At 45.2% G+C, this 72,089-nt stretch overlaps 2 protein-coding genes and 1 pseudogene across 3 annotated transcripts; 2 read left to right on the top strand and 1 right to left on the bottom strand.

Annotated features, from left to right (window-relative positions):
• Nucleotides 1-33,840: 33,840 nt before the first annotated feature.
• On the bottom strand, nucleotides 33,841-46,191 carry LOC144129563 (uncharacterized). Its single transcript, XM_077663705.1, has 12 exons — nucleotides 46,098-46,191; nucleotides 45,731-46,007; nucleotides 44,553-44,713; nucleotides 43,537-43,675; nucleotides 43,375-43,449; nucleotides 42,277-42,397; nucleotides 41,209-41,219; nucleotides 40,819-40,889; nucleotides 40,575-40,671; nucleotides 40,111-40,205; nucleotides 37,411-37,633; nucleotides 33,841-35,192 (listed from the first exon to the last, which is right to left on the bottom strand). The coding sequence occupies exons 2-12, from the start codon at nucleotides 46,005-46,007 to the stop codon at nucleotides 35,074-35,076; spliced, it is 1,389 nt and encodes a 462-aa protein (XP_077519831.1). The 5' UTR covers nucleotides 46,098-46,191; the 3' UTR covers nucleotides 33,841-35,073.
• Nucleotides 46,192-47,388: 1,197 nt separating this feature from the next.
• On the top strand, nucleotides 47,389-50,642 carry LOC144130171 (uncharacterized; annotated as a pseudogene). The gene is made up of 4 exons (XR_013313988.1): nucleotides 47,389-47,811; nucleotides 47,944-48,033; nucleotides 48,132-48,233; nucleotides 48,326-50,642. The product of XR_013313988.1 is annotated as an uncharacterized LOC144130171 (transcript).
• Nucleotides 50,643-55,580: 4,938 nt separating this feature from the next.
• LOC144128031 (uncharacterized) lies at nucleotides 55,581-61,458 on the top strand. The gene is made up of 2 exons (XM_077661081.1): nucleotides 55,581-56,737; nucleotides 57,793-61,458. The coding sequence occupies exon 2, from the start codon at nucleotides 57,838-57,840 to the stop codon at nucleotides 59,926-59,928; it is 2,091 nt and encodes a 696-aa protein (XP_077517207.1). The 5' UTR covers nucleotides 55,581-56,737; nucleotides 57,793-57,837; the 3' UTR covers nucleotides 59,929-61,458.
• Nucleotides 61,459-72,089: the final 10,631 nt, after the last annotated feature.

Below are 72,089 nucleotides of genomic sequence, written 5' to 3'. Positions count from 1 at the left end.
TCAATTCACATCATTTTCATTTCAGCTCACATTTGGGCTGGTCAGAGTTACAGTCCCTCAAACAATGCGCACTAGGTAGATGCAACTTAATAGACTGCAAATATGTAGGTTACGCTGTGAAGTGTAACCTATGTTCATGTGTCCTGATATTTTGTCAACACCGCCACTTTTCAGTTTTTTTACAGTTGTATGTTTATAGGCACTATAGCAGAAGGTTTATGAGGTTGGTTACTGTATCTGTGTTCTTGGAATAAAGCTGCAGCTATTAGGAGCACTCGTTTTGTGTCATACCTCCTCTTGTTATCTCTACTTTTATGTTTCTAAGGTGCACCTGCACACTAGAAGGCATGCGGCAACCGAGGCAAGGAAATTTACGGCTTGAAAGAAGCAAATTGGTACGCACAAAGCATGTACAACTTCACCGAGGATGTAAGGTGCGGTGCTGGGAGCGTCGATTCATAGGATAAGATGGGTTGCGCATATCGAACGTTCAAGAGAGGACAAGACCAGACAAGTGGAAAGTACCGACACGTTTATTCAAAGAACAGACATATATCCATGTCCTTTCAAGCGTCGCAGATGGACATCTAAAGCAGATACCAGAAAAAAGGGTCCACGTCACCGTGCCTTCAAAAAAAGAAACCTCATTGTTATAAAGTTTCATCGACGTGTCACTGATTCATTTTTTTTTTTCATTTTTCTTGACAAAACATGCTTCGATTAGCTCTAGTCTTTTTTTTATTGCGGTTGAACAGAATTTAACTTGTTCTAGCAGAGGCTCAATTTGTGAGCTAGGCAAAGTGCTCATAATTGACGCAGCTCCTTGTTTTCAATTGAACTTTAGCGTTCAAGAACGCGAACATCGATACGGTGGCCTGTCTGCCAGATGTAAACTTTGCTGTAGGCAAAGCGACATTTCTTCGTACGGGGCTGATGTTAAGACATGATCGAAATGTTAGAAGTGGTCAGAAAATTTTGACGGAAATATGGGAATCTTCCAGGTAGCAAAGGCACGTTTTCTGTTTCTGAAGTCTGAGAACTGTATCAATTATGCGCTAGAAATTAGTTGAAGCGTTACAAAGCCTGAATCGCAATACGATGAATTTCTATAATCCCTCTCGTGGTGAAGGCTGTCTCCTCTTTGTGATCTTCAACCATTGGTATTTTCCAGCACCAGGATCGCAGGTGGAGACTTGAGAAAATAGAGCACGATAATGATGTAAAAACATACGGAATAATCCTTCCTTTACAATAATATAACTGGCGAGGACCAAGGACTGAATGAACGATATATGGTGTGGCTAGGCAGCAGATGAACAAATGCCAGGATAATCTGGTATTCGGAATTAGACACGCTTACGGGCAGCGGAGAATGACCCCACATCCGCCAATTTCGGTGCGATGGGAGGCTGCACATGCTTGAACCAAAACTGTAGAATTTAGTTTGAAGGAAGAGGCGTTCCTTCTCCAGGATGGCGACGAATTCTTGGTCCTAGTCTGAGGTGAGGTCGGGGCTGATGGTACGAAAAAGCGTTGCACTAAAGAGAGCAGATGAGATACGCAGGCGGCACGGCTTGTAAAACGACAGAAGAGTCATAGGCTGAGCAAGCCAACTGAAGCGGCAGGTAGTCAGTAGACACAAACAACATGGAAAATTAGCTGCGATTTAACTGCTGATAAACCTGGTTAGCGAGAGCAAGCTGTGCTATCGGGCAACTAGGCGCAGTTTGGCGCCTGTAGCGCTGAGTGCATTCTGCACACTGGATAGACGGCGCGCCCAACCTGCCAGCCTAGCACTTAAATTAATGGTTCACCGCGAGAGGCTGGTCACCCAATGAACACTGCGTCCCAACTTCCAAGACACAGATAGTTCACGAGGCGTCTCGCCTCGATGATACATTACTAGTGCTGTTAAATTGTAGAGGGCAGTTGCAATCCGCTGGCACAGGCCAAGAGGCAGCTGAGGCTATCTTGACAGAGCGAGCACACCGCTCCAGTGTGGAAGCGGTTGAGTGATGCCATGGTTGTCACGTCACAAGGCAGAGGGGAGCGGTCGGTTTCGGAGGCGTCAGTGGCTGAATGATGTCACAGCTATCACGTGGTTTCTCCTTGGTTCACGGTCAAGCTCGCGCACACAATTCGCATCGCGAAGAAGCTACAGAATTCGCTTTAAAACTAAGAAGCGATGCAACAGTTGAAGTTCCTGTGGCCTCAGTATGACCAATACATCCCCAATTGCAATATGGTCAAAAGACGAGTGCAATGATAACATCACAATCAGGATAGAGGACATGCTCGGCGGCTGTAAGCAAGCAGTGAAGTGTATGTTCCGACAGGTTCCAGTTGCCTGTTTCGTAACCTCAAATGTTGGCCGGCCGCACGTAATAACAATGGACGTTGATAAAAGTAAATCCCAGCCAAGAATTAGTGGATGAGCACAAGAAGAGGACACAGCGACCTAAATGGTGGCGGATGCCGCTTCTAGTGATCTGAGCTGTGCACAGCCCAGAAGGATATCAGAGCCTCATTAGCAGTACGCAAATGCCGACTGCAGTAGGCAGTACGGATTGCTTCAAGCATGAACACAGGTCGCGACGCATAATTGAAAAATCTGCGCCAGTATCCATTATTGCTTTCACAATAGTTCCTTCAAATTTAAGGAACAACATATTAAAGAGGGCCGGAGGAGGAGCCTTAGGATCAGGTGGCGGTGCAGTTTAATCTGGAAGCTGCACTAGTCAATTATCGGGCACGATGCATAGATGGTGGAAGCTTGGTCAGGATGAGTCAACGGGGAAGGGGACCAACGAGGGTCGGTAAAGTCGCAGTTTGGGCGGTACGGTAACAGCGGGTAAAAGTCGCGGAAAAAGCGCTGTAACCGTCACGTTCTTCGAGCATGCGCCTGCAACTTACACTGACGACATGACCAATAACGCCACACTAAAACAAACGGGTTGGGGAGGACGTCGATGCTAAATGCCAGATAAGCAGGGGTGGAAGCTCTTGGAGAAAAAGGCGAGGTTGTGAAACACACGTTTAGAATGGGACAGCAGGAAATGTGAGGGTAAGGTTGCAGCAATCTCAGCAAACGGTGGGACGCTGTGTGATAGAGGTGTTTCTTGGCTTATGTGGCGCGTGAAGGAGGCCACCTCATCATTGATTGTACCATGCAAATAGAAAGAAGAAGGAGAGAGTAAAAAACGGGCTGCAGATGAAAACCGTTTCAGCTTGCCTTTAATCTCTCGCATCTTGTTACTTAGCCTACCCGTGTTACGTCTTCATCGACCAACCTGTTAGGCCTTGTTCATTCCAAGTCGCCTGGTCTTATTTCTCCAATATCTTGTTTGCCGGGCTTAACTCATCATTGTACGCTCCGTTTTTCATTGAACGTCGTGTCACCACGTCAAAATAACAGTTCTAAATACACCCTTGACTACAAAAATACAAACATCGAGGTCACAAATCGTGAAGTCTCTATTTCTACGGATTTATATTTACCCTCTATTAATTAACTTGGACCTTTTGAAGCACAAAATTGCCTCCCTGACAAATTCTTATGTGCCGCTCAGAAAAGTAATAACTAACAATTGTTTGCCTCGGTTTAGGTCTTAACTAAGCAGGCTATCTAACAAAAAAAAAACGTCTATTTCGCTCCGCAAAACTGTCGAATTCAATGCCGCGGTGGTATGCTTATCAGACCGCAGCGTCTGTATATAAGTACGCACTAAAACAGGCTAAGGAGTCATTTTTAATCATACTCCTCTATTGATGCCATTAAGTAATCCCAAATAATTTTGGAACGCCGTTAAAAAATGATTCATCTACAATTATTCATAACACTTTAGATAGTCAAGTAATTCTCAGTGAAATGTGCTGATGTTCTTAATGATGTGTTTACAGCTTCTTTACTACAGAATTAATCACCGCAAATTCTCAGTACCCACTCTAAGACTTTTTGATGATGAACCCAATTATAATGGATTTCGTTGGCGGCGAAAAAATAATTGGACAGATGGGCATGTTCAGATAAGAACGGTAATCGAGGTACCATGACCATTTTTTGTTTTCAATTATATTTTTATATGTGATGGGTAAATGTGTCCACACAAAGGAATGAACCTTAGTTTTGCAAGGAACTTTGTAGTTTTCTCGGAAAAAAATTGTATGTCACAAGAGGTGGAGAATGTCGTTTTTGCCACTTCTCAAAGTTGCAAGTTTGGAGCATCACTGCATGCACAATAAGTTGTTTTCGTGCATAATTATTTTTTCAGTACTTTATTACAACTTGTACTATACGAAGAAATAAAAAAACGTTTTCTTTCTCTGTCAATCTTCTGAGTAAAAAATCGCAAATTTCGCTTCCGGAGCTGTGCGGTGCCAAAAAGGCACTTTTCAGGGCAGCCTTAGGGCAAGATGCGTAAAGATCTCCCGGCTGAATCTTTTTCTCTGTATTTTTCAGCTACTTTTAATCACTTCAGGCAAGTTTTGTAGCTCTACACTTGACCTATGTTTTTCAATATGGCCTCAAAATTGGCAGAAGTTCAAAAACGTCAAAAAAGTGACAACTTTGACTTGAATTTAAAAAAAAAAACATCATCATCGAATTTTATTAAAATTTGCCCTAATAATACTCAACATTTCATAATTCTAAGGCTTTAAAAAAGTATTGCATTATATTGTTTTAAAATATGGTAATAAATACAAAACGGACTTTATGATTTCAATCCCTACGACTGCTCAGTATTCCCTCTTAGAATGCGCAATCGTCAGAAGCTGGTTTTAGTATTGGTATTTTGTAAGTAAATTTTAAACGCTACAGTTGCTGAGTTCATAAGTGTAATTTGTAAGCATTTTTTTCTATTACAATCAAAGGTCTAAAGCTCCTATTCGCTTTCGTACTGTTCTAACGGTGGGACCTAAATTACTGTAAGCATATTCCAACACGTTATTTTGGAGTGACGTGTGTGTAGGAGTAGTTTATGCAAACAATTAATGCACCCGTCGCACTTTCAAGGTGACTTTAACTGCTACCGCCGCTCCAGGGATGAACCGCGCTTTGCAGCCGCTCCTATAGCTATATAACGCCCGGCGCGACCCTGAAATTCACAGCATCATGTGTGCCGCCGCCGCACCAAGGCCTTAGCCGCCGCTATCATCTTTTCATCGCAACGCACCGAACGCCTAGCAGTTATGCCTCAGCCTTCGACCTTCGACCGAGATAACCCTTGTGAGCGGATGTTGTTCGGATCTCGAATTTTGTGTGTCGTTTTCCAGGCCTGGTAGACCCGGTGGGGTCGTTTTCTGTACTCACGTGTTTTCTCTGCGCTGGAGCGCTCCCTCGACAAGCATACTTGGTATATCAGTCTCAGCTCGTACGCCAGACCGAAAGAACATCAGTGTCGACGGTGGGCAGCCTGTGTTAAAAATCCATTCATCTGTCCATCTCCTCTTTTTGGAAAAGCAGCTCTGGGCCCTGCATCCGTCACCTGCTCTTCTGTCTCGCGATAATCTCCGGAAGCGGTGAGCTTTTGCATTCATGAAGAGATTTCCGCGGCGAACGTTTTGTGCCGACTACTCAAAAAGGCACAAACAGAGAATTGAAAAAGGACGTAATTTTCGCAGTGTAAAGACACTCAATGTAGCTGCTCTCAAAAAAGTCCTACTTCCCGAAGAAGCTCTCCGAGTACGAGAAAGTGACTTCACCTGTCAGAATTGTTACCGTCGGTTAAAGGAAGACATAGATAATATGCAGGCAGAGTCAACCGAAACATTAGAAGAATTCCGCCCTGGGGAAGAAATCGTAGAAAATTTAAATTCAAGTGTCAGCCTTACCTCCAAAATCTCGCCCCTAAAGCCACCGAGCGCTCTAAAAAAACGCCTCAGACTTTCCTATGCAAAGCGAAAGCAGGAAGAGGTGGCAAGAGCTATGGTGACGAAAATACGATCGGGGATACAGGCAGCATATAATGTCCCAGAGACTTCGCGTGCGTCAGAAGAAAAGTGTGCGCAATGCAGCAGTTGGGAGGACAACCTACATGCTGCCTACAATAGGTGCACGTCCTTTCAAGAGCGTTGCCAGCTGCTGACACTGCTACCACGCAACCTAACCGTGAAATATGTGCAGGAAGTTATTCCAGAGGCAACGAGGTACGTTATCCAAAAATCGAAGAAGATGGTGGATGAGGAAGGCGTATGGTCAACACAGGAGAGATATACAAGATGTAAACTACAACAGGAAGACATTACCACCGTTTTAGAATATTACACCATGGATGAACTCGATTGCTCTAGACAGACTCCGAACAAAAAGGATGTTGTGAGAATCGAGAAGGAAGGAGAGAAAGAATGGATACCTAAACGCTTCATGACGCGGTCCTTGCGAGAAGCATTCCGCCTCTACAAGCAAGCTCACCCTGCCTCCCAGGTTGGCCTCACAAAATTCATATCCTTGCGTCCTAAGTGGGTGAAATGCTCACCACAGTGGCAAGTGTGTGTTTGTGTGTGCTGTGCAAACTTTCAGTTGTGCCTCGTGGGACTGCAGAACGCGTCCGGAAGGTCGCTTTCTCCCGAAGATATGCAGAGCCTCTGCGTATGCCAGGAACCTACTGCGTCGTGTTTCCTTAGGAATTGTGAGCACTGTCCACAAGATGGCATTTTCACTTCGGAAAATTTTGAAATGAGCAGCGAGGACGAGGTGTTGATTGCTTCATGGGAATACGGTGAGCTCGTTAAAAAGACTCTGACCGCTTCATCATTTATGAGAGAATGTCTAAGAATGACCATGAAATGGATTCCCCACAACTATATTAGATCTGTGCAAGCAAGAGCAATACATGAAGAAAAACACAGCTGCAAGAGAGGTGCAATTGTTTTGCATTTTGATTTCGCCGAAAACTGGACAGTTGTGCTTCCAGACGCAGTACAAGTTTACCATTGGCAGAAAAAGCAGGTGACCGTGTTTACCTGCGTTGTCACGTCAAGAAAATCGACTCGGAACTACGCCGTAATTTCCGACGATATGTCTCATGATTCAACTCATGCATGCTTGGCTCTGTCAAAAATCAAAGCACACCTCGAAGACAACGCGCCAATCTACACCAAGATAACATATGTGAGCGACGGGGCTCCCGCTCACTTCAAGAATAAATATCAGTTTCATGAGCTACAACGCAGTGAATGTCGAGAGACGAAATGGATGTTTTCGGCCACTGGACACGGCAAAAATGCTTGCGACGGCGTTGGTGGGCTTGTCAAACATCGAGCATCACACCACAACTTGCGGAAGCCTGCAAGTGAGTCCATACAAACAGCCAGCGGCTTCGTAGACGCAATTAAAGGAACGCTAAAGAACATCACCATTCTGGAGCTCCCACAGAGGGAGCTTGCAGACTTTCGCGAAACGAAGAAGGAAGAATGGAAAATGGCAAAGAAAGTGCCTGGAGTTCAGACGCTCCATATGTGGAAATACGTTCAAACAAATGAAGGCAGTGCATCCTACGTGACCTCCACCGCTGCTTCGGAATGGAAGAGACTGTGATCTGGTTTGTGCTTCGTGCTGGACAATATACTGTGCGCATACCGACTTCAACTGCTGCCGTTAAATTCTTGTTACGATTTTCTGAATTGCAATCTGCATATAAAGCGGCATCCCATTTGTAAATTGCGTTCCTATTAAAACTCCTCCTGATTAAAAATCTCGCAGATAAATTGTTCCTCTCCGAAGACGACGTTCTGTCTCCTGACATTGCCCTGTAGAACCTTTGAACACAGAGGTAAACAGATGCAGGTACGGAAACGTCGGCTTCAGAAATACATTAATATAAATTTTTATATATAAAATTTTTTCTAGGAACCCACAAATTATCTAATATTTTTAAAAATCGATTACATACCAATGTACCTTACGATGATAAATTAGAGAATACAAAAAAAAACGTTTGACCGCCAGCAGTCAGTTCATCAGGTGAAATAACGAATTTATTCCCATTTTGACGCATTAAGAACGCCGCTAACAAGCTAGTAGAAGCTGTACAAACATTCAGGATGGTTCGCATATTGTGGTAATTGAAATGTAACCACGTTCAGTGAGTGCTAAATCAAATTTCTGAAAGTTACTATTTCTAAGAGGCAGTAATAAGCAATTCTAGGTAACGAAAACATGAACTCAGTTTTGCATTTATTTTTATACTTTAAAACAAAATAATGCAACACTTTTTTGGTGTTTTAAAATTACCGAGTATTGAGTATTTTAGGGCATTTTTTAATAAAATTCGATGATGATGTTTTTTTTTAAATTCAAGTCAAAGTTGTGACTTTTTTGAAGTTTTTGAACTTCTGCCAATTTTGAGGCCATATTGAAAAATATAGGTCAAGTGTACAGCTACAAAACTTGCCTGAAGTGATTAAAAGTAGCTGAAAAATACAGAGAAAAAGATTCAGTTGGGAGATCTTTACGCATCTTGCCCTAAGGCTGCCCTGAAAAGTGCCTTTTTGGCACCGCACAGCTCCGGAAGCGAAGTTTGCGATTTTTTACTCAGAAGACTGACACAGCAAGAAAACGTTTTTTATATTAATCGTATAGTGCAAGTTGTAATAAAGTGCTGAAAAAATACTTATGCGCGAAAACAACTTATTGTGCACGCAGTGATGCTCCAAACTTGCAACTTTGCGAAGTGGCAAAAACGACATACTCCACCTCTTGTGACATACAATTTTTTTACGAGAAAACCATGAAGTTCCTTGCAAAACTAAGGTTCATTCCTTTGTGTGGACACATTTACCCATCACATATAAAAATTTAATTGAAAACAAAAAATGGTCATGGGACCTCGATTACCGTTCTTATCTGAACATGCCCAGCTGAAGATGTCATCACAATACGTAGTGGATACCACAAACTAGAAACTTTTGGAAATAACAAAGTCTGTAGTGCTATTATTCTTGTCGAACTTTTTCATCAATCGCTTGATTCTGGCTGTGTTCCTATAGGACTGGAAGAGGATGAGGTGGTTCCGCTGCACAAGGCTGGGGTCACACATTCTCCAAAGTATCATTGGCCCATTTCAATTCTTAGCATCCCTTGTAAGACCATGGAACATGTGATCTGCTCTCACCTTGCGAATTTCCGTGAGTCAAATTCTTTTTTCAGAGATTGCCAACATGTGATTCGTAAATCATTTTCATGCGAGACGCTGCTTTTATGTTTTGCATAGGATCTTCATTAATTTTTGACCGTGGTTCAGCCTATCCAGCTGATCCAGCTTTGCAAAGCGTGTATGACGTGTCTTCTACAGTCAGTGGGTCAGCAGTGGCCAAAAAGCCCTTTAAATCACGTCGCCTTGAGCTAGAACAGCCAACCTACGATTCCAAAGTGCCGCAAGGTGTACTTGGCTAACGAAAGAAGCGCAGCGGTCACTCACGTCGAGCGATGCTGCTGAAACGCCGCCTTCGACGTCTGGTAACCGGAACCCAACTTGTCTCCTGCTCCGCTCGCATTTCATGTAGCTCTAGTGCCGCTGTGTCTAGCAGTGAATCCCACTTTGGGTCTGTGCCGTTGGCGGACGCCACAGGCGAAACTGGCAGCAGCGGTGAATGTTGTCACTTGTACGACAGCGGAGACGGCGACACCAGAAGGGCGCACCATGGTTTCTGTCGCACACGGACTACGTGGAACCCCAGTAGATGCCACAATTGAGGGTGACTGCAGCATCAGCAGCAATGATGAGTGCGGTCACCCGGACGACGGCTAAGATGACGTTGCTTGTGGACTTCACTGTGGTGCTGTGCCACAGTTTAACGGTACAGTGCTCCTTGCTCAATGTGTACTGGACTTATGACGCCAGAAACGCTGCCTGGCTCGTCGACGACATTGGCTGAGGCGGTTGTTCTAATAATAGAATTTGTTGTCGCTAACGGGCTGATTTGGGCAGCGCTTGATGCCTTGTTCGGGTACCGGTCGGGCCTGCCGCAATCAGATTACCTCTTCAGAAAGTTGTGAGCGCCGAATTGTGCAAGCTTCGTTCAAGGCCATTTTTACTGTGGTGTGTGCATGTCACCCCTCCACGCCAGCAAAGACAGTCAGAAGCTAGCTTGCAAAGTGTGCAGAAGAGAACCAGAAGTGTGAGTTTTTAAGAAAAGAGCCTGTTTTTTGTGATAATGAATCTCAGGGAACAGCTTTGTCCTCCTACGGACAAAGAATTTTCTGCTGATCATAGCTTTGTTGCTCCTTCAAGAAGCGCACCTAACATAGCACATTTTCTAAGGAGTACTTGTAGCTAGGCTTATTGGTGCATATTCAGGAAAGGCACAGGAGCGCAAAGTATAGACAAAGGTGAAGTGATTTTGACATGCCAGCATATTTGCCCTTAAGCAGAGAGACATACCGCAAACATTCACGCGTTTATGGACAACTATACTCGGCTACAACTTAAGAACACAGCGGCTTTTCCCCGTCAAAGGACCCCCTTCCAGCCAGTGGCGTCGGCCGATTCTCATGACCCTGCTGATGTGACCAAGCAGGCAGTGGCAGACGAAAGGGGGTAGTCTCTTCCGACTGTGTCCAGGGATAAACCCCTCTCTTCATTTTGAACTGCCTGCAAAGTAGAGCACTACGGTATTCTTAACTTAGCACCGGTGCTATGTAATGAGCTCGTAATGCGTCGTGCTCCTCAGGGAATCTGTATTCCAGCACAGTGCTTGTCGCAGGTCCAGCTTTTGTGCTTCTTTTCAGTGATTAATTGAACACATAAATCTGATGCTTCCAGTTGTAGAGTAACTCTCATGCTGGAAGCAATGTGTGTCTGAGCTAAGTTTTGAGCTACAATTACTGCATATCACAGCACGTTACTGAGAACTTGCAGTTGATAGCATGGTAGCGGATAAGCCACTGCGATATGGAACAGGGTGGCAGATGCCAACATTCACCCTGAAACATTCAATCAAAGATACTACCGGGGTACTGTGCAAACCTGAAAAAAAAATGAGAGACAGGAGATGGCCAGAATTTCTTTTGGCATCTGCTCGTGGATCCCTTCCTTCTGGTGGCACTGAATAGTTGCGGTACTTATGGCTACCCTTTCGTGGTCATTAGCAATGCCAGCAGTCCGGGTCAGCTTGTCGAAGCCTACTCTGTATAGACTACTAATCTCCAGGAGAGTTGCCAGCATACTCTCCACAGAATTTAGAACTTGATGGAGCCCATGTTGCCTAATGTTTCTGTCCATGAAAAAAACAGGTAGTCGGTGACGCTTCAAAAACCTGTTATGAAAACTTTGCAACGCAGTTTGCAATTTCCTCTTTTTATACCTAAAGAAAATCTTGTTTACAATACATGAGACACTGGCAGGCACTGATTTTTTGTATGTACAGTTTTGATACCCATGTAACAAATGTGGAATGCATAATACAAATGAAAGTGGAGAAGCTCCAAAAATGCCCTCAACAGAAATATAGCACTTGGGTTTAAAGGCCAGCTCATCATTGTTTTGTACTGTTCTTTTTAGAATGAAACTACTCATCTAGGTATCCATGTTATCGTGATTGATGCCTCTGACACTTGCACGTACTGAGCAAATATATTGAACAATGATCGCTATATTAGCATGAAGTTAAAAAACATGCCAATATGTAACATGTGTGCAGAGGCCCCTTCTCCTCGGCACATTTTTGCTGCAGTGTTCTGGCTATATTACTGCCTTACTGATATCATTTTGATAGGACTGTATTATAGAAAACCTATTTGTACATAGGTCAATGTATTTGTTGTAACCCAGAGCTGACTGAAATGCCACTAAGCAACCCTCACAAACCTGGGATAAATTGTAGATGTGTTGCATAAAAATGTATCTTAAAACTGTTCTTATCCTCAACCAAGGCATTTTAAGTGTGAACTGTCTTTACAACCTGTGTTTTACAAGACCAACTAATTCAGTTCATGACAGCTCATCACTAACTTTTTTTCGCAGTGTTCGGACACCAAAGGTGCCGTGTTAGGTAGCATTTTTAAATGCACACTGAAGACAAATTCCAGTTGCTATGTATCAAACGATTGTTGCATTCCAATGACGAAGTGGTTACTTCCATTTTAAAAAGAATTTAAGCTAGCAAAAGGTAAAAAAATTGAAAACAGGTATCACCACCACCAGCCCTCTTCTCAATGAAATTGGGGTAGTGCCAAGGCTGGTATCCCACCATTCACCTTCTAGCAAGGATGACAGAGTATTTCTCACCCTACATATGAATTTGAATGTGTAGCGCGAAAAAAAAATATTTTTAAACCCAGTTTCTCCTGCAATAGGTATATACTCTGCTGCGTAAGAAGTAACAAAATGTACAGAAAAGGCCGTACAACATAATTTTACTGAGACCAGAAATTGCATGGACATGTCCTTATTCTTGAGAAGCAGTACATATTTTCTTTTGTGTTTTGTGTAAACTATAGTTGAATACAATTCAAGAATGAAGTGGCAAATGCTTCTTTATTATTCATCTCACAAGTTCTTTGTATGGAAGGTACGACAACCTGAGGCAATCAGAATGGCGCAGGCTATATAAATCGGTTGCTGCGTGCCTTCCACACCCATTGTCTTGTGACATGCAGCTCCATTTCTGTGAATGAAGGTGTACTAGTGTTTAGGTTATTTCTTCAGCAGGTGGCACTTGATGTCTTTTTATTTTTCGTTCTGTTTTGTTTTCAGATGGCTGGGCATGTTCGCACAGTAAAGAGGGCATATATGGCCCACTTTTATTTTTTTCATTACCTGTCCATATTCAATTCTTATGTTGTCACAGGTGTTTGGATGTACATTTATTCACTCCAGAGTGGTATATGTTCAGAAAACAGTCAAATCCAGGCGAGGGCAGCCACATGTCGATAGAGATGAAGTAGAAAACATACCTCTTGTCTGCGCGCTGTCAGCGCATATGCAGTATAAATTAATCTGGAGCCCTCCACCATGGCGTCTGCCGTAGCTCATCAGGGACATTGTCAATCTCATTTTTGCTAATCACAATGTGGCAATGATAGACGTGCTCGGCTTGTATAAGCAGGCGTTTAATGGGTCACATTGGCCCGTTAACGGGCTCACATCTCATCGTCACCATCAATACTCTAATGATTACTGCTGATTGTGTACTCCTCCTCCTCCATGCTCATTACAACGCCTGGTTCTTTGACAGGCATCTGCCACTTCATAAGTTGTATTCGAGTGTAGTAAATATGGAAAAATGTAACTCATATAGTATGTCACTTGCTGCTGTGTTGTTTGTGTGGTCTGTGTACAGAACTCTTACTCTTGTGCCAGGGTATATTATGTACGGTTTTTGTTTATTATGTAGAGATGTTTCATTGAACAGATGGTATTAGTGGATTCTGTTTGTACGAGGGGTGTTCAGTATATTTTTTACCTCCAGGTCTGTAACATATTCATTAACTCATGAAAGGAAACGACGTTACAATGCAAAGGAAGAATGATGTTTCCACTTTTCATGATGTTTTCATTATGCACATGGCACAACTGATATTAAAGTAGTCACAAGGAAAATGTTGGTATACATCAGTGCACGCTTAGAACAGTTTTTCGAAACCAAATTTTGGATGGCAGAAGGAGTTATCCTTACCAATATCAACCGTCAAATGAGTCCTATTTATGATAATGTGTATGTTATGTTTCAAGTCAGAAGGTAGGTACAAACTGTACGTACATGCAAGAACCAGCTGTGTTGAGTGTGAAAGACGGGGAGCGCAGTGAATTCCCGCTGTCTGCATCTCACACCTGAGCTCGTGGCACATGTGGAAGAATTTATTTGTGATTGTCACATTCAGCAGACGGTTATTGTGGGCATTCTTGAACTTGAGGATGCTGAAGGACCGTTCGCTTTTGCTTAAAGATTGTCCTAAACATCCATCATTTGATAGGAGAACGCTTGGCATGACAACAAGTAAGATGGCAAAACCGCCGTGTTGAATTTGACACAGTTTCGGGGTGTTCTGCGTCACCAACTCATAGTTCGGACCTAGTGCATTTTAGCTGTTGACTATTCCATAGCTGAAGAAACATTTGAAGACCTTTATTGCCCAGTTGGGGCCATCAGCCTCATTCTTCTCTGATGGCATGTAAACAGTGCATCGATGACGCAAGGGATCAATGTCAGTGGGGGACTATATAAAAAAATGAATTACACCTGTGAAAAAAGATGTCTGAAGCGTTATTTTTAGAATATCTTTCGCTTTCAAAAATTAGCACGTTATAGAGAAGGAGGAAAATTATTCAACACGCCTCTCAAGCTCATTATATATGTATAGAAAATTTTTCCATCTGTATAGTGACTTCCTTAATATTGGAGGCTACTTGAGTCATTTATCTCATGGACCAATGTTTTGTGGCCTCATTATTACATTTTAGATGGTGTCCTTGGCTAAATTATACTTCATTTTTTGATGCTTCCTTAAAACTTTTTTCGAATGTGTGTACTTCAACTCAGATGTAGCTTTGAAAGAGCACAGTATTGGAATGCTATATGCTTGTTCACACGTGTTGTGCTAAGCTGATACAACGTGGAATTGTACTATACTAGAGATTTAGCATCCCAATACGTTAGAGAGACCTATTTTAACCAGTTGTGTTCTTTAAATATGACCTCAAGTCACCGCGTGAAACACAAGATGAAAATCTAATTTATTCAATTTCATATGAGTCATATAAAAGGCACACATATGAGCTGACTGAGAGATGCAGTTCACTCATATAAGTGATACGAGAGCTGCTAATTGGCTCAAAGGAGCGATACGGAAGACATATATCGGCCCATTCGAAAGATACGAGACCCATATTTCAGCTCAAACAACTGATACGAGAGACTAATATCAGCTATGCGAATGATATGATGGATTCATATTGCCCATACGAGTAATATGAAGGACACTTAATAGCCCATACGAGGGATATGAGGGACACAATCAGCCAAGAGAGACATATTGGCTTATACGAGACAGCTACTGGACACATATCTCGTATGATCACATACTAGACACGTAAATTCATACTAGATAAATCCAGATGAGATTTTTGTCAAGAAATAGCGCTCAAATAAGTTCGTGGCCAGCAGAGCACTGTCAAAATTTGTTTCTGCGCTTTTAATCTTTTCTCGCCAATGTTCTGCTGCAATCAATAACTTTTTAACTAGTAGACCTAGGCATCTGGTTGCAATTGAAGATTTGTAGCCAGTCGTTAGCAACCGTATTACTTCTTGGAATTTCGAAAGCCTGCCTACACTCGGTGTTGTGGCCCAACAATATTTTGCTGCATCGTGCCAAAATGCATGCTGGTTTCAAAAGCATGCAGGCAAAGCAACCCCTCCAGGGCACTTCACTAGTCGATATGGCCAAATAATTAATAATTTAATTATAAGAAGTTATCTCACCAGCTTACTAGTTAAGATACTGCGAAGGCCATATTTTTACTTCAAATATTGTATTTGTGAAAATTACTTAGTGCAGGGAAATGGCCAGATGCAGTGTTTTTAGCTCGTCAAACAACCTTTTGTCTAGCTAATCACAGCAGTATGCACACTAATGACAGAGTTAGCGATGTCACATTATATAAAAAGGTAGCAAAGTGTAAAGTTAATTTTTTAAACTCTCGTTATTTAGAGAAAGGAGAAGAAGTGTGTACCTGCTAAGGTGGCTGCACTTCGCTCCTCAGAAAAACCTCGCCATCCACGTAAATACCAGCTTTATTTGAAGAGAACTGCATCCTCACCTTCTGAAGAAACTCCGGACGTCCTCCCACCGTCTGACGCCTCCTGAGAATCATGCATGAGTGAAAATGAGCTGCGCACTGACGCTAGGCTTAGTGCCTCTGCTGCCACGTCTGCCAGCTCTGCAAGCGTCTCTCGTGGCAGCACCTGCCGCGCAGTCGACACCTGATCCACGGCGCCAGGTCCAGCATTGTGCTCCCGGTTCATCGGCAGATGCACCCCTCCTCCCTTCCCGAAATGCCGAACTGCTCGTTAGTGATCTGCCCGCAGGGCCAATGGTCATCAGCTCTACACCACCGGATGGACCTCAAACCGCAAGGCATGATGAAAGGGCCATTTTATTGGACTTATTGACACCTCTACCCGTGCTAAAGTGTCCTCGTGCAACTCACAAGCGTCCCTCAAACGACAGCTAACCGATTCCATCTTCGGCAAGTGATGGCCCTCAAGGTAAGCGCACTTGTCTTATGATCGAGAGCTCAGTGGAGCCTACACCCGGATGGTCTTCTTACAAAGTGACCATTTTACAAAGTGACCATTAAATCTCTGGCCAACAAAAGCCTCACGGATATACTAAACATGATTTTACAATCTAACTTGGACGCGTGCCTCGGAACCACAGGTTTTCGGGGCTTCACACCAGAACAAACTCCAACACCATTACAGTGTGGCTTCCTACTCTGACTGCCGTAAAACGGCTGCAAACGGGCACCAATATTTCACTAACAAGCAAAATCTCAGTGTCAGTACAAGTGTATTTAGTTGAAGGCTCCGACATGCAGCGCCAGGTCTTCTACAACGTCGATATCAATGAGGATCAAACTGCACTTCAGCATGAGCTGTACTGTGCCATGCACCGTGTCATCTATGCCCCACGCATGGGAATGGGGCGCTCTTGCATAGTCACCTTGCAAGGCCCTCTTACACTACCAACCCGTCTGTACTATTATGGCTGTATTTTACAGCTTCGGCCATATAAACTGAGTGCGGTATACTGCTATAACTGCTTCCGTAACGGGCATATGCGCAAATCCTGCCCCTTAACTGCTGCCGGTGAAAGTACATCGGAAGGAAAAGTGGCTTATCAATGCCGCCTTTGTAAATCCTACGACCACGAGATAACATCTCCAAGCTGTCCGACAAAAGAAAAGGCAACAAAAAATATTCGTCGTGAAAAGATTAATTATTGGCCAATAAATGACAGTATAACTTCATCGCAGATATCTAATCGGTTCGCAGCTCTCCAGTGGGATGGCGACGAGTGGCCCGAGCTCCCTGAGCGCACCTCGCATGATCCTTCAGCTCAGCAGGCTTCTCACGATACTGTGCGAAAAGAACGCCTCCGAAAACAGCCAACAAAGCAGCGCAGTGTGCCTGATCTACCGAAGGACGATTCGGCTGCAGTCGACGAACAAATCGCACGTCTTTTAGCGGAGGTCACCAAGCCCCGGCAACACCGTGAACTGCTCGCTCGATGTAGAAGGGCAGCGGAATCATCCGCCACATCTGTCAATGGCGCAGCAACATCGGCTTCCTGCCGCCCACCAGTGTCATTTCCAGCCGCCTCTTCCCAGATTACCGCAATGCCACTGGACAACTCTGTGTCTTCTTTGCTCCGGTTTATGGTCAACCAGTTGTCCAACCTGACGTTCGTGATTCTACAGCGCTTGGGCTAGTAACTAGAAATGTCAAGTTCCAGTTGTGCTAGTGGGATGCAGTGGCACTGCAGAGGAATTTCCGCAAAGGTGGGAGAGTTCAAAACCCGACTACAAATTCACAAGCACCAGCTATGGGCCATGTTGCTACAGGAAACAAACGCCTTGCCATCGATTCCAGCCTTCAGTGCCCACAAGTCTCCTTCAATGATAGACCGTCGTGTACAAACTGCTGCTCTCCCGTGAAAGGTGGCGGTGTATGTAGACTGACGATTTCCGCATGTACGCCTTGCTCTCGAAAACTGGTGCACGTCGTATCAAGTGGTAGTGGCAGTCGCTGCGAAATTTAAGGGAACTGTTGTGGTCGTTTCATTTTGCATTAGACCAGCCGGTGGTGCCTCCTCCCGTATTAATCTTGGCTGGTTGACAAGTGTCCGTCGGCAGTATCCCGGGTGTCCGCTTTTAGTCGAAGGCGACTTTAACGCCCCTCACCAGAATTGGGGGTACCCCACTTCGAGCCCTCGTGGCAGCCGTGCGCGGGAAGCGTTCACGGATACCCAATTTGTGCTGCTCAACCATCCTGGGTCAGCAACACGGCGAGTGCTTCAAATTTGCAGTGCTTCCAGTGAGTGAGTGAGTAAAAACTTTATTGAAAGAAAGTGTAGATTCGTGGTCAGTAAGTGAGGTCCAGACCATGTAGGTCTCGTACCGCACAGGCCCATTCAACAGCCTTGACTTGAGTGCCTCGGTCGTCGCTGACCTTTACTGAAAGCCACGCGTCAGGTGAAGGAGCAGCCATGAGATCTGGGGGTGGGGGATGTGCTTTACAGTCCCAGATTATGTGGTCTAAAGTAGCTTTTGCACCGCAGAAGCGGCAGTTAGGGCTGGAGGTTGTAATGAATATGTGCGAGTACACATTTGGGTTGGGGAAAGAGTCGGTTTGTAGTCTTCGCCACGCCACCTGCTGCTCCCTTGACAGGGAGGGGTGCGGCGGCGGGAACTGCCTACGTGCGAGTCTAAAATGGGTGGTGTGGTCGTGATAGGAGGTTAGCGCTTCACCGGTTGCCTCCGGGTTCGGACCGTCTACTCCTCGGCCGGCTTTAACTCGAGCTTGTGCGTTGGCGGCCTCGTTTCCGGGGTTTCCGGCGTGCGCCGGGACCCATACCAGGTCAATGTCTCGGAGGGGGATGTGTCTTTAACATTTTCCAGGATATTTCTGGCCGTGAGTGAGATGCGGCCTTTGGCAAAGTTCGCAATGGCATATTTGGAATCGCTAACGATGGTTGCAGCGTCCGTAAAGGCGATAGCAGCTGCAATTGCAGCTTCTTCCGCGGTTTCCGCGTTCTTGATAAATACTGTAGCGGCCATGAGTGGAGTGGCCGGGTCCGGGTCCTGAGGATGAGATACCCCACAGATGGCGAATCTGTGGGGGCTGTCTTGGTAGTTGGCTGCATCGACGTAGATGACGTCTGGAAGACTCTGCAAGCGTCGATGCAGAGCTCTGGCTCTTGCTTCCAGCCGACCCTGTTGGGTTTGCGGGTTCATGTTCTTGGGTAGAGGTAATATTTTTATCTTTTTTCGGATATGGCTAGGAACGGGGCCTGGATGGTCCGCCATAGGCTCCCCTTCGATGCCAAGTCTGTCCAGGATGATTCTGCCCGCTGCAGTGCTGGAGAGTCGAGCCGTCTGTGTTGTTAGGTGGGCTTCCTTAAGTTCAGAAAAGGTATTGCGTACTTCCAGGGCGAGGAGTTTCTCGTTGGCTGTGAATTTAGGAAGGCCCAACGCCGTTTTGTATGCATACCGTATTAGGGTATAGATCTTTTGTTCTGCTTTCTTGAGATGGAGATATGGGAAGGCATATGTAATTTTTCTGATGACGAATGCTTGAAGGAGTTTGTATAGGTCGTGCTCCTTCATGCCTCGTCTCTTGTTGGCGATGCGCCTGATCATGCGCACCACCTGGTGTACTGAGCTTTCGAGTCTCCCCAGTGCTACAGTGTTGCGGGAGGTGTTGGAGATGTGGAGTCCTAAGACCCGTATGTTCTCCACTTCATCTATGTTTTTGCCTTGGATCGTAATGTTGATGGGGATCCTGTCTTCAGGTTTCTTGCTCCGCCGTATGATTAGGAGTTCTGATTTTGGTTGGGAACACTCGAGGCCGGCTCTCCTTGCCTCCAACTCAACCGTTTCAGCCGCTGCTTAGAGAGCTTCTTCAATTTGTCCATCGGAGCCGCGGTTCGTCCAGATAGTTATGTCGTCTGCGTACAGAGTGTGATGGATGTTTTGAATTGCGTTGGGCCTGTCTGGAAGCTTGATTAAAGCCAGATTAAAAAGGAAGGGCGACAGACTGCTCCTTGTGGTGGCCCTCTGTTTCCGAGCCTGATTGGGGTGGATTTCAGTGGTCCAACGGTGATCTCCACCGTTCTATTTTCTAGGAAGGCTTTAACATAATTGTACGCCCGTTCGCCTGTGTTGAGGTCGGCTAGGTGTTTCAGAATGGTATTGTGTGACACGTTGTCGAATGCCTTTTTCAGATCGAGGCTCAATATTGCTCTTGTGTTCTTAATGGAGGGGTCGAGTATGTCACGTGATAGCTGGAGCATGACGTCTTGGGTGGAGATTCCTCTTCTGAAGCCCACCATGGAGTGTGGCATGAGGTTGTGGTCTTCGGTGTAGTCCCGTAGTCTGTTCAGAGCCACGTGCTCCATGAGTTTCCAGAGACAGGATGTGAGGGAAATGGGTCTTAGGTTGTCCATGTTGAGTTTCTTGTTGGGTTTTGGAATAAATGTCACTCGGGCATGTTTCCAGCTGCTGGGAATGATTCCTGTCTCCCAGCATACGTTGAAGTAATCTGTGACTGCAGTGACAGATTTCAGGTCCAGGTTACGGAGGACCTTATTCGTAACCAGATCTGGTCCTGCCGCTGAGGTTGTTCTAAGCTGGCCCAGCGCTGCCCAGACTTCTGCATCACTGAACGGCTCGTCCAGCTGCGGATTTGGTTGTCCCGAATACTGTGGGCTCGTTTCTCCGTCGTATGCGGTATTTAGGTATTTGTCCCTGAGGAGGTCCAAGAAGAGTTGTTCGTCCCCGGGGTGTTGATGGATGACTTTAGCGAGCTGTCCTTGCGCAGCCGACTTGGACTGTGTGGGGTCGAGAAGGTGGCGGAGCAGGTGCCACGCCCTCTTACTACCCAGTTGTCCGTTCAGGCTGTCACAGGTTTGATACCATTCTTGCTGGGTAAGTTCTATCGCATATTGTTCAATTTCTCTTTCGAGTTTGGCGATTCGTCTTCGTAGCCTTTTGTTGAGTCGCTGTCTCTTCCACCTCTTCATAAGACTATTTTTTGCCTCCCACATGTGTGCCAATCTTGAATCGAGGTTAGTTGTGCGGCGTCTGTTATTTCGCTTGTGTGCGACTCTACATCCTTACATATTGATTTAACCCAATCTTGGATGTCTTCGATTTCAGTCGGGGCCGTTTGATCCCGTTCATTCCGAAATTTTTCCCAGTCTGTAAATTTCGTTACCTTCCAGCCCTTCTTCCGAATCTCGGTGCGAAGGGTAATGGCCAGGATGTAGTGGTCGCTGTTTAGATCCGTGCCTGTGTTTCGCCAGGCGGGGTTCTGCACATTCCTGGCTAGCGTGAGGTCCGGGGTGGTGTCTCGGCTAACGCTGTTGCCAGTTCTGGTCGCCGTGCTAGGATCGTTTAGTAGCGAGAGTCCTAATCCTTGGATTTTGTTCCAGAGGTTGTTGCCTTTCTTGCTTGACTTCTGGTATCCCCACTCTACGTGTGGCGCGTTGAAGTCGCCCGTGATCACTAGCTGCCCATTCTTGGCTAATTTCGTGGTGGACTCTAGTAATGCCGGGATTTCTCTGGATTGATCTTTTGGAGCGCTGTACAGGTTAAGAACGTATAGGCTCCCCTGCCTCTTTCTGGCGGGAATAATTTCGGTGAGCGTGTAGTCTGCTTGAGAATCGTCGAATTCATGTTGAATGGCCGTGAGTTGGTTATCCACTAGCGTGGCTGTCATAGCTGCTTTGTGTGGTATGTTTTTTGTGATATGGTTTTGTATCCTGGTAAACTAACGGGTCCCATCGGTTCTTGGATCGTAATAATGTCCGGTTTGACTTCTAAGTTTTGAATATAAAGCTGCAGATTGAATTTTTTGCCTCGAAAACCTCTACAGTTCCATTGCCACATGATGATATCTTGATTACGAGCTGCCATGTTGGGGCACTGTCAGCTGCGTAACGGCGCTCGCTATTGCGCTCACTTGGGCTTGTAATGCCTTGATGGCGTCCATCATTTCTTCTCTGGTCTGTTGTAGGTTCTTGGCGATATTTGTGCATGTCGCGTCTAGCCTATCTGCTCGGGCTTCCAGTTTGTTGACCCTCTCATTCTGCTGGAGAGCTAGCTTGGCTAGCTCCGAAAGTTGACGTCGAAAGTTGACGTCGGTTGGGACGCCGCGTCTGCTTCAATTCGCTTCTTGGGATTCTGGGCCTCTTGCTGGTCTTTTGGGGCCTGTCTTTTTTGAGCCTTCGGTTGTTCTATGTCCATACCCACACCTTCGGAAGGTGGGAGGGATTGAGACCTGTTATTAGCGGTTGTCGCGCTTTCAATGTGGCGTTGGGTTTGCGTGAGGCTCGCGAGTTTACTGCCTAGCTCACTGATTTGGGACTGCATGCGTTCTATTAAAATGGCTTGCTCCCTCACCTGATTGCGAAGTGCCTGCTTCTCCGGATCTTCCTGCCACTTGAGAGCCTTCCAATGCTTCCAATGAGTGCTTCCAATGCTCCAATCTTGACGTGGTGGTCGTGGTGGTCGGGTGCGGGTGCTCCCTCCTGGCGCATGGAGCCAGGCTGCTGGGGAAGTGATCATCAACCTATCATCATCGGCCTCCACACCTCATATTTCTGACATTTACGCTACAAATGTTGTGTGATCTACTGGGACAGTTTTCGCTCCTGTATGGACAATATTTCTTCAGATTCTTCGCCAATCCTTGTTCAGAGCATACAATCAGCGCTCAACAGTGCTACAACTACCACCTGGGTTGATGTTGGTCGACCGGCACCAGACCTCGGCCTTCTTAGCTTGTGGGCGGCACGCCGTCAAGACGGGCTGGCTGCCACGCGAAACGCTTCTTCGTCGCAGGAACGTACGCTATTGCGCTATATTACAGCTAAGGCACGCAAATATGAACGCGACCTCTCTCGACGGCAGTAGCATGCGTGGTGCGAACAATTTTCTGCAGAATCCTCGAACGCCTCTCTCTGGCGACCATTCCGTACAATGGAACGCGGTCGCCACTCGACTGACGCAACAGCAACCGCATGCTTCGCGGCTAACTTGTCGCCAGATGATTTCGCCAAAGAAGCAGCGCGAAAGTTTTTTTACAAAATACTATGCTGTGCCTTCTTCAGTCGCTAGTTTATATATGGCAGGCAACCCAGCGCATGTATATCAAAAGCCGTCTGATGTCGACGTAGATTGAATTGCGTGTCCATTCTCTATGCCAGAGTTGCTGGCTGCAAAGGATGATGCGAAACGGAAAACAGCGCCCGACCAGGACAATATTCAGTACGAGGACTACAAGAACCTGAGCAGCGCTCCTCTCCCTCAACCACTAAACACCATAAACAGAGTATGGTTGGATGGCGTAGTGCCCGAGAGCTGGAAATCCGCGGTCATGATTCCTATCGCGAAACCAGGAAAGCCTCCGACCGACCTTGCCAACTTGCGACTAATCTCCTAACTCCTACGCTGTGCAAGCTGGCAGAGAAAATGCTATCCACACGATGCTCATGGTGGCTAGAGCAGCACGGTTTTTACCACCCAGCACAAATCGGCTTTCGTCCAGATATTGGTACAGAGGACGGGTTGGCTGTCTTGGCATCTGCAGTTTTGTCATCTACCCGCAGCCGCAATGAGCGTACTGTTTAAGGAATGGACGTTGAAAAGGCATATGATAGCATCAGTCATGCAGACATTCTGAACTCAATTGACATGCTTCAACTCCCTCTGAGAGCGCGCAGTTTTGTCGAATCATTTTTGGAAGGCAAAAAATTTGCAATACGCCTAAGCGGCGAAGCGGTCGGATCATTTGTTCCTCTCGACGGCGTGCCCCAGGGATCAGTACTGTCACCGACATTATTTAATATTGCTTTCATCCCGCTGGCTTGAAGCTTACATCATATCCGTAACATAAAATGTCTTCAGTGCGCTGACGACATCACGGTGTAGAGCACTCATCAAGATCTCCGTACTCAGGAGGCTGCCCTTCAATCTGCCTCGGATGTTACCTTTAAATACGTATCATCCATCGGACTTCAGCTATCCGTGCATAAAACAACATACACATCAGTCGCCTGGGGATGCCATAAACTTGCTGCAAGTCCAAATCGTCTTGTTTATCAGGCACCCCACTACAGGAAAGTCCGAGTGTAAAAATCCTTGGCTTACTGATTCACCAATCAGGATCATCGACTGCATGTCTTCCTCAGGCAAAAAGGCAAGCTATTCGGACCTTGGGTTTAATTGGAGGAATTGCTCCTAAAACTGGTGGCGCAGGCTCGTTCGTTGCACGGAAATCGGTGAGGGCAGTTCTGCAGCCACGTATTGTTTATCAAGCCAAGTTTCAACATCTTATAAGAGCACAATGGGATCGCCTTGAAGGCGTGAACCGAAAGGCTATGAGGACCATTACATGCTTTACACGCATCAAACCGGTCATAGCTTTATAAGATGCGCAGCTCAATACCATTGATGAGCTGGTGCAGCAGCGGCGTGAAGCGCGCAGTCGTAAGGCCAGTTTATCGCACTCCGCGCATGCACTCAAGACTTATGCAACGTCACACTCCATTCTTCAGCCGCCAACGCCAGACTTCCCCCATCGAAGTTCGTACAGCTCAGCGACAAGCCAACAGATAATCGCCGGCCAACATCTGCTAATTTGGCATCGTTTCTTCGCCAGTAGTTTGAGGAATAAGATTCTTGCCTGCCTGAAGGATCCAGTGTTGTCTACGTAGACGCAAGCATACAAGACTGCAAAGGAACAAAGCTATCTACTGCCCGTGCAGACCTGCCCTGAATCAAACCTCTTGGTTTCAGCTTACAGAACCCCCTTCGTCCTTCTGTGGTGACCTCGTTGCACTTCAAGAAGCACTCTGCTCCGTGGCCGAAATAACTCTGCTCCCTGCGGCCCACGTTGTCATCCGCACTTACGCCCTTCGAGTTGGACGGTTACTACGACGGTTGTCGGTTGCTACGACGTGTTAGTCGCTGTCCAACGATATGTCGGGACATCCACCGGCTTGTGGCACGCATCCCGCAGCCATTACGTATTGAGTGGATCCCACGGGATCGGCTGACCTATCAAAGCGTGGCAGATTTAGCGACCCGCCTTGCGAATACAAACTCGTCACCGCCTCGGCTCCTTTATTTGGACAACCTTACCCTCCTTTCATTAAGAAAGGAACTCCTCCGGCGCCGTACACGTGCTCTCATCTCTCCGTGTGCGGTAAACCTCCCCCGCGGTCTTACCCGTGCAGAGGAGGTTGAGCTTATGATGATCCGGGTCGGGGTTGCCCTCATACCAGCCGGCACTCGAATGTGGCCTCAGTACCGAGATTTGTTTCCATGGCCAGGGTGTCCGACATGTAAACATAAGGACATTGAAGCCGACATTCATCACTTACTGTGGGACTGCCCAGCTTTCAAGACTACAAGGGTCCGGGACCTGATGGTAGCAGGTCTTTCACCAAGCAACCCTGCTTCATACATTGCCTGGACGCAGGGACCGTACCAGCGTTCTCTACTGGACTTCATCCAATCAGCTAAACTTTTTCCATTCATTTAATCTCTACTACATCATTCATCACACCTTCACCCATCATTGATACCCTGGGGCATTAATTTCGATTAAAAAATCTCTGGTTTTTGTGCATTTGTCAGCTGTCAGGAAAACAAAAAGCAGCATGTCATGTCATACACTCCACGCTCGAAATCTCCACTCTAGGTGGGGTGCAGAAAATATTTATGATTTATCGATGTATTTCTATCGGCCAGCCAAGATCATATATATATATATATATATATATACTTTTGAACGGAGCCAGCAGTGTTTGAAACCAAGGTCCATAGGGGAATGTTAATATTTTTATAATGTGTTATGCTTATCAGTTTGTTAATACTACTTAGAATAATCTATCGCTTAAAGAAAATTAGTTATAAAGCAGCCATGCACAGAAATATGCAAATCATTTCCTGTGGCAAGGAGATTTACACCAAACTTTTCGTTGCTTGTTCGTTCCCTTGCAATGATGCATGATACATTAATGCATACGGGTAACTGAAAACTAAACATTTTCACATATTTGCCTGTCTGGTTGGGTTTGAAGACAAATAACGAACTGTACGTCACGACCCAAAAATTTAATTTTAACAAAACGTTTCGAAGCCGACTTGGCTCCTTCATTAATGATGACTGAGGGCAGTAGCTAGTGTCTCCAAGTATGGAGGGAAAGAGGAATGCGCTCACTTGCGAAGTTGAGAACTTCGCAAGAGAGCGCAATCCAGTAGCCGAACATCCCGAGGACCCAGACCATAGAATCCTCTTCGAAGAAAACCACATCCTCCAAAACAAGATAAATTACCATAAAAGGCTCCTCCTGGAATCCTGGCATATCAATAACACCCCGAACAACATCTGCCACGCAAATGAAAACCTGCCCCAGTATATGCCTAGGAACTTTGCTCTTCAACTCATCGAAACAAAGTCGCCATTGACCGCCTCCCTGCCGTGTGACATCATGACCAACAACCTTAAAACCCCCTTCCTCCTCCTCCCCTACGCCTTCCGCATCGCAGCCTTCGTTCCTTTGACCCGCTTCTCCCCTGCATACTTAAAGACGCTATCTGCTGCTCTCAGTCAACCCTGAAGAAGGAGCAGAGTCGGCTTCGAGACGTTGGGTTAAAATTACATGATTGGTTGGAGATATGCAGTTTATTACAAATACGGATACCTGAATTTTGTCTTGAGGCGTAAAAATAACTCACAATTCAATTTTTTCTCTAATGATGTGACGGTTTCAACAGCCGTTTAGTATATGTCACATTAGGTACCAAGAACAGGAAAAATCCGTACCTCATTTCATTCAATATGACACTAAAGTCAGCCTGCCCGAGCAGCTGGAATGACAGGAAATAAAGATTCAGAGATAATACTGATGTTTTTTGATGCCACGTGTTAATTATACTAAGCCTGCATGTGACAGGTATTGTTCGGCCGTTCGGAAGCGAAACCGGATGACAGAGAAAATTGCAGCCGTTTTTAGTTACCAGTTACATATAGAAGAATACACGTGGTGATACATGTACACTAATGCCTTAAGCAACAAAAAATTTTCGCGCATCGCCGAGCCGCTGACCCAACTGACGATGGCAGACGTGCCATTTCAATTGCAAGCGACAAAAGCAGAAATCTTAAAAGAACTTCAGCGTCGTTTACAGTCCCCACCGATTCTCGCGCCTTTGGTTGGAAACTCCGATACCAAAGCTCATACCGACGCAAGCACCGTGGGCCGAAATTCCGCCCCTACCTGTACGGACGACCGCTCAAGGTGGTCAGCGTTCACCAAACGCTCTCCTGGCTTGCCAATTTCAAGGACCACTCTAGCGGCCTCGCTCGATGGAGTCTGCGCCTTTGGGGGCTTGACGTCACCGTCATTTACAAGCCCGGACGCAAACGCTCTGAAGGCGATTGCCTCACACGAGCCCCTGTAGGTGCACCGCTGGCGGACGACGATGAGGACGCCTTCCTGAGACCCATCATTCTTAGCCCTTTTTCACAGCAGCAACGCTCGAACCCCGACCTAAAATGCCTCATCGAGTACTTGGAAGGCAAGGTTTCTTCATTCCCCGCCTCTTTCAAGCGAGGACAGTCTTCCTTCTGGGTGCAGAATGATGTAATTGTGACGAACTTTGCCGAAAAAAAACCGCCTACCACCTTCTTGTATAATCTTGTATCCGCGAAGTTCTACAGGCTTCACACGACGAGCCCACCGCTGGACATCTGGGGTTTTCCGCACGCTCCGCCGCACTCAAGACAAATATTACTATTCCCAACTGTCTAACTTTGGCTCACATTATGTGTGAACCTGCCAAGATTCTCAGCGACGAAAGACCCCTCCCAACCAGCCAACAGGATTTCTGAACCCCATTGAACCCCACTCAAAGCCGTTTTAGCAGATCGGCATGGACTTGCTTGGCCCTTTCCCAATGTCAACGTCTGGAAATAAGTGGGTCATCATAGCGACCGACCACCTGACCCGTTACGCCGAGGCAAAAACCCTACCGAGCGGACAATTAGCAGGTGTCGCCAAACATTTCGTGGAGTGCATTCTTCTGCGATACGGAACCCCGAAGTGCTCATCGCGGAAAGAGGAACAGCATTCACGGCGGAACTAACGCAAGCCATCCTGCGCTACAGCCAAACGAGCCCTCGGAGGACAACTGCATTCCATCCGAAGCCCAACGGACTGACCGAGCGCCTGACCAAATCTATCGCCGATATGTTCGCCATGTCTGTCAATGCCGTACACAAGAGTTGGAACGTCATCGTGCCTTACGTTGTCTTCGCCTACAACACCGCTGCGCAAGAGATCACCCAGATGACGCATTATTGGCTCGTCCATGGCAGGGAGGCCACAACCACGCTAGACGCCAAGCTTCCCAACATCACCGAAGAAGATGACGTCGACGCCGCCGCCTACCTTGAACGCGAAGAATAACCCCGAAGACTTGCCCGATTGCAGATAAAAGACCACCAGTGAACAGACGCCAGACGTTAAGACTTACGAAGACTTAACGCGGAATACAAGCCAGGAGACCGAGTCTGGGTTTGGACGCCCATTCGCCCGCGCAGATTGAGTTAAAGGCTTTTGCGCCGCTCTTTCGGCCCGTACACGGTTATTCGTCGGCTAGGTGAACTGGTTTATGAAGTTATTCCAGAGGCAATGGCTGCATCTCAGCGACGCCGCATACGACCAGAAGGTGTCCACGTGTCACAAAAATCGGCAACATCATTCAGCTATCTTCCTGGGAGGGGCTACCCGGTCACTACAAAAGCCACCGACGCCTTGGAACCAGTTGGGGCACGACACCACAGTGAACTTGGTCACGAAAATGCCCTTTCTGATGCAGGCTATCCTTTGGAGCATCGCTTTCGTCTGCCACGACAACGTCGGCTATTTCCTGCCGAACCACCACAACGGATCCGCCTGGAACCTACCGGCCAAGCATTATCTTGAAGAAGAAGCCATTGACCGGCCGCCGCTTCCAGCACTTTCCACATCGTGCGTCTGGCAACATCATTCAGCTATCTTCCTGGGAGGTGCTACCCGGTCACTACAAAAGCCACCGACGCCTTGGAACCAGTTGGGGCACGACACCACAGTGAACTTGGTCACGAAAATGCCCTTTCTGATGCAGGCTATCCTTTGGAGCATCGCTTTCGTCTGCCACGACAACGTCGGCTATTTCCTGCCGAACCACCACAACGGATCCGCCTGGAACCTACCGGCCAAGCATTATCTTGAAGAAGAAGCCATTGACCGGCCGCCGCTTCCAGCACTTTCCACATCGTTCGCCTGGCAACATCATTCAGCTATCTTCCTGGGAGGTGCTACCCGGTCACTACAAAAGCCACCGACGCCTTGGAACCAGTTGGGGCACGACACCACAGTGAACTTGGTCACGAAAATGCCCTTTATGATGCAGGCTATCCTTTGGAGCATCGCTTTCGTCTGCCACGACAACGTCGGCTATTTCCTGCCGAACCACCACAACGGATCCGCCTGGAACCTACCGGCCAAGCATTATCTTGAAGAAGAAGCCATTGACCGGCCACCGCTTCCAGCACTTTCCACATCGTTCGTCTGGCAACATCATTCAGCTATCTTCCTGGGAGGTGCTACCCGGTCACTACAAAAGCCACCGACGCCTTGGAACCAGTTGGGGCACGACACCACAGTGAACTTGGCCACGGAAATGCCCTTTCTGATGCAGGCTATCCTTTGGAGCATCGCTTTCGTCTGCCACGACAACGTCGGCTATTTCCTGCCGAACCACCACAACGGATCCGCCTGGAACCTACCGGCCAAGCATTATCTTGAAGAAGAAGCCATTGACCGGCCGCCGCTTCCAGCACTTTCCACATCGTTCGTCTGGCAACATCATTCAGCTATCTTCCTGGGAGGTGCTACCCGGTCACTACAAAAGCCACCGACGCCTTGGAACCAGTTGGGGCACGACACCACAGTGAACTTGGTCACGAAAATGCCCTTTCTGATGCAGGCTATCCTTTGGAGCATCGCTTTCGTCTGCCACGACAACGTCGGCTATTTCCTGCCGAACCACCACAACGGATCCGCCTGGAACCTACCGGCCAAGCATTATCTTGAAGAAGAAGCCATTGACCGGCCGCCGCTTCCAGCACTTTCCACATCGTTCGCCTGGCAACATCATTCAGCTATCTTCCTGGGAGGTGCTACCCGGTCACTACAAAAGCCACCGACGCCTTGGAACCAGTTGGGGCACGACACCACAGTGAACTTGGTCACGAAAATGCCCTTTCTGATGCAGGTCAGTTACTTACCGCACGCTACTTGCGTTTGCACTAGTGATCCGTTCGTTATAGCGGTGTCGTGCCCCCCTGGCATACGCGACGCCTGTCGTAGGATGTTACGCTGCGCATGCATGTGTTCGCTCAACGCGTGTATTGTCTACTTACAGCTTATTATGTCAGGCGATGTCGAACTAAATCCCGGACCTGTCGACAGTCATGCAGATGTCACACTTGAAACTATTGCCAACGCAATAGCACGATTAGAAGCCACCCAGAACTCCGTACTCGCAGAGCTTACACTCATCCGCACAGCTCAAACGAAATTTGACAAACTTGTAAACGACCTTTCTTTGCGCGTAGACGCACTGGAAAAAAGCGTTGAAAATCCCAAGTCAAGCAGGGCAGACTCAGATTCAAGCGTGAAATTGACCACGCACATTAAACAGCTAAACGACAAATGTGATGACGCGGAAAATCGAGTTCGCCGATCTAATCTAATATTCTTTGGGATTCCAGATGCCAGTGACGAAACATGGACACAGTCAGAACAGCATATAATATCACTCTGTTCACAGGAACTAGACATCAGTATCAGTGACACCGCGATTGAACGCGCTCACAGACTGGGCCGTTTCAAGCCTGGAAAGAACCGTCCAATTATTGCTAAGTTTTCTCATTTTAAAGATAAGACCAAAATTTTGTCAGCTATACCGCAGCTCAAAACATCAACCTATGCAATACGTGAAGACTACTCTGCCCGAGTCCGATTAGCCCGCCAGAAATTGTACGCTTTTGGCAAGGAATGTAACAGCAAGTTCAAGATGCGTTTCGACAAACTTATCATCGATGAAAAGCAATTTATCTACGATACCGAATCCGATTCTGTTTTAGAGGTCAAATCATAGCGCTCACTGCCGACGGCTACGCTTCCATTTTCCACTCCCCCTCACCAACAGTCTAGCCGGAATAGAATACCTGCTCATAAGGTCATGTCAGTAATGTACACAAACATCTGCAGTTATTTATCCAAAAAAGAGGCCATTGAAACCCTCCTTCATGACAACGACACCGACATTGCCATTTTCACAGAATCGTGGCTGAATTCTGACGTTGATAACAGCGAGTTACTTGACGATGAAAACTTATTCACTATTCATAGGCTTGATAGGGTTGGGCGCAGAGGAGGCGGAGTGCTGGTTTTTGTAAAATCTAGTATACCTTCATTTCCAGTCAAGATTACTTGTACCCACGAAATAACATGCGTCCGAATATCTCTACCTTCTAGCACTGTTATCCTCACAGCTTGCTACCGTGCGCCTGATTCCGATAGTACCTTTGTTGACGATCTTTGCAGTGTCCTTTCAAACTTGCATTTTCGCTTTCCAAATGCTGAACATGTGGTCTGTGGGGATTTCAACTTCCCAGACATTGACTGGAACAATCTGTATGCACCTTCTCGTCAGTCCAACGAATTTCTTGACATGGTACTCACATTTAACCTCATGCAAACAGTTAAAATAGCAACCCGGGGCACTAATATTCTTGACCTTATCCTGGTATCAAATCCAGATTTTATCCGGTCACTGTCATGTGTTGATTTCCTCAGTGATCATAAATTGCTGTTGTGTGATCTTTCTATTCCAATCCCCATGAAACAACCGTCAATAAAATACATCCGTAGTTACAAAAGAGCCGATTTCGCTAAGATTAATTCCGAGCTTAATAAGTATTTTCCGTACTTCCTAAATTCTTCTGCTCGAACAATAGATCAAAACTGGCTACTCTATAAAAATAAAATTTTATCGCTTATTGATGCTTACGTTCCCCTCATACGTATTCGCGGTGATGCTAGGAAACCGTGGTATTCCAACACACTAAGAAGACTATCGAATAAAAAGAAACGCCTCTACCGTGAAGCGAAAAATTCTACTTTCGCTTCTAAATGGCAAAAATACCTGGCATGTCTTCACCAATATACACGGTTATTACGACACAGTAAAAAGAAATTCTTTCATCAGGACTTGAAGAACATTATTCGTAATAATCCAAAGAAATTTTGGTCCATACTGGCACCACACACTCACCGTTCACGAGGCATCACCTTGTTTGACGAACGTGGTGCATCTGTTCCCACAGAACTCCGCTCAGATACAATGAATTCATATTTTTCATCGGTGTTCACCCATGAGCCCCCTCAAAATATACCACCAGTTCCCAATTCAAATTTTCCTCAAATGCCCCCCATTCACATTGCAGCGGAAGGCATTGTGAAAATAATTGATGGGCTTAAAACGTCGAAAGCACCAGGCTCTGACAGAATTCCTGCAAAATTTCTTAAGAGTACTAAGGAAAGTTCTAGCCTATTCCTTCAAGTTATTTTCGAGCAGTCATTGACTACGGGCTTGCTTCCGAAAGACTGGAAAATAAGCAAAGTTGTGCCGGTGTTTAAAGCAGGTAACAGATCAGATCCCTCAAATTATCGCCCAATATCTCTTACATGCATTGCCTGTCCCTTACAAAAAAAATTGCAGTCTTTCTGCAGAAATCTTGTAGACCTTGATTCACCAAGGACGCAGAATATGTGAAGACTGGTGACAGACTTTCTGTCACCCTCTGTCACCTCCCAGCGGTCAATTGGGACACTCTTTCTGCAGAAAGTCTGCTGAGCCTGTGTAGCCGCAGGATGCAGCTCGTCCGCAGAAAGTCTGTAGAGACTGTGGTCACAGGATGCAGCACATAAGCAGACATTTGAGAGAATCTGTGCAGCCCACGTATCGGGATCTGGCATGCATGCACACAGGCAACGTAATAAGACACTAAGATTTTTTATTTGTTCATCTCATTGTTTGCACCTTACAAATCTCTTCCAAGGAATGAAGTAGTGAGTAAGGAACAAAGCAGAGGCCTTAGTGTATAAAGTTTCATCATTCATTGTGCTGTGACAGGCGCTGTGAAACACGAAGGTAGTGGGAAAAGAAACACAAGTGAAGCGAAAATGCTAACCGGGATTGATGAATGAGAAGGATTTATACTCATGGCTGCTATCACCAGCACAAGAAAAGGAAAAATAGTCAAAATGAATCGGAAATGAAAAGGCGACCCACTTGATGAGGTAGTGACTCCGACTACTCGCCCACGCATGCTTCAGCACCAGCCGCAACCATGCAAAATGCTTCCAATATCTCTCTTGCCACTTTGTACGTCCTTGTGAGCAGGATTTCTGTACTGTCAAAAGACTGTGCAACTGCACCTACTGTAGTGCGCAGCAAAGTTGTCCAAAGAATTTACTGGCTGAGAGCATATCTTCGCTCTCAGAGTTTTTGATTCAAACAACAGCCCGTTTTTTCAACTTAAGCATGGCTGCATGTGAGCATGCAATATCATGCAAACAACTCCCTTTACACATACAACTAAATAGGGCACATGTGTGCGAAGAGGGAGTCATTTACAAGGCACCACTCACAGGCATCTGCACTTACATTGTACACAAGCGTACAGGTGCTGGAACCACAGGCTCAATGATCACAGATTCGCTCTTAGCATAGTAAATACACAGGGCAACTAGCCTGCGCACTGCACGAAGTGTGGTTGCAGTCTTTTCACAGTGCGGAAATCCTTCTGATAAGGAAGCACAAAGTGAGGAGAGAGATATGGGAAGTGTTTTGCACGGTTGTGGTTGGTGCTGAAGCCTGCGTGAGTGAGAGCCGTCTGTGTCACCATCTGATCATCGAACTCACTTGTAACATAACATCGCCGCCAGAAGATTCAAATATGTCGCCTTATTAGCTCTAACTCATACCGGTGATCTTTTTTCTGCTTTTTTTGCACATGTAACCAGCACCTGATAACAGATACGGGTATAAATTATTCCTTCTTGTTCAACAAACTTACCGTATTTATGCGCATAATTTGTGCACCCTTAACTTATCACCCTGGTTTTTAAAAAGAAAAATTTTACTCGCACATTTTACGCACCGTGCTGCGCTAGACCACCATCATGCACGCCGGCTCTACCCTATGGCTCTACCGAGCAGCATTCGCCTGATTCGGCTATTCCGCGTGTTCGGAAGGCTTTTTGAATCTTTTGTGCACTGGGCGTTCATGGTAGCGTAGGGGGCCACTGTTACAATTGCGGCGGCACCAGCGACATCGCCACTCGGAACGGCCGGCAGCGCTTCCAGGGTGGATCGGCAGCTGATAGAAGAGCCGACATCGCAGTTTGTTTGGCTCACGACCTACTGTGGTTTTTCTTGGCGGCTCTGATGGCTTGTGTTTTGTTGTTGAGTCGTGTCTTGTGATGGGATATCAAATATATGGCGTTTCAAACTGCTTGTTAGCGCCTTATCATGGCGCGAAGCCAGTGAGAATAACCGCGCGCGCACAAGTTTGCCCATAGATGACAAACATTGTGTCCGCAAACTTGTGCGCACGTAGCTACTCTCGCTCACTTCGCCGCTCTGCGCCGTGATAGGACGCTGACAAGCAGTTTGGTCGACGCTCGCGTGGTACTGTCGGCTGGGTGTACATCTTGTGTACGGTGTGATTATTGATTTGCGGCTGCTTTCCCGGACGAAGTTACGAAAGAAAACTTACGGAATCCTGAACTACCGAACAATTGGCTGGGCCGCAAGTGATGACACTGTTTTAGCATCATATTGAGCTTTTGAGCTTGGTGCATGCACCTTCATGCCATCCCGCAAAGGAAGGAGAGGGGGTGCGCGGCCTTTCATTTAGAATGAACTTTTTTTCGTTGGGCAACCAGCGTGGGATGCGGGTTCGGGTGCTGACGTATATGCAGCAATACACTATACCTATATTGTGCGTTGTGACCTTTGTGTTTTTTAAGTCGCGCTCGCGAAATCCCCGCGTAATTTGTGGACCCCCTTCTTGAAGCCCTAATTTCTGAATAAAAAGTGCGCAAATTATGTGCGTAAATCAAAAGCTTGGGATTAATTTGTGCGTTTTATTTTTGTTTCCACTAACTCTGTCAGCATGCCCATCACAGCACAATGAACGATGAAGTAGTAGGGATCCTTACTACTCGCCACTTGACTCCTTGGAAGAGGTGTCATTCTTGGTGCCCATTTTCTGCAGCATGGAACCTAGGCTTCTCTTCAATTTGACATCAGAGCACCTAAACTTGCAGCATGTGTACTCTGTAAAAGAATGAAAATGAATGTTAGAGACATTATTTAGGGACATATCTTAAAAAGTACAACCCAGAAACAATATGAGAAGCAATGTCTTGCCATATACTGGCAAAACAGACAGGTGATGCTGCTTGAGCTATTTCCTGAATTTTGGTCAGTCAGCCAAGATGAATTAGAATTGAGATGAACTGGAATCCACTATGCCATATTGCAGTCAATATAATGCTGGTAAGTGCGGTAAGACTTGCTAGTGCTGCTGACATCAACACTGGGGTAACTACACGCTGGGATTCTGCACTAAGAATCAGGGCTTCAGCTTCAGTCTGCGGCGGCAACAATGCATGTGAAAGGGCCCAAGACATTGCAGGTGGCGCCACACACCGAAGCTTTCCTGTGCATAAAAAAATAACCTAGTTGCATCCAGCTAGGTTATTTTTAGTCTCCTGTGGCAAGTGCAATGTAATGCCCACCAGAAGCAGGCATGTAAGATTTACAGCAGCAAGATTTTTTCCTAACTCCTTAGCACTTTCATTTGTAGCAATGAACAATATCAATGCGAACGTCCAACCACTCAGGAAAACACTGCATACACCATAATAAGGCCTATCCACTTGTCTCAAGGTGAAACATTAGGTGAAGAATGCAGCAGTGTAATGGCAACAATAAACCATGATGAGCCAGTAAGATGCAGTAACATCCAGGCGCATAAAACTATAGAAAGAGTGAGCGAGAGTGCTGACTTTAAATGCAATAACAGAGTTGGTCAGAAGATATTTAGGGAGAGAAAGAGCTGTATGCAGCACCAAAAAAAGCAACCAGCTAAATGATGTCTCAATGTGAGCAAAAAGTGGTACAGTTGAGCTGGGTATGTAATAGCGCTTGGAAGCAAGGCATAGAATGCAAGGAAAAAAAATAGATACGAAAGGCTGCAAATAGGAAACCTTGAGGCATAGACTACACTTATACCACCATCATTTTCTTTTATTATTTTCAATAAAATTTCTAAAACTCTGCTGTTGCAGATATTAACATCTGCCTCAGCAGTTGAACAACAAAGCCAAAATTTATGTATGCAGCAAACCACAGCACAAGATTTGGCAGTTTACAAATGTGTGCTAATTGCTTTCAGGTGCGATGTGGGCATACAGCAACAGCAGAATTATAGTCATTGATATGCAAGACACCTTTATTCAGAGCTGATTCTGTATAGCCAGCACTACGTTCAGGGTATAGGAAACTCAAAATGTGTGGCAGAAAGCATGGTGCACCAATCACTGTCCCTCCTACAGAAAATGAGGGGTAACTTGGTCACCAGTGCAGATGACTTTAGCAACACAACCTCAAAGTGTGTGCTCTGAATTGCTAAATTAAATGCGTTCAGATACTGATGAACTACTATTGCTTAGGTGAAATTTACACATGCCCTGAAATCATAAATTACAAAGGATCATTATCTAAAAAAGTTAGCCTTGAGCTATAGTTTATTGAGCATGTGATGCCTGCTATTTAAGTGAATGCCACTGAGAGGTGCAATGATAGTATCTGCAATTCCTGCTGAAATTCCTGAAAATTTTGTTTGGACATAAAAACAAATGGTGCAGCACTGAATAGGGTGCGTTTAAGAACAGGAAATATCATAAAGCCGTGAATCCTCTTGCAGCAAAAGTGATTGAGGCTGACACAAACTATTGCCAGAGTGGGTTTAAACATACTTTTGAATTCAGAGTATGTTACGTATGTCGAAGGAAGCAAATGAATGAGATGGATTACATGACGCTGGGCTGTAATGTCATCAGGATGGAACCACATATTCCTTCATAAGCATTCATTATATTAGGGTATACTGCGAACAAATCAAGCAAGTTTGCATAAAACAAAGGACAAAGTGCTTTGTGCCTGATATAACAGAACTTCTTAAAAGCTTCACACAAAGGCAAACAATCAGCTTCCCGCTACTACTCTTGCAGGTAAACTAAAAATGCTATTGCTGGTTTTTCAACCTGAAATAGTATATGCTCGAACAAATGCTCACATTTCATCAATGAAGTCGCCTATTACTAGAGAATGTCACAAAACGTAAAGGATTGTAGGTAAAAATTTAGCCTAAGTAACCTCACTCTTCCTTGCTTTATTGCTTATGTGCAAATTTTCCTCCACTTGTTTTTCTTCGACATGACAATCACTTAAATGGTTACTGCATGTTAGTTATAAAAAGGTGGCATACCAAGGACTGCCGACACTCTCTTTTGGTCCAATGCAGGTTTGACGGGGTTTTCCTTGTGGCTGTTTGCCTGCCGGCCGAAAAGTGTCTTGTTTAGCAATTCTTCATCGCTAAACACAACCCTTATTAATGCCCTTGCAATCTTGCAAGGAGCATCTCGGTAGCTCTCCTCAAGCCTGGTCAAAGTTGCTTCGGAGACCATGACACCTCCCCCAATATCTCGGTGCTGCAATAACGAAGAACACAACATATGAGTATGTACACAAACCATAACTGCATAGCTAAAGTACAAAACGTAAAAAATCTAAGACAAAAACTACCTTAAGAAGACCCTGAAATGGCTTATTTCAGTTCCAGGACAGTGATGAGGCAGGGAGTATTGTGGGGGGAAGTGACCCTTTTGAGGTAGACTTTTCTTATTATGTTGACAATTAAGGTAGCAACACGCCAGTAAACACTGCTTTCCTTCTCTACCGAGTCAGTCTGTGTTGTTCCTCTACAACTTGTGTGTCTCGTAGCTGGCTGCTCTGTCCCACACCGTAAAAACTAACCGTCAGTTTGACGAGCATCTTTTTATCTACCTTAACGAGCCGTTAGCATCAAACGAAAAAGACTGCACCTTCGCCGTGAATGAGCGAGCGAGTAGAAACAGACGAAGAGCGCAACACAAAACAAGTAACTTGACTGGCTACCGCATAAGAGCACATCATGTGAGACACCAATGCGCGCTTCGGGCCAACACCCTCTAAAGGTTCGGGCCCGCAGTTGCGTGAAGGAGGGAGTCATGCCTCGGTGTCCTCCTCCAGGACAGCACCTTGGGCATGTAGGTTATTCATTTGTGACGGACAGTGCAGAACAAGCGGGACAGAAAAGAGACAAGTGCTGACTTACAACTCACTTAATTTTCTAGCAACACCACTTTAAGACAAGCACTAACTTACAACTCACTTAATTTTCAAGCAACACCACTTTACACCTTCCACACCCCCACCACAACACCTGTATCGCGCCCATATTGCTGAAGCGACCCAACAATAGCCGCACAAATAATGGCCACACATCATAGATATGAATCAATGCGTAACAAAGCAAATTCATTCTTTGTCAACGCAAAGGATTGTGTGCTTGTACAATGATCGCGCGGCCTCATTATTGAAGCTGCCTCTATGATTTCATGAACCAACTGCTCCTTGTTGTTTACCCATACTTTACACTTTCTGAATTCAGGCGCGCAGGTTTTCAAGGAGCAGTCTCGACAATGAATACCTAGATTTCTGCTGGATTGTTCAAAATTGTTTGTGTTCCAAAAGCCTTTCATTCATGCGCCTGCCAGTCTACCCAATGTATTCTGTTCCATAGGTCACTGGCAATGAATGCACTTTAACCTTTGGTGCATTCCACAAACGGGCTTTGATGTTTTATAGTGCACCCCCGTTTCCTTTTGGTTGGGTTTTCATTTACTCCTCTTCAAAGACTTTCAGTTTGTTAGCGACAGTCAGCATGACATTTACGCCAACTTTTCGATCTATTATTTTTATGCGATGGGAAACGTTATGAATGTATGGTATTGTTACTACAGGTCTCTTTTCTTCCTTTTCCTTCGGCTCAATTAGCTGCTCAGGCATTGCCCGCATCAGGTGCTTCTTTATATGCTTGGCCACGAACACCAGCAGGTGCGAAGGGTAACCCGTGCTATCACTGAGTACAGGTGCGATCCATGACCCAATGAAAAGCCCATGTTTCTGCTAATGCTTTTTCATCCGAGACAACGTGGGTCAACCTAAGGTACACGCTAAAAGTTCCAAAAAAAGTTCTGTGGGCATCCTGCGGGCATTCCGAAATGCTACAACACCGTGCCTGTCTATGAATTCTTCAGCAGACATCGTAAGCTCATCTTGCGGAATAGAATAGTATAAATCTTTTATGTCAACTGAGCACGGAGCAAAGTCACTGCTAGAATTATTACTTCAAATTTTTTTTTTCCTATGACATCTGAGGATTTTACCAGAAACCGGTCGTCAGTGATTAGTAGTTTTAGTTTAGCTTGCAAGAAAGCGCCGAGCAACTTTTTCCAAATGCCTCTCAGAAATCATTACCCTCAAGGGCCAGTTCAGTTTATGAGGTGTCACAGAGAAAAACATGTCCAAGTTAGCTTTTTGCACGTTTTTATACCTCGAAAGAGGCCGTCAAGCTTACGTTCTTCACAAAGCTTCATAGATGTTGATGAAGACAACACCTATGCAACACTGCCTAGCACGCCCGATTCCTCTGATACCTGACAGCATGTCACTACTGTGGTAACTGACAGCCGATATTTGCCTTTATAAGTCAAGCTTTTTGCAGCGAAGTAACATTTCTCTATTATTTGGAAGTTTGGAACTAATTTGAAGCCTGTGTTGTTGTGATGTCACATTATCTGCATCAAAGAAGCAGGGTCCGAAAAAAATCAGCTTAGTGCTGCGCCACATGCAGATTGCCAGTAATGGCGATTTATGTGCATGTGAATCTAAACATGCAAAAATCACACGGTTAACCCAGACCATTTGTGTCCTCAATGGTAGGACACTTCCCTTTACTATTTAGTCAACTTTTCAAAAGTTTGTGGGTCCCTTTGTTTAGGCATTAATTAAACTGGTGCTGAGAAGTTGATAGACAAGTGCTGCACGCCATACACTGAGCAAGTTTTTGGAGTACAACTCTTACCGTGTTCCTTTCAGGTTCGGAAGGCTTTGCTCCCTCAGCAGCTGATGTAAGCTGATTGACTGCCCGCTGCAGCCTTTTCAGCATTTTGGCAGTGTCTGGAAGAAGACGGTTTAAGAAGCTTAAGAGCAGTAAGATGCACTGGAGCACCAACTACTGAAGAAACAGCTTTTATTAATGCCATGATAGGCAGCTTTGAAACTTCTATACAGGTCACGACACCGCACATTACTACGTGCCCATTCAGTTGTCTGCTTAAGCGGCAGCTACGAAACCTTGCATTTTATATTACTAGCCGCTTCTCAGTGTCCATTAATGTTAATCGTCTGCTTCAGCTTAAGCGATAGACACTCGGATATTATGATTTTCATTGTGAAACACTTCTATAGAATTAGAATGTGATAAAGACAGCACAAGAAGGTATTTCGGCCACTGGTGATGTGTATGACTAATCAAAATGCACGTACCAATTAGATCTTTTTGCTCCTGGAGCTGCTTTTTTATTTCTGCATTTTCTTGTTTGAGCGCTTCCACTTCTAATAAATGGTCACAGCATGGCTTTTTCTGGAAAAAAATTGCTGAATTGTATAAAGGCAATGGCATGCAGCTGTCATTCAAACAGATGCCTGGGGACCTGGCGACAGTTGCTATTGCCAGTATGCAAGCTGAGGATGTTTGCACTCCATTATTGATTGAATGTTCTGCCATTACCTTTGCCACAGCATCACGTACTGCGCGTGCCACTAGCTTCGACCTTTTCCGCTCCATTTTGTCTGCCTCACCTGCAGATATAATGCACATTGGATGCACATTGGATACACATGCCTCTGAGCCCAGCAAATGCAGGCGCTGGGCGACTTGTACTAGTGCCACACTTCCAGACTCCACTTTTGGTTTTGAGACCCACGAAATGCACCCATAGAAGCCCGGTCATGCTGGCTTTGACTCGCCGACATGACTGTTCACTTGATGCAATCCGACGCATTGTGAGGTGGCTAATTGTTTTACGCAAAGTACAGCACGGCATGGTCGTGCAGACACCGTTACTGGGTATATGAACACTTGACGGCAACGGGTACAACCTTCGGCATGCAGTGTTACCTTCCGCATGGCTGAAGATTACGAAAGCAGGGTGCTTATGTTTGGGAAAAAGATCCATACTGTACACGGGGTACACACGCACGAGCAGGCGATATAGCGCCGTGCGCAATATTCGCCCAGCTGGAAGGAGTCACATTTCGTAAAGGCTGAACCACACGTCCGCGATTTCAAGCGCGAAAGGCCAAACGACATCGATGAGCGACAAGTTCGGCTGTCACCCCAGTCAAAAAAAACCATTGGGAATACCAATTGGAACCAGTTGATTTTTGGACACCATTGGAACCAATTGGACTAGAAACCAACTGGAACCAGTTGGAACCAATTGGACTAGAAACCATTTGGAACCAGTTGGTTCAATGGTGTCCAAAAATCAACTGGTTCCAATTGGCGAGCAGACCAACTGGTTCCAATTGGTATGGAATGCCAATTGGTTCCAATGGTGTTCGAAAATCAACAGGTCTGTTTGTTTTACTGCGACCAGTTCTGAAACCAATTAGGTCCCATTGGAGCTATCATTATGGCGTATTCAAAATGCAGCCAGGTACTCCAATTGTTTCTTGTGTGAATCTGCAAGAACGTGCAGCGGTGTGAAGTGAACATGCACTACTTAAAGGAATACAAAGAGAGCAACAGTGTTAAAAAGTTTATTGAGAAGAATATAACAACATGCTTCAGCTCACTCATTGGCCTTGTTCTGAGACCTAAAAAAGAGAAATATAAGTTTTTACATATATTCCATTAATAAATTCGCTCCGAGATTTAACAAAGGATTCTCAATCATTTATGACATATAAAACTACGGCAATTATACGCCATCCTTGCATGTATGTATGCTATAAAAAATTTAATGTAAAAGAAATGAGAAGATGCCATATAAAAAGAGCTGTTTCCACACCAATGCACACACCGATTCGGTTAGAACAGGCGTCAATATTTTTAGCACAGAAAGGGCAATGGCTATTCGTAGCGACCAACACAGAACCAACAACGAATAGACAATAGAAAAATACCAAAGGGTATGTGCAAAATGCATACAGCTGCAACTCTGCAAAAACTTGTCATACATACCGCTTGGCAGTCTTCTCAATATCGGAGATTTTCTCGCTTATGAACCGGTTGAAAGACCTTAGAGCGTTTTCAAGATGACCTTCAGGAAAGCCCTGAGCACGCAGGCGCTCTCTGTAACGATCTATGAACCGAAAACAATGAAAATAGGTTTTAAGCCTCAATGCACACATTACACCACCATCCACAAATATTTGTAACTTGTAATGCCAATCAGTACTTTGATATTTTCATTTCATAAGATATGCCTACAGGTCTGGTCATTATGAATGCAAATATGAGAACCCAACTACACTGTCGCAATGAAATGGTATCAGAAGAATATTCGTGACCTACAGTAGCACACTGGCTATGAAACCATAGAGGGCTTCAGATTATCCTGGGCAGCCTGAGGTTCTCTCACATGCACTGATATCCCCTAGCATAACATTTCACCTACATCGAAAGGCAGTTGCTCTCAAAGAGGGTTCCAAAGAACCCAGAAGTTTTGCAAAGTGCTTTTTGGTGTTCCCCCGCGTACCTTTATTCATGCATGGATCATCTACCACTTTTCTTACCCCCTTTATTTTTGCCACATAATGGTAGTGCATTTTGTTATACACTCGTCTATTGTATAGATAGTTACTATTAATTGAACTCTGGCATTTTTAGAGCATCTGTACACTACAAGCCCTTTTATACACCCATGTTATGCAGGAACGACTGCAGGTGCATGAGGTGCCTTAGCATTCTTTTGCAAGTCGTTAGCGTTCCCACAGGTTCAAAAGATTGAGAACCTCTGCACTTGGGTACAGCTGATCAGTACAGCCAAGTGCTTAAACTGTTGAGCCACTGTGGTAGTTGGTCTCAGCTGAGAGCGGTACTGAACATTGCAAAGCTTATTTAAAACCGCCACTGCTTGACACTTTCTGCATGCATAGCTAGAACTGGTATATTCTGTACTGGACATGAGCACCGAAACCTTTTTCAGTGAAAACCAGGCCAAACAGTAGGAAGATATGCACCCTGTTTAACAGCTTAATGCTGCAATCCTGTGTTCCCAATTCAAAGTGTTAGTGACTGCTGTTATGTGTTAAATCGCTGTTGTGTTGACGTCTGTACCTTTCAGTACGGCCACCTTCCATGGAGTCAGTGGTTCCTTTCTTTGGCGGCCAGGGTGACGGGGGCAATGTTTCCCTGGGAACATATTGCAATATTTAGCATTTATGCATGACAAAACCGCCTAGTATATAAATAATGAATGCAAAGAAGCTTGATACCTACCTTCAAGAGACTTGGTCAATAGGACTGCAGGGTCCCAAACTGCCACAAGGAGGTCCTTAACAAAGAGTGAATCTTTTGTGCGGCCTTCTATTGTTTTCCATGTGGTCCGCTTTATCAGAAGTCCATTTCCAAGATCAATCTGAAGAAAACCAAGAAGTAAAAGATGACTGCATCATTCATACACAGAAGCAAGATGGGGAAAAAAAGCAAAAATTTGTAATTCCCAGTGGTACCTTGCCCTTTGTGGACTGCGATCTCGCCTTACTGCAGGCGTACAACAAATAATAATGCTAGTTTATGGGACACACTAATAAAAGCTTATGGGGAAGAGCTTGATATGGCCAACACTAACTATCTTGCTGCACTGATATTTTTTTATGCGATGATGTATACAGCTCGTTCCATTCTCGCGCCACCGTTGCCGTGACCTAGTATCGCTCCAAACAGATCGCGAAAAATACCAGCAGCTCCATGGGCTGTGGCCTTGTGCAGCTGCTGGCGCTCGTTCATGGTGAAAGAAACGGGGTTCATTTCTGCATGCAGAACTCTATTGCACCAAAACCCTTAAAAGCTTAGCTTGATGAGGAGAAGGCGCTAACATGTCTACTCTTAATGCGAATTAAGCTTAAGCGTCCTCCTAATTTTTTTTCCCTTCACAATGAAACAGCAATTACAGAGACATGCACTAATCTTAACAATGAGACATCACATAGGCAAGACATCAGAAATGTTATTTTTTTTACCCTAACTTAATGTCAAACTGCAAAGCGAACCAGTAAAATGAAATATATAGGAACCTGCTTGCCCTTTGTGACAAGCTATGATATTGGCAGTGCAAGACAAAACGCAATAAGAAAAGCAGAACAATTTAAATACTTTTGCTCGTTGCCAAATGGTGCTGAAATGTAAAATTCATGTTCACAATTGCAGCAAACTGTAGATCTAGACAGTGTGTCTTGTCAGGAAGCTAAGATTAATAAGGCTGCCAAGAGAGGTATTAGCTGAAGTCCCCATACCTTATCTGATAAGGGATCTTCCTGAGCAACTGAGTGGTCCAAGGTACTTGGCGGCGGGGAAGCAGGGCTTTTTAAGCATGCTTGAACAGCACCAGAATTGCTTGCCGTGGAGTGCTGCTGTGGCCTTGGCGGCGTTACGAATTCTTTCGGGTAGACAGGAGCTGTAGGGAGGTGAAAAATATGTGCAACAGACGCAGCAGCGTATTAAAGGAGTATAGACACCTAACTATTGAATGCATTTTTTTTGTAATAATGCATAAGGCATCATTATAAATGAATTACCATGTGGAATTATACGACTGCTACATAATTTATAACCGAATTTCTTTCTTATGCTGTTTCAGTTTCAACAGCTAAGCGGTGACTGTGACATCAAAGTGTGGTTATAGGTCCCGTGAGACATGAAAAAACTGCAATATAATCGCTGCTTCTACATTCGTTGTCATTCCAGATCTTGAGGAAGGCTGGCTTCTGCACTGTAGTGAAATAAGATGATGAGGCAGTGATTATATTCCAGTTTTTCCATGCCTCACATGACATATAACCACACTTTGAGTCACAGCCATCGTTCAGCTGTTGACACTTAAACAAAAAAAGCCCGACAGAAAAATTCGATTCTAAATTATTTAGTGGCTGTAGGCGAGTACAACGTCGCGATTGATGCAGAGCAGTGTGTTCCGCATCACTGTAGATAAGAAAACATGCCACCAAAATTAGATGTCTATACTGCTTTAACAAGAAACGTTCAGAAGAGGTGCCAAATTGGCTCAGAAACGCATGAAAAAAATTCACAAAATGAGCAAAATGTGACAACAACAAAGATTTCTGTACTGCAAGAGCTTTACTGGTATGCATTGCTGCCCTAAACAGGACAGGTAAATCGAGATGTTTACTCACACTGCTTTCACTTCGCTAATTCCTTATTGTGATCGCATTGCATTTTGCATGCATAATTTCAGCAAAAATAGTAAAGCTTCGGTTTCATATGCAACATCTCACAGATGATATGGGTGCGTCTTTTTATAGCAGGTTCTCTGCCTATGTGAAGTTTTTTGCTGAAAGAAGCAGCTGTCTTGTTGAACACAACAATCCTACTTGAAAAGGGTGTTTGAGAAGTGCTTTCATTCGAAGTAATGCAATAAATTTACTCCTGCAAATATAAGTAATGAGTGACATACCTTCAACATCTTTCATCTTTATAATCGTTTCTTGAAGGCCCTCATTCAGGGTCGATAACTTGAGTATTCTTTCTTCCTGTTTTTCTATGGTTCTTTTCAGGCTTGCTATCATTTCCTCCTTTTTTTTCAATTCCTTTTCTGCTCTTTCCAGTTTACCTTGCATTTTTTCGGTCTCCTCACTTCTTGCTGCTTGATTTATTTTTCTTTTCTTCTTTTCGATCATTTCAAGGAGGTCATTTTTTGGCATTGTCCTCTTTTTTTTCCTTTCCTTCTCCATCTGTAAACAAAGTCAACTGCTTTCTACACATCTGGTATGTTTTAACAAGGAGTGTGATCGTCACACTACCACACTGAGCACTGTACGTACCTCATTAGGCTCGTCCTCGCTGGTGCTGGAATCGAAGCTTTTCTGCACACGCAGCCGGCCACTTTCTAGGGTAGCTTGGATTTCCTTTTCAGAATGTGAAAATAATTACCAAGGATTTTTAAACAATACACTGCCATTGTTTAATTTATTACATCTGCACTATAATCCCATATCAAAGAAACATGCTTGCGGAACACTAAGCTATGTACTTCCAAACTGCTACCAAGAAAAAACTATGACGAACATTTACCATGTAAATAAAATAAAAAATATCAAGCACAAAGTTTCTGAACACATTAAGCCCTAGAATGCTACCACCAAAATTAAGTGCGAAAAATTGATTTAAAAACATAAGCAGTAAAAGCGCTCATGGCTGCACTATATTTTTTTCTACACGTGTTATGTCGACTGATGGTTTAAAAGGAATCCAGAATTTCACATAGCAAATCAAATAATTAAGGCGAATAACAGGAGATAAGGGTTACATATCAGGGCTAGCTAGTAATATGATCAGTCGCAAGATTCGCATCACAGTGCGCGCGGTGCCGCTCTACAGCACAATGCCCAGTAGCACAATGCCCAGTAGTACGCACATGCGCACTCATTTCCCGGCATTACATGGACCCAGATTTGTACTCACCTCCAAGAACTAGGATTCTTGAAGCGTAATAATCGCTCTCGCCATCGGCGTCCGTCCACTTCACAAAGTACGTCCGCGCTGAAAAGTCATTTTTGTTTGCGGGATGAAAACCCCTCACATCGGTGACAGGAACAATAGCGAAGCTGTTGTTGTCCTTGTACCGCACGTACGCGTAAGCAGGCATATTGCAGAAATGCAGGGCGACCAAGACAACCACGATTCAAAACGCGAACACGGTGTTTAGCTGGCCTTCACGTGGTTCAGCGGTTCAGTTGAAAGCGTGACAGCGCCACTGGGCCTACTGGCTACTGGCTCACTGATGGAGGCTTGTTTTGGATTTTCAGCAGAGTCGTGTGCATGCAAAAATAATTGCCTTCCTAATCATAAAATTGTATTAAAACAGTTTCCTGTCTAGCTGCAAAAGCATGCAAGGTAGATACCATTGTGGTTGATATCTGCTTGTAGAATACGTATCTATCGATGCTCATTGTGGCCTATTACCAGCTGAAGCGACAACAAATACGGCTTTCATCCCTTTTCTGTTCATGACGAAGAATTCACCGGTGTTGCGCTCCCACGTGCTTTTCCTTTTTTATTAAATGCGTTCTGGTGAATAATAGCCACCCGATTCTTGGCCGATCCCCCAGTGTGGGTATGTGCCATCTTTAGATAGGGTAACAACAACTTCCTCCGTAGGCTCTAGCCGCTTGCATCGGTTGCAAGTGATTCACAATTAAGGAGGGGGAAATCACCTGCGGGGTTGCAAACGCCATTGATTCCAATGGAACATTCTAAAAAGCGAGTGCGAGGACCCTATAAGACTTATTTACACCAAAGCTCACAACAATGCTTGCCAAGGACTACGGCCCTGCGACAGCACAGAAGTGACCCCGAAAGCGCCGGCGCTGTAAGTGACATTCCGAGCTGCATATGTGCTGCGCTCAACTTGCGTAGTTTCTCTAACCGAAAAAGAAAACGGAAAAAACTTCATTACAGAGTAGAAAGTGCACAAGAGGTCTGCCACAGACAAGCTTGTCAGAAGAGGGAAACCAGAGATCTCGGGAGCACGCTGAGGTAAGTGGCGCGCTGTTTAAACATGCATTCAGGAAGCAGCTTGATTTATTGCACCATGTGCGCTAGTAAATTAAGTTTAGAGCCCCTTTATTACTCTTTTTTTATGCTTAGCAGCCAGTTTCTTGTGTGCAGAACGTACCTTGCCCAGCAGCTGATGACATTTCGAATTTGACTGCATCGCAAGACGGCGCAAGCCCGGCATATGAGCAGTTGCAATCACTGGTAAGCAAGTTTTTACCTTCTGCAAGAGCAATGCGTTGGTGCGCCTAAAATACAGTTCATGTGAAATGTACATCCACTGCTGAAAATCTCACGTGCAGAGTGCTGTGCATCAGTGCAGCAGCATGAACCAGTCGGCGCCGGAATTCACAGGCGACCCAGAAGATAACCAGGCGTCCGTTCACGGGCAGCAACAGCTCTCGGTAAGTTTTGCAGAACATAGCGTCCCACAGCACATTTGCTAATTCCTACAAATTTATTCGTGCTCTGATAAATATTCTGTTTGCATTTCTAGGAACCTTTCAGTGAGGAGGAGGTCCGGCCTGGGAGTCCAGATCAAGTGGGGAGCTGTGATCCTGGCACCTCAAGTTTGGAGGACAGAACAGAGAATTCAATTTTTGACCTTTTTGAAAGCACTGTGACTGAAAAAGTTGTACTGTGTAAAGGGGACATATTGCTTTTAATTTTAAAATATTCCAAGCGGCATAACCTGACACTAACAGGGCTTGTAAACCTTGTTGAATTAGTTAATTTAATGTTCAGCCAGCCGATATTACCAACTTCTCAGTATTTGCTTGAAAAACTACTGAATCAGCAAGGAGACACACTGAAGTTTAATTATTACTGTCCGATGTGCATTATACATGTGGGGGAGGTTGAAAAAAAAAGCAGTTTAATTGCCCAAAATGCAAGAAGTGGTGGTCAGTGTCTGAGGCACCTTTTTTTGTAATGTTAGACGTTGTTCCTCAGCTGCAAAAGGTCTTAGCAGGATGCGAGTTCCTTGATCTCACGCAGCCTCTGCCGTGCACTGATGAGCTGTCTGACATTTGTGATGGAGCTATGTACCGTGACTTTGTTGCTGCTACTTGTGATGCTGGCCATAGGATCAGCTTTACACTAAATGCTGACGGTACTCCTCTATTTAAATCAAGCAATACTTCAATTTGGCCTATTCAGCTGATAGTAAATGAGGTCCCTGCAGCAGAAAGAATGAAGAAACTCATCTTGGCTGCTCTATGGTTTGGCAAGGATAAGCCGTGCATGGAAATGTTTCAAAATATTTTTGTGCAAGATATGAACAGTCTTTCCACGAACGGCTTTTTACTTAATTACAAAGATCATGCAGAAGTGTTTCATGCTTTCTGCATTTGCTGTTCAGTTGACGCTGTGGCAAGAGCACCAATGCAGGGAGTAACCCAGTTCAATGGATATTTCGGTTGTAACTGGTGTCTCCAGAGAGGCGAGAGAGTTGGAAAGGCAACGAAATATCCAGTTGTTAATGAGTGCCCAGATCGGACTGAGGAGCAGATGATCAATGACATGGAGGCTGCCGTTCAAAATAAGCCTGTAAATGGAGTAAAAAGTGTTTCCCCACTCATCAACCTGGAACATTTTCATATAGTCTGGAGCTTTGTTCCTGACTACATGCATTGTGTTTTGTTAGGGGTGGGGAAACAGTTTTTAGAGTTATGGCTTCAGCCCTCAGCTCATGCATATTATATAGGCTCAGAGCAACAACTTGATAAAAAGATTCAGTCAGTAGCACCTCCAAAAGAAGTGAGAAGGTTTCCAAGGCCAACACGTGAAAGAAGGTGGTGGAAGGCTAAAGAATGGGAAAATTGGATTCTTTTTTATAGTTTACCAGTTCTTGAAGGCATATTGGAAAAAAAATACTTAGACCACTGGGCACATCTTGTAGAGGCAATACAAATCTTGGTGCAAGAAAAAATTTCCTCCTCAGACCTAAACGTTGCTGAAGTATACCTAGTGACCTTCCATGGTTATGCACAACATTTGTATGGTAAGGAGTGCATGACCTTTAATATGCACCAACTCCTTCACCTGACAAAAAGTGTGCGCCATTGGGGGCCACTGTGGGCTCATTCAGCCTTCCCATTTGAGTCTGGTAATGGGACCTTAAAGCAAGCAGTCAAAGCTGCCAATGGCATCCCACAACAAGTATGCAGAGTTCTGCAAGTGGATGGCTTGGTTAACAAGCTCAGCGAGGCAACAACTTCTATTAGAGTTGCATCCTATAGTGCCACTCTAGGTTCGGGCTCCAGGACACTAAATAGTGTTGCTATTCGCGGTGAGGCACGGTTCTTTGGGAAGGGCACACCATTCTTGCAGCCGCAGTGTGAAATAAGAAACATCCATATGCTGCCTGAAAGTCCTGTGCAGTATGCAAGAATGTATAGAAATGGCTGCATTTTTACCAGCTCAAATTATGCTCTGGGAAGGAGAACTAATAATTCAGTTGTTTTTCTTTCAAATGGATCATATGGCATCCTTAGGAATATTCTCTGCTGTGGGGAAAGCACATTTGCTGTCATTTAGCTGCTGAAGTGCATACCTGAAAAGTTCGGTGCATTAATTTCGCGTCATGTGCTAAGAGTTGTAAGGCATGAAAGTGTGCTGACATTGTTGCCGATCACACAGATTGAAAAAACTTGTGTCTTCGTTGACCTGGGTAGTACATATGTTTCAGCAGTTCCGAGGTCTTTGAATCTCTAAGTGGGGTAGCACTTGATTTTAACTTTTATGTTTACTTTTTAGTGGTTGGTTGGTTTGGTTTATTATGTTTATTGTCTGAAAGCAACTCAGGCTATAAGAGATGCTTTAGTAGGGGGCTCTGGTAGTGCAGATATTGAGACCACCGGGGATTTTTTAACGTGCACTGACATCGCACAGAACACGGGCCTCTAGTATTTCGCCTTCAACGAAATGTAACTACCGCGGCCGCGATCAAACCAGCGTCTTTCTGGTCAGCAGCCGAGCACAATTACCACTGAGCCACCGTGGCGTGTCAAGAGAGCCGGCACTAGCCTCCCTCAAGTATTGATTTCAATTGAGTCCAATGCTCCTCAGTGATTGGACTAGAACCGGCGTATTCAGCATAGCATGGCCGATGGGATGTCAGACATTAATTTACATGAATCACCACATGCCATTTGCCTGTGCTTGTCAAATAATCACAATTCTATTTTTTTTCTTACTTCACGTGTCCGTGATGCAACAATACCTGTAACATCAGAGTTAACAGTATTGAGGTCACACAAGACACGCAGAGAGTAATACAATCACAGTTTTGTCTGATTCAATTGTTCTTTTATGTTCGAGAACACTCTTGCAGGCTAGTTGGTACATATTTTTCGAAAAACGTCTCCGTGATGTCAGTATTGGCAAAATTAAAAATCATGGTGTTTACTGTTCCAAAGCAACTCTGGCCCAGAGATACTGTAGTGGAGCTAGGGCTCTTGTTTTTGTGCATATACCTTGTGAACTCAATTGTAGAGAATAGCCGGTGTTTCACGCATTTTATTCTTTGCCAATCCACCTCTGCCGATTGTGTTACACGGACCTAGAAAGGGGCTCTCAATAATTGAAAGTTGCGATACACCTGGGATGTTAAAAGGCACCGCTTCATAATTATCCTCCAGCAAGAATTATTTTAATGTGTTTTGCGGAAGCTGAGTTATATATAGACAAAATTTGAACTTCCATGTCTTCGTGCCTTTCCCTCTACTCTCGCATGCCAAAACGACAGTGCTCCTCCACCGGCCTCACCCACTCTTCCCTGCCCCTACCTCCGTCGGCTGTGACACACACAGAGTGGCCGCGGTGGCGCTTGACGTCTGAAAGAATTTGGCACTGGGAACCAATGATGACCCCCGGCTGCTGACGTCACTTGCACCATGTGACATCGTATGCCAGGTTCTCGCGCGAAAACCCGGCACCGCGTGTCACCGCGAGGTGCAAAGGCGGGAATTTTTAAAAGTGTATTGTAAATTTCCCGCTCGCTTTTGAGGTCTCGTACTCGGCATGGTCACTTGGTGGCCTGTACTCTGCATAGTGCCAGCATTTTAAAGCCGAGCTCAAACACCCCTTTCTGTGGCCTGTTAAAGGAGTTCTCCATTCACATTCAGTTACCTGGTTCTATGCCAGTTACAACCACCTTATCCTTACAAACTGCTAATCTTATTGGTTGACCTCCCTGCCATTGGCTGCCGCAGTTGACTTGCCTTAGTTTTGGTCCATGGTTTATGGGGGTTTAATGTCATACTTCCCCATTCACTTTCAGTTACCTGGTTCTATGCCAGTTGCAATCACCTTATCCTTACAAACTGCTAATCTTATTGGTTGACCTCCCTGCCATTGGCTGCCACAGTTGACTTGCCTTAGTTTTGGTTCATGGTTTATGGGGGTTTAACGTCCCAAAGCGACTCACCTAGGCTATGAGGGACGCCATAGTGAAGGACTCCAGAAATTTCGACCGCCTGGGGTTCTTTAATGTTCACTGACGTTGCACAGCACACGGGCCTCTAGAATTTCGCCCCCATAGAAATTCGACCGCCACAGCCGGGATCGAACCCGCGTCTTTCGGGTCAGCATCCGAGCGAGTTGCCTTGGTTTTGTGGGGCTTTAATGTTCCAAAGCAGCTGAGTGTGAGAGGTGAGTAGTGGAGGGGTTCCGGTTGGATTTAAGCCACATGGGGATGTTTACTGTGTGCTGACATCGCACACCACAACGGGTGCATTGTCTTTCAGCTCCATCGAAATAGTCGAGCGTCTTAACCACTGAGCTGCCAACTATTTCACGTCAAATCCACTCGGCAGAGGCAATTGTATGGCTGTATCAGATGAATTGCTCTGCAATGCCATTTTACATAGCTCCATCACAGTTCTAAAATAAAATTATTTCTCATTTTGTGCACTTACAGATGTAATGTGCTATGTACGGTTTAAATTTCCTTGGACGGATGCAGTACTGGAAGGAAACTGCGAATATTCGACCTCCTGGGGTGCTTTAGAGTGCACTCACAATGCACAGCGCTCTGATCCTTTGTATTTGGTCTCCATCAAACCGTTTGACTGTCGCGGCTGGGAATGAAATAAGAATGAGGAAGCTCATCTTGGCTACTCTATGGCTTGGTAAGTGTGATAAAGATGAAGTGTGGCAAGTGCGCTGCACGCACTCGCGCGCATGGGGGGAGAGAGGACGACGAAGTAGGGGAATACAGAGCGGCTCGACCGTATGCTACGTGTACTGTTTCATTGCTAATTATCATTACTATGATACAACAGTAAGGATACGCCATGCATCCAGGTGCCTAGTCACTGAACTACCATGGCAGTCTCTTTGCATTTCTGCTTTGTATTGTGTAATGACCACTCCCTTCGGTGCATGCATTATAGGAGTTGACACTCACATTCTTGAACAGATTGCAAGCTCGTCTCGTTATTGTACATATTTTCTTGCTTGTATTATATTGCTTCATTTTTCTTGTGTCATCTTATTGCTGCACATTTTCAAATAAATTATGTGCTTGCATTGGCTATTTTGTTTTCGGTGTGATTAAAACTTTTATACACAAACTGATTTTCAGATGCTTTTGTGAAAATTTCAAGCAGGTAAGCATATTCTGAGAAAGTTATATAAGAACATTTTTACAACACACTCATCTGGCATAGCTCCCTGATCACTTTCCCCAAACTGATCAATAATATCCACATAGAGGCGACCCCGCTATTGAGCAAGGTGACACCATTTTAAGCCTTGTAAACTGAAATCTGAAAAACCAATTGGAATCATCGAAACCATTTGGCATTGTAGGAAGTAGTTGTATTCTCCATTGGAGGTTGCAAAACCATTTGGGATTGTGGGAACCAATTGGAATGCCCAGTTGGGATTTGTAAACCAATTGGTTTACCCAACTGGTCTGACCAATTGGGTGACTACATCCCAATTGGTTCCAGCTGGAACCCATTGGCAGACCAACTGGTTCCATTTGGTCCCAACTGGAACCATTTGGCCCCAACTGGAACCATTTGGCATTCCCAATTGGTCTCAATGGTTTTTTTTGACTGGGACCCGCGCCGATTTATCGCCATCGCGCACATTATCGCTCAGCCCTAGGATTCTAGAGTGCCCGGAAGTTCCCAAAGCGATAAGCGTTTCGTCCCGCCATCGCTCGGTGAATCGCGCTCGTGTGGTTCCCACTAAAGTTGAGCGAAATAACGAAAGCTCGCGGATGCACACTTAGCGTCTCTATGACAGCAGCGCAGACTCAGAAGGAAGCGCCGATTTATAGCTCAAGTACGTGAACTGGTAACAAGACAGATAAAATATAAAGTGCAGTGATTTTCACCATCACTTACCGGCAGCCACCACGTATGCGTCACATGGCTCGTCTCCCTCCTTCCACACTATTTTAAACGTTTTGCCAGCTAAGGCCTCTACCACCGTCGGATCTTTTATAATCGAGGTGGCAGTGGCCACGTCGACCATACATCGACTTGAATACACATCCCACTGCTCAGATGAAGCCCACTTAACTAAAATATGAGACATCACGAATATTACTAAAGCTGAAGATAGCCGAGAACAAGAGAGCTGAAAAAGAGACAAAAGCAGTTTCGGTATGCTTGCGCCGGTCGCTGTCGTCTGCTGCCACTGCGCTGCAGCGTTGCCCGCGGCGGCGCTGGCGGCGCAGACGCGTTGTGTCTTTTTCGCAATTTATTTCTTTGATATACTATTTTTAATGCTTACGACTGGTTATATTTTCATTCATAAGCATGTTTGTGTTGTCTACTATGGTCGAGAAATTTTACTTTTTATTAGGCTTGACTCCAGCCGCGTTTGCCACCAGATACCAGGATCGCTGCAATCGTTCCGACCGTGGCGACACTTACGGCGCGGACGCGCAACTTGCAACATGCCACAGCACTTGACAAAAGCAACTCGAGAAAGGCCGACAACTGGCTTGACTAGGCTACAACTATGGCTAGTACAACGTACTGAAGTCACAACCGGGCATAGCTGAAGAAAACTACGGCCAGTTACCGAATTGAGAGCTGTTGCGCGGCGCCGCCACAACTGTCTGCGTTGATGTAGTTGAGGAGCGCTGCAGTCGTACCAGGCTACAGGGTTGTGCGGCATTGCGTTCGCGAAGCGGTCGCGGCAGTGCAGTGACATTTTTAAATACACGTCACAAAAAAATAACAATTAATAAGTAGAAGTATACGAAAAAATTGATAATAAAATATAATTTGTTGTTAATGAGCACTTCTATTTTGTACTTGAACGTTGGATGTCAGTTTGGCGCTTGCGTATTGTTGCGCCATCTATGTGCTTTTTAAAAGCTAAAAACATTTAAAATACATTAAAAACAAGCATATATTTAAAACTTAGGCCTCCAGTGGCTGTCGCGACTGCACAGTAAAAGGCGAGAAAACTCTCGCGCTACCGGCTCTCACCACGATTTAACGCCTGTCGTGGTTTCCGCAACGCAGGACATGTGACGTCTTTCGAGTTAGCGCGAGATACAGGCGCTGTACGTCGATGAGGTGACAGTTTCTGCTGGAAATTACCAGCTACCGCCGTTTACCGGATTTGTTCTGCAGATATGCCGAAAAGATACCGAGAGTGGTTGCTCAAAGACAACGTTTCGAAACCTCGCTCAACAAAATTCAGACACGCGAAGAAAGCTGCTCATAGTGATGGCCGTTTGCTGTTTGGAGCTCCTGACAGAACGGAGGATGCAGCGGCTTCAGTGGGCATGCCGGCTGACGCTTTAAATGATGAGGGATCTTCAAGTGACGACTTCCTCGACGATCTAGACAGCAGTGCTGAAATGAACACTGCAGCAGACCCGTCTCTCGGCTTCATAAGTGATGGGCTTCCTGAAGCAAGCGATGGGCAGCTGAATATCGTACAAAGTGTAAGTGCGAACAAACTACTCTAGTTTTTTTGCATGACCTGTTTTAACTCACAAATCTGCTATTGTGGCATCGTGAACGTTCGAATGTATCATTTTCTATTTCGTGTGTTCGCACGTAGCGCGGCCGGTGCACAGACAGGTAGAGAACAAGGCGAAGTCCACCATTAAACTTGAACAGTTCATTTGGCAAACTTGTGCCCGCAAAACAAACGAGAAAAAAAAACGGTGGTGGTGATAGCAGCCTGCGTCGACGTCTGTCGTCGAGCCGAATTATGCCCCTCTGGCTTGTACGTAATTTCTAATTCTGTTACCGAACTTATGGCTGTGCCACATTGATACAAATTATCGCCATTTGAGTTCCATCCTTTAGTTCCTTAACGTCACTAAATCCTGGTGTCGGTGCCACACGGTCGGGTTTAATGAACTAACAAAGGTGCGACGACGATAGTTGTAGTTAGATTTGCGTTGCAAGCTTATCAGAAAATAAATGTCCATTCAATTTAAAGGATTTTTATTAAAAAAAACGTATAAAAAGTGTTCATAGAAGTAACATGCCTATTAGTGCATAAATCATTTGGCTGTACGAAAGTATTTGTTTATCGGCCGCTTTCAAGTGGACAGCGATTAGAAAATGGCCCTACTTTTTCTTTTAATTGTTACAACCTTCTCGCATCTGTTCAGCTGCACACTTTGAACTGTGTCAAGAAATATGCAGTTACTCTTTACAGTTGTGGCATTTGCTTTACATTCTCTGCAGTTATGTGCAATGACACAGTAAGTCCCATTAAGCCTGCATTATTGGTACACTCTTCTTAATAATACAGAACATGTCTGTTTCCACAGGATTCAGAAGCAGGTTCTGTTACAGAAGAAGATCCTGCTGATGCTCTGCAGTATGACCTGCTGGATAATGTGTCCTCGTGCTCCAGTGATGACGAGGACTTGTCGCCCCAGCATGAACCTTCAGAAAACCAAAGATCAGAACTGGTCAGTCTGTTTAGTAGTCTTACTCATGGGCACTGGAGTCGTAAGGCAAGGACGGGCGGGCCTTTCTCCTCCCGAAAAAAGTTCTAAGTGGGACCTAATCTATTATTAAAAGGTTCATTCTTTCATAGTTTTGTTCACAACACTTCTGCTTGTCATGAAGGACTGTTCATTCCACATTTGTTTCTCTTTATGAGCTGTTCGTTACAAGTCACTGCGACTCCCATAACATGCCTCAGTTCGCGCTTGGCTGTCAGTTTTGCAGTTATGTGCGTTAAATTAGTCTAGTTCTGGAAATGGACAGACATGTCTGTCTGCAGCCTTTTTCTTGGTATTCAACTAAAATAGAGCGCATCTGTCCTCTCATGTCATGAAGTATTAAATGAGACATTCTGTCATTACAGAAAATTGTCCTGTTCAAGCAGGTGACCGTCCGCCCTTCTTTGCCTTAGCCCTTGTCATCCCCTGCACTCGTTCAGAGAAAATGGAACAAGGTCAAAATGAGTGCTCATAACGTAATACTCCTTATGATGGATCCCTCCTCCGTCAGGCCACAAACAATCACTGAACTGTACTCAGCACTGTTGCCACTAGTTTAGTGTAGAATTACTTCGACATATTTGACTTCTTGACACGGCGACTCATGGCGACTTGCGAAAGAACTTGAACATGATTTGCGTGCTGCTTTTTCTGAATATACACACATCAAGCATGTTGCGAACTGCGCAGTGAAGGGTGTTGTGCTTACTGAGTGTGAATTTACGGCCATTGAACTTAGGTATCTAGCTGATTAACACAACCCGTGTCTTAATAACCACAGAATAAAATAGTGCAAGCGAAGGGAGAAAGGAAAGGAACAGGTAAATGAGAATTCTTGTTTTGACATAGCTCGCACCTATGTGCTCCTGTTTTTTTCTTCCTTTTTGCTCACTTTCCTCACAAGGCTGAGTTTGCTTGTAAACTGACCAACCTGACAACTTTTATGTATTGTAATCCTGTATACAGGCTATGTGATGTATGACAGTTCTGTATTCAAAACTGTTTTTCTTATTTTGCAGGATGAGCAACTCTACCCTGGGTCACGCTTGACCATTGGTGAGAGCATGGTGCTTATTCTTGGACATTGCCTGCGGCATAACACCACTAAGGAGGCAACTGAGAGCCTTTTAAAGCTCATTGAAGCCCACGTGCCTAAGGAAGCTGCCATACCAACATCGAAGTACATCTTTTTTAAGCAATTTACAAATGCTAGGGAGAGTGCCACACTGCACTTTTATTGCCCATCTTGCTTACTTTATCTGGGTGAGAGGCAGGCACAGGAACTCCACTGTTCCACCTGCGGTGCTAATTTTGTTGTCGACACACTAAAAAAAAATGAAAGCTATTTTCTTACTTTTGACATTGCCAAACAAGTCAAGGACAAGCTTTCGCTTGATGAACTAAACTTCAAGTTATTGCCCAGACAGTTGTCCTATGATGTAGGCGAGCTGACGACTAGCCAAGGTTACCACAACCTGCCAATGTCTACTCATGACTTGTCAGTAACGTGGAATACAGACGGTGTTCCTCTTTATGAGTCATCTGGGTACAGCATCTGGCCGCTGCTTCTTCAAATAAATGAATTACCCCAGAAAGTGAGAACGAAACACATGCTTCTAGCTGGGTTGTGGTTTGGTACCACAAAACCTAAAATGTGTTCCTTTCTCAAGCCATTTGTTGAACAAATGAACATTCTTTCCAGCAGTGGTTTCCAGTGCACAAACCTGAAAGGAAATACTCTGAAGGTGCGAATTTTTCCAGGGCCCTGTTGCGTCGACACAGTGGCCAGAGCCATGGTTATGAACATGAACCAATTTAATGGTTCTTATGGCTGTGCTTGGTGCATGCATGAGGGACAAGTTGTTAGGAAAGGCAGCGGTCATGTTCGTGTGTACCCTGTTCTCTCTTGTCGACCAGCGCCTAGAACACACAAGACATTTTTGCGAAATGCTGCTAAGGCAGAGGCAACACAGCAAGCCAAATGTGGTGTCAAAGGTTCAAACGTGCTGTTTCATTTGGCATTTTTTTCATTTCCGGCAGGTTTTGTTGTCGACTACATGCATGCTGTGTGTGCTGGCTTTGTTAGGCACACAGCATGCATGTGGTTTGACACCTCCATGTTGTTTCCGTACAGTCTTGGAGGCAAAATTGATGAGATTGACCAGCAGCTGTGTGTTTTGAAACCTATCTGGGAGATTTCTAGGCTGCCGCGCTCGCTTAAAGTCCGGAAATACTGGAAAGCATCAGAGTGGCGTAACTGGTTGTTGTTTTATTCTCCAGTAGTGTTGAATAACATTCTACCAAGAGTGTATTACAAGAATTGGTTGAAGCTTGTCAAGGTGATGCACTTTCTTCTTGCTGACACAGTCGCTGTAGAAAAACTGAAAGAAGCTGGCAGGACAATGTACGTGTTTGTGAGGGAGTACCAAGATCTGTACGGAATAGCACATATGACATATAACACCCACCTTTTATTGCACCTTGTTGCATCAGTGGAAGTATGGGGCCCATTATGGAATTATTCAGCATATGCATTTGAGGGCATGAATGGGCAGCTCGTTCAACTTGTAAATGGCACACGCTATGCTGGCTGGCAAGTGGTTGAGAAGTTTTATTTTCTATCAAACCTTCCCATAATATGGGACAAATGTTCCCACTTTGAAGATGCCCATTCAAAGCACCTGCTAATGAAGTACTTTTTAAGGGGGTATAATTTGCGAAAGAACTCTCAGAGCACTTGTGGTGTTGTTTTTTTTGGAAAGGGAGAGACTTGTAACCGTGGCATCTCATACAAAAAAGTGCTAATTGGTTCATTCCTCTACTGCACGAAAGGCCTTGATAAGTCACGCCGCCTTAACTCATTTGTGTGCATCAATGGCATATTCGGCCAAATCGAGAATATTTTGGCAATTTGTGTAGAGGGACATCGATCATGTGCATGTGTTCGCCGTGTTGTCTTTCATTTGCGCAAACTTCACGTAGTAAGAACATTTGTTGCCGATAACTTGAGTGGAGCCATCATACATGAAGTTTGCATGACGTCAGAAGAAGTGGAGATGGTTTGCGAAAATCCACGAAAATGTATGTTATTGCAGTCTTCGTCAAAGACATTTGTGTGCTGTGTTGCGAGCAAGTACATTTTTGAAGCAACATAAAGATGTTCTTGCATGAGGCAGAAGGTAGCCAGAAGCAACGAAATTTTTTATACTAAAGTGCTAAGGGAGAAAATACTAAAATATCTTATTTCGAGCACATACTTGCTCATTGCTAGCATTTTTTTGGCAAAGCAACATTCTTCCATAAACTTAAACTGGTAGAATTTTGCAACAGTGTCGAATTTTAAATAAGAACCGATGGCACAAGTGCATTGCCTTTTAGGGAGAATACTTTGACGCTTGCTTATTAAATTATAAAAATGATTTGAACTATAAACGGCTCAAAATGATTATCACTACTTTTGTATCCCTCTCATACATGCTGTTCCAGCACTAAAAGTGCCGTTTCTCATGTTGTTGCTATAAGCTTTTTTGTTGTTGGCCGTGGTACATGCCGCTCAGTTGCTTGTGTTGTCTTGTCTACAGTAGGTGTAAATTAACCTTGTTTCTTTTGTGTTTCATACGTAGGCTGCGCACTATTTGTAAAAGCTTTCTTTATATAGAGGTGCAATTCAGTGCAACAGGTTGATGTATTTGTTTTCCTGGCATACAATTGTGCCTACACACGTTTATGAGAGTACATTATTTTTGTGTCCATGAAATTCTTTATTCAGTGCTCATTTCATAGACTTGAATTGCTCTCAAGTGCTCTCATACAATTGACTGAATGGTTTCTTTCCGAGCGCTAAGCCTGTCTTGCTCAAACCAAGTAAATTGGTTCATTGCTGTGAATTAGGTATAAAAACTGTTGTTTGTGCCACACAAATGTTTATTTTTTAGTATTTTGCCATAGCAGCGACACATGAATTAGTAGGTGTGCATACTATTGTACTTCTCTAACAATTGTTAGTTTTTATTGTTTGAAACGTCTGTAGTTACGATGTATTTTGTTGACTTGCCTATGCACATAAATTTCATTACATTGTTTCTGCTATGTCTTGTGTATTTCTTGGAAAATTAGTGTGCTCAGTGTGAAATCTTCACCTGAAGAGAATAACTACAGGTGCATATTGCATATATCTGCTTCTTCAGGTATGTGTCGCAGTTAAAACATTGCCTGCAGTGGACGCCAACTAAATGTGATGTTGGCTTCTATTTCTGCCTTCATTGCTTTCAAGAACAAAAGTCTCGTTAAGCTGCAAACTAGCACCTTTCAGTTCTTGTCAAAGCTTTTGTTTTGTAAATGAATGAATGCCAAATAAAGGTCGATTGATTTATGTATATATAACTACCTTTTGTTATCGCAGGCCTGTGTGGCCTGTAATTGTGTTCTGGTAAGCGGTTCTGTAAGCTTGTTGGAGTATAAACCTGCATACCTTCTGCAGGTCATACTTTTTTGTTTTATGGGAATCCTATGGGTTAGCTAATGGGCATGCAAGAGATGTGCCATGAGATATTGAAATCTGCCTTAAATTGGACATTCCTCTGGACATACCAGGAATGGGCACTCCAGTTTTAGCAAAAATCATGTTCAACCCTAGTTTAACCTTAATTAGTGTTCTACTGATCAAACAAGTTTTGGTAGATGCAAGCAGGCATGGTTTGTAACTAGCATCTGGCGTGAGACTGAGTGCAGAATAACCGTTATATATGACTTGCTTCCACACTGAATTGACCAATAGTGCAACTGCTGCATTTAATGCAGATTACATAGCCACTACCTTATTTCAATTAATATTAACTGCTGTCGGTTGCAGGCACTCTCAGACTGTGTATCCGGCGGGAAAGTTTAAAAAGGCAAAACTAAGGATAAAATGTGTCTTGGTTCAGTATACATGCATGCATACATACTTAAGCACATTAGTCTGCAGAACATCTAGACCTAGTCTGCAGAAAATCTGCAGACTAGGTCTACATGAAGGTGTCTGGTGGGTGACTCATAGGTGACTGAAAGGTCAAACCAATTTAATCGTAATTATAAAATGTGTCATGGTTCAAAATATATAAATGTATATATATATACCCACGCATACACACTAGGCGCGCATATTAAAGACTAGTCTACTTGAAATCCGCTCGGCATCTACAGACATTCTGCAGACTAAGTCTACAGGAAGGTCGAATCTACAGGTAGGTGACAGGGGTGACTCGTGGGTGACTCATGTATGACTGAACGGTCAAACCCATTTTTGTAAGGGATCTCTGGCGTTCCCCAAGGTTCCGTTCTTGGCCCACTTCTTTTTCTAATCTTCATTAATGACCTTCCTTCCGGTGTTTCATCCACTATTCGGCTTTTTGCGGATGATTGCATCCTTTATCGTCGCATTGTCACTAACAGGGATCAACTATCGCTTCAGAACGACTTACACATAATAGAACGGTGGTGTTCCGACTGGCTTATGCAGCTTAATGTCTCAAAGTGCCAATTCATGCAAGTATCGCGAAAACGTTCCAACATCAGCTCTGCATATTCACTCCTGTCAAACACGGTAACCCAAGTCCAATCATATCGGTACCTTGGAATCACCATCTCCAGCAAATTAACCTGGTCGGAACACATCTTATATCTAGCATCTAGAGCATCAAAATCACTTGGCCTCATCCGAAGATCCCTGTACCTAGCCCCTCCTTCTGTTCGAAAATTAGCATACGAAACATTCACCCGTACCATACTTGAATATGCAGCGGCTATATGGAATCCTCACCAAGCATACTTAATTAACACCTTAGAAGCCGTTCAAAACAGAGCAGCCCGTTTTATATCCTCAAATTACAATAGACACAGCAGTATCACCAGTATTAAATCTTCGCTTAACATCCCGCCACTAGAGCTCCGACGGAAAATCGCACGACTCTGCCTCTTTCATAAGTTATATTACAATTTTCCTGATCTTCGTGACACATTATTACTAGCTCCCATCAGAACATCGCGCCGCCTGTTTAACCTCCTCAGCATTCAACGTATACATGGATCGACCTTGGCATTTAATAAATCTTTTCTTCCAACTGCAATAGAAAATTGGAACCTGCTACCCGACTACATTGTTAACGAGCGCGACGCTACTAAATTTCGACAGGCATTAATTAATCACTGTACTGAATAAAAGACACTTCTCAAACTTCACCCAGTTAACTTATTATTTTTCTTGTTGTTGTTGTAGTTGTTACCGCCTAATTCAGCCTTGTGCCCTTCATTATTGACCAACGTTGTATTGTGATGTATCGTTTTTCATTTTATTGTATTGCATTATGTTTTGTTGTATTAACGTATTATTCTTAGTTGCATTTGCTTTGTCCCCCCCCCCCCCTTATGTAATGCCTCAACAGAGGCCTTTAAGGGTATAATAAATGATGAATGATGATGATGATGTTAGAAACAAGCCGGTGCTGCTCCTAAGCAATCACACGCACGCGGTAAAGTAGAACAAAAAAAAAACAGCGGGGAAGAACCCCCGAGAGCACAGGGTGTTTTCACTCAGCTCGACGTCAGAGCGCCAAAGTAAACATAGACACGCGTTGCGTCGATTCTTTTCAAATGTTGGAGAAGTTTTTGCTTGTTGTCGGCGGAAAGGGGGTAACCTTTTGTGCCAAAGGATACCCCCCCCCCCGGCTTCGCTCCGGCACCGATGACTCAGCGTTCCGCGAATGACCTAGATTGTTCTAGAGGGTGGTTTCCACGCTCGACCAATGCGGTCGCGCGCCCGGCGTAAGAAGGAGAAGGAGTTTGTGCGGTTAAAGCTGAGTGTATGTGCACGCCTGCCTAAGCGAGAAGAACAAACAGATGCGGTCCGCGCCTATAAATGAGGGGCTGCAACCACTGTCTGTTAGCCAGAGCGGCCGTTTAAGCTTCCGAGAAGCGCGCCCGCTCGACTCCCGGGAGAACACCACTCGCCCAGCCCGGACCAGCAAGACAACGTGAGCCAGTCTGCAGATCGGCCCCGTCGTGCTCCTCAGGTCGTCGGACTGTCGCAGTGCCCGGTGAACAAATTGTGTTTTCATTATTTGTCTCTCTCTGTGTTAGAGCACTTTAGGCGCAAAATTTTTGTTGAATTGTATCTCTCTCTACTGTTACTTTGCACGAGTTGCATTGTATTTGTAAATCACTTCGTACCTGCTCGTACGAGTGATTGTGAAATACTCTGTGTCGTGTCCTTGCTGTATAAATTTTGTTTTGTTTTGTGAACCTTTGGCGCCGACCCATTCTCTGGCTTGCGACCGGCGAAAGCTGGGTACCAAACGACCAACCCCCTTGTCACTTGGTAGGTGGTCTCCGGCTGAGCTTGCCACGCTGAGTCGAGGGTATCTCCTTTGGGACCAAGACCGCTATCCCCACACGCTCTAAGGTGGTCTGGAAGTGCACGCAAAAGTGCGCGAAGTGGTGACATATTCTGGCGTCGCGACAAGAGGCTTGGTGTTTTGTAAGCGCGGAGAACGGAGAAAGAGTTGGAAGGAGTTTACGAAGAGGTCGTAAACGAGTCTTTAGCAGCAGAGCGATATTGTGAGGTGCTGCGCTGAAGCGGTTATTGAGGTTCACCGTGTAGAGGTAGTCTTTGTCTTAATAAGTTCAGTTTCCGAAAATGATCTTGAAGGAGGTAGTTGAGATTGGCACCCAGATGGGGATGTCCGGTGCTGAACTACGGAAATGGGTGAACCATGAGAGAGAGAAGGCTGAAAAGGAGAGACAGAAGGCTCGAGAAGAAGCCGAAAAGGAGAGAGTGAGGGTTGAGATAGAAAAAGAGAGAGAATTCGAACGCGAAAAACAACTGCTTGCCGTGAAGCCTGAGCTCCAACGTGCTGGGAACCACTCAGCGGAAGTCCATAGCTCTAGAGAGGGCAGCGGCATGCGGATAGATGCCAGCAGATTACTTCCCAGATTTGATGAAAAAAGGGATGATTTCGACGTGTTCCTCGGGCGATTAGAAGGAATCGCGGGAAGTCATAATTGGTCAGACAGTGAATTTGCTACCGTTTTTAGCAGCGGGGAAGCTCTAAGTGTATTCGGGCGACTTTCTCCGTACGATGCTGCAAGCTACAGCAATTAAAAGGCCGCCTTACTCAAGCGGTTCCGACTCACCACCGAAGGATTCCGAGAAAAATTCAGAACAGGGAAGCACACAGGTGGCGAAACGGCAGCCCAGTATGCAGCAAGATTAAGCCACTACTTTGATCGGTGGATGGAACTTTCAGAAATTGCACAGGAACACAGTGAACTTCGCGAGCTTCTCATCAAGGAACAATTCTTGAGTAGCTGCCACCCGAGCTTGTCGTTGTACCTGAAGGAAAGAAGAGCCAGGACTACCTCCGAAATGCTAGATCTTGCCGACCAATTTCTGGGAGCTCAAAGAGGAACGAATCTGACCAAGAATAAAAATACGAACTCGGAGAGCGCGGGAAAAACAGACAGCAGTGATGCCCTGTTTAGCCCAAAGGCTCCACAAAAGTGCTACCTGTGCAACAAGTCAGGCCACTAAGCTTCTAATTGCCGCAACAGTGCTAAGAACAGAAGCCCAACAGCTTGTTTTAAGTGCGGCCAAAGAGGGCACATAGCCGCGACTTGTCCGAACCCAAGCATGTCCATTCCCCAGGTATCGTGCGTACGGGTCTCCTCAAAGGAAGGAGATGAAAATGGCTTCTCCGAACTGAAGAACGGCAAGAAGGTACCAGTCGGGAAGGCAGTAGTGAACGCGCTGCCCAAAGCCGAATTGAATAGAATGCCTGTCCTGAAAAAGAAGGTAGGAGCAAAAACAATTACCGTGTTGCGAGACACTGGAAGCAGCGCTGTAATCATAAAACGAAGATTAGTAAGAGATAAGGATCTCACTGGAACAAAGAGCATTGTGCAACTTGTCGACGGCTCGTTTCAGGGCTTGCCGGAAGCCGAAGTACATGTGCGGACTCCCTACTACAGCGAGAAACTAACTGCACTGTGCATGGAGCGCCCCATATACGACCTCATATTGGGCAACATAAAGGAGGAAAAATTTCCAAAGAGCCCAGAAAGTAGCCACGAGACGGAGAAGTTATAACCCTGCTCTTCGGAACGGCGCAGTGATCGCCAAGCGAAAAGGAAGTGGCAAATGAAGCGCGAGCGTGCTAGCTCAAGCAAGGAGCAGTGAAGCAGAGAGTAAAGCATGAAGAACGGAAGAGTCCCGCGGAGGAACATTCCGAGGAAGAAAAAACGTTTCCGCTGGAAACGACGGGCACTGCAGTAGAAAGCCGTGCGAAGCTGAAAGAAAGGACACGGAATGGTCACAAGGAAGGAGCGAAACGCGAAAGAAAGACAGCTCAATAGGACAAGGTGCCTGAAACTCCGGCTAAGCTCACTTTAGGACAGGTTGTGGACCTGTTCATCGTGCTTTTGTGCACATTACTTCAGCTGCCTTTCGATCGCACTGGAAAATTCTGGAATGTGACCAAGCATGCATTCACACCGGTCAATATTGTGAGCCTGTGTGTTTTGACGCAGGTGCCCTGGAATCCATCGATTACCTTGTTTGTATGTGCATACTTTAGCGCACAATTCTTTTCCCAGTCGGAACATTTATCTGAAGGGTTCAGGTGGGGCGAACCAGAAGCCCTGGTTGACCGAGAAAAACACCCGCGAGTCGAAGAGAGTCTTGCGAACTGTGAAGGTCCGCACGCGCGCATTACGGAATCGCAAGTAGGAAATATACCTGGAAGTATAGGCGCAAGCATGCCTTGAACTTGAATGCTCCCTGTTTGTGTTGTGTTAATGTGCTGCCGAGTTGCGGCATGTATTGAAGTCAATCTTGACGGTTGTGAAGTGTTGTGTGCATGCAGACATCATTGTATTGATGTGTGTATTATGGCATTCGCCATATAGATTGTGAGCGCAAGAATGTGAACACGAAATTTGTGTTTTGGAATACTGTTGAACAATATTCTTAAAGGAAGGGGCAGTCTCACAAAATTCGGCGCATGTTCGAAACAAAACGGCGCTGCACCTAAGCAATCGCGCCCGCGCGTGGTAAAGTAAAACAAAGAAACAGCGGGGAAGAATCCACGGGAGCACACGGTGCTTTTCACTCAGCTCGCCGTCGGGGTGCCAAAGTAAACATAGACACGCGCGGCGTCGATTCTTGTCGAATGTTGGAGAAGTTTTTCCTTCCTGTCGACGGAAAGGGGGTAACCTTTCGCGCAAAAGGATACTCCACCCTCACCCCCCCCCTTCGCTCCGGCACCGATGACTCAGCGTGCCGCGAATGACCTACATTGTTCTAGAAGGTGGTTTCTGCGCTCGACCAATGGGGTCGCGCGCCCGGTGCAAGAAGGAGGAGTTTGTGCGGTTAAAGCTGCGTGTATGTGCGCGCCTGCCTTGGCGCGAAGAACGAACCGACGCGGTCCGCGCCTATAAATGAGGGGCTGCAAACGCCGTCTGTTAGCCCGAGCGGCCCTTTAAGCTTCCGAGAAGCGCGCCCGCTCGACTCCCAGGAGATCACCACTCGACCAGCCAAGGACGGACCAGGGAGGCAACGTGCGCCAGTCTGCGGATCGGCCCTGTCGAGCTCCTCAGGTCGTCGGACAGTCGCAGTGCCCGGTGGACAAATCGTGTTTTGTTTATTTGTCTTTCTCTGTGTTTGTGCACTTTAGGCGCAAAGGTTTTGTTGAATTGTATCTCTCTTTATTGTGACTTTGCATGACTTGCATTGTATTTGTGAATCACTTTGTATGTGCTCGTACGAGTTATTGTAAATTCCTCTGTATCGTCTCTTAGCTGTATAAACTTTGTTTTGCTTTGTGAACCTTTGGCTCCGACCCATTCTCTGGCTTGCGACCGGCGAAAGCTGGGCACCAAACGACCAACTTTCTTGTCACTAGGTAGCTGGTCTCCGGCTGAGCTTGCCAAGCTGAGTCGAGGGCGTCTCCTCTGTGACTGAGACCGCTACCCCCACACGCTCTAAGGGAGCGCACGCAAAAGTACGCGAAGCGGTGGCACCATGTCGTCCGTCTAAAGCCATATTATGCTCGCTGAAACACACTTTGTTTTCACACTCTGGGTTTATGTTCACACGATCCCTTTTATCTGTTGCGAGTCACCTTATTCGTCTTAGTGCATCGGGTCGATGATTATTTGAGAGGGGAGTAATGCCGCGAATGTTTGCAGTATTTGTTCTTTCTTAAAAGCTGCCGGCGTGCCTCAGTATAGCTTTGTTTGCATTGCAAGACGCAAGCAGATTTATCTAGATTGATCGCACCCACGCAGTGCTGATTCTGCGTTGTTCAAGAACGTTCTAATAACTTTGCACGCTTCATCTCGAAAATTCACAGCTTTAAGTTCAGCACGGCCGACAGCGGTGGCCGTTCTGTTCGACGACCGCCTAGCACGCTTGTTGCTACGCCGCCTCGGAGTAATTCAGTTTATTGTGGGCCCAAGTCAGCCCAAATAAAGTTTTTTTTGTTTGGACATCATTTTTGAAGCCTTCCTGCTCTCTGAACTGTAGTCGACACCTCGTGACAATATGCTTCCCCATTGTTTATTACAATGAACATCAGAACAGTTCTAAGGCACCCCCAAGAAAGCAGTCATAAAACGAAATCTGCCTCTGAAACTTCATAAGAAAATCAAACTGTCAAGTAGATGGACATGCATACACTTATTTAAACTCACCGAAAAACGAACACACAAGTAAAGCAGCAAACATGATTTTTAAAGCCAAACAAGAAAAAATTCTACCAACTTAGTTTTTGTGGCTTTACCAGTCATGTTATAACATTACATATAATGGCAGAATATTGTAGCCGGAAATTTTTCTCGCCTCTCAGAATTCTTTATCTAATGTAATAGACAACCATTAAAATCACCACGCACAAGGTTCGCGACCTCCTAAACAATAAGCCCATAGTAGGCATTTCGACAAATATCAGTGGTCCTGCAAGCATCCACACTGCACTTCCCTCCCCCAACACACTACTGGATAAATGTCTTCAGTGTGCAAGCAGTGTGCTGTATCTCGTTAAAATGGTTAATAGGTTTCTCTTGCTAAATCAACATTGGCCCTTTAAGCAGGCTGCAGTAAAGAGCACTATATTATGTTAAATCCCCTTGAGTACTTCAACATGTATATCAACCTCAGCAAAAATTTAGGCATCCTACTTCGCAGTACATGGCTTGTACCTGCAATGCACTGACTGCAATAATGATGGGCGAGAATAGTAGCTAATGCCTGTTCTTTCATCTAATCTGCTTGCTCCGAACGCCTCTGTGAAAGCTTCATGGAAGCCAAGCATAGTGCTACTGATGTAACACGGAAGCCATCTATAATATTGCATCCAAAAAAGCATCATAAATTGAAGCTCCTGCTACCAGAACATTTCAAACAATACCTCAGAAGATATAATACCACTACCTGTGAACCAGCTGCACCAAGAAACAATGCTGAATCCAATCCACATTGCTTCCTCCCTAGGAATCGCCATAAAAAGCAGACATCAGCGGTGAACTTCATAAACCACCAATGAACTTTGCACCACAAAAACTGAACGCGTGGGTGCATTCGTTGATATCAGCAAATGAATGTTTGAATCGATGCCTGTAGACAACGCTTTCCTTCCTTCAGTAGCTACATAAACCATCAAAGCTCAAACCACTGCAATGGGACACAGAATATTTTGGTACAATTGGAGGGCAGTGGACACTTGAGTGATCCTTTCAATTCCTTCGAGCTCATACAAATGTTTCTATTCAGGTGACAAGAGCTACACATGGGATTTGACACCAATTCCCACATACATTCTACAAATTCATTCATCCAATAACAAAAGACATGATAAAATTAACCCAAAAGTGAATTGCAGTTAGGAAAAAAGAAACCGGTCACAACCTTTAGGTCGCGGTGCATCAATTAAAAACTTAACAGCTGCTGCGAACACGAGAAACTGTAAACACCTCATCAGAAACGTCAATCTAATAACAACAGTAAAAATTATTGTGGATTACCTCAGCTAATCCAGGATATACAAAGGGAAATGTGTCGGCGTTCACTGTGTTCTTTGGCGTTGGCGTTGACAATTTTCTATACGGCGATGGCTTTGAGGAAAGAAAGGGCGCATAACTGGCTCCCTGAATATGCTTACGCCTCATTCTTGCTTTGATACATGCGGCGGTGGTGAGAGAGATGTGGAGTGAATGCATTAGCGCTGACAGCGTTGTGGCTGACATGCGGCACTGCAGAAATAGCTAGGCCGCAGCGTTCATTTGGAAATCTCTCGCGATCAACCATTACCTGCACCCCCTTCCAAGGGTGGCAGGGAAGGCACGCTGCCTGTCCAGTGTGCGAAACGCAATCAAAGCAGGCTTTTGCAGTTGGACGCCTACGCCACGTACATGAAAGCGAGACAGATCTCCACTGACCCACGGAGCTGGCTGTGCGCCTTTCCTTTCGTGAAAGTGAACGGCCTTTGTAAAGTTGTCAACACGCATGTCGGCTGACTTGTTTGTTTTGTGTGGAAAGGAAATGACACAGTAACCGTCTCACATATCTCGTTGGACACCTGAACCGCGCCGTATTGGAACAGGTTAAAGGAGGCAGGGAAAGAAGAATATTAAATAAATAAATAATTGGTTTTGGGGGAAAGTAAATGGCGCAGCATCTGTCTCATATATTGTGGGACACCTGAACCGCGCCGTAAGGGAAATAATAAAGCAGAGAGTGCAAGAAGAAAGGAAGATAGAGGTGCCGTAGTGGAGGGCTCCGGAATTAGTTCGACCACCTGGTGATCTTTAACCTGCACTGACATCGCACAGCCCACGGGCGCCTTAGCGTTTTGCCTCCATAAAAACGCATCCGGCGCGGTGAGAGAAAAATGAAAATCGAAAAATGAATTTCGAGGAAAGGTGCGGCACTTCGCAGCGGCGGAACACCTGTGGCTCGGTTCTACTAGTGGCGCATGAGCAGTATGACTAGGTAGCGAGAGAGATAAATATCCGCGGCGAGGCGCGCGTTGTGATGTCATGTGCCTCCTCGGGGCACCGCCACGGTGAAATTGCAAGTTCGCGGCTGGTAAAGCTTTCGCTTTAAAAGAACAGAATAGTTGTATACAGTGCTGGGCGTTTTTATCGCGAACAATTTAAAAAATTTCCCCGCCCCAACCACTGGCTCATTTGCCGTGAAACTGCACACAGACCTTGCGTATTATGGTAACTTTTGTATCGTAGCAAGTTTGACAACGGTACTTACTTAGTTGAGCCGTGCATGACGCGAAAACGTAATCGTCTACGTAGAGATCGGCAACCAAAACCCGCAGACGACGCTTTTCCGCTGAATGGCGGCAGTGGCGCCATCTGTTTTCGGCAGTAGAAAGCGTTAAGACAAGGCCGCCGAGCCGAACGTTGCAAGCAAAATTCTTTGAAAGGTAAAGCCTCTTTAAATCTGTTTTTCTGATAAATTTTACCGCCCAATTAGCCGAAAATGTTGCAAGCGCTTCAGTTGAAGTACACGAAACGGCCGGAACGGCATATTAAAAGGGCCGCGCTTCTCGAAACGCTCGCCTCGGCGGCCTTGTCGTCACGCTTACGACTGCCAAGAACAGATGGCGCCACTGCTGCAGCTCAGTGAAAAAATGTCGTCTGCGGTGTTTGGTTCGCCAATCTCTACGTAGACGATTTTGTTTTCGCATCATGCACGGCTCAACTAAGTAATTACCGTTGTCAAACTTGCTACGATACAAAAGTTACCATAATACGTAAGCTCTGTGTGCAGTTTTACGGCAAATGAGCCAGCGGTTGAGGCGGGGAAACTGTCGTCCAGATATTTCCTTGTCAATTTTCTATTTCTATTTCGCTATTTCGAGGCAATATTCCTTATATACAGGTACCTGAAAACTTTTCTAGCCCACTGCTTTTCCCTCATTTTCCTCAATCGCTCCTCCAATCCTATCTCACTGCTAGCGTCTCTGCACTCGAACGATGCCCATCTCATATCATCCTGTACCCCTGATTTGGTGTATTGCCATGTGCTCCCAAAGCTAGCCTTCCTATGTCACGCTGGTTGATTGAAGGTTCACCTTGATTGAATGTCTCATGCACAGGACCGCATTGCCGAAAGTCAGACTGGGAACCATCACCCCTTTCCGGATCCCTCTTACCACTTCATACCTATTGTAATTCCAAGGTAACCTATTTTTCATGACAGCTGCATTCCTACTTGGTTTATTCATTACTTTTTTTCATGCTCTTTCGGATACTCAGCACCCCTGTATTA

The sequence above is a fragment of the Amblyomma americanum genome, chromosome 4, assembly GCF_052857255.1.
Source record: "Amblyomma americanum isolate KBUSLIRL-KWMA chromosome 4, ASM5285725v1, whole genome shotgun sequence".
Lineage (NCBI taxonomy): Eukaryota > Metazoa > Arthropoda > Arachnida > Ixodida > Ixodidae > Amblyomma > Amblyomma americanum.
Note: the sequence above shows the minus strand (reverse complement) of the source record. Positions and strands in the feature narration are given on the sequence as shown.

Coding starts and splice junctions, on each gene's coding strand:
- LOC144129563 (XM_077663705.1), bottom strand. CDS start 46,007: ATGGAGAAGGAAAGGAAAAAAAAGAGGACAATGCCAAAAAATGACCTC. Junction 43,676..44,552: donor AAGATCCCTTATCAGATAAG/GTATGGGGACTT, acceptor GGTTTTCTTCAG/ATTGATCTTGGAAATGGACT. Junction 37,634..40,110: donor CCGAACCTGAAAGGAACACG/GTAAGAGTTGTA, acceptor TCGTTATTGCAG/CACCGAGATATTGGGGGAGG.
- LOC144128031 (XM_077661081.1), top strand. CDS start 57,838: ATGGTGCTTATTCTTGGACATTGCCTGCGGCATAACACCACTAAGGAG.